Genomic DNA, 72,089 nt, shown 5'->3' with positions numbered 1-72,089 from the left:
AAGATTTATCTTTCTTTAAATGTCAATAGTGGCAAGGTTGAGAGACTTTGATTTACACTGAGTCTACTTAATTGATGTTTATTCCCTGCAAGTTCAGAATAGATTTCTCCATTTTTAATGGTGATCTTTATATTTTATTTTTATTGAAATAGCATTCGTTATTTAACAATCAGGATACTGATATGTGCAATTATAAATCAACCTTTCTCTCTACATGCTGCATGATATTAGCCACTAAGAGTCCTGTTTTTTCCTTCAACAGTGAATCCCTTTTACCTGAATTGATCTCCCCTCAGTCCTCATCCTTCTTTAACTTCTGATAATCACTCTGATTTGGTCTTAGAGTTTAAATTTTATTCTTGTTATTTTTAAAAGTATTTTTAAAATAATAAAAATAATAAAAGATTTAATAAAATATTAAATAATATATTTAATAAATAAAATAATAAATTTTTTAAAATATTTTTAAAAATATTTAAAAAATAAATTGTTATTTTTTAAAGATATTTTATTTTCTTTACATACAAAGCATACATATTACCCTGTACTACCTCTCTTGGACTGGAGCGATAGCACAGCGAGTAGGGCATTTGCCTTGCAAGCAGCCAACATGGCCTAAGTCAGTTCAATTTTTCCGCCCCTCTCGGAGAGCCCGGCAAGCTACCGAGAGTATATTGCTTGCACGGCACAGCCTGGCAAGCTCCCTGTGGCATATTCGATATGCCAAACACAATAACAACAAGTCTCACAATGTTACTGGACCCGCTTGAGCAAATCAATGAACAATGGGAGGACAGTGACAGTGACTACCTCTCTAGCCTTCTGCTGCCATTATATATATATTATATATATATTATTGAATCACAGTAAGATACACAGTTACAAAGTTGTTCATGATTGGGTTTCAATCATACAATGCTCAATACTCTTCCCTTCATCTGTGTACATTGCCCACCAACAATGTCCTCTTGCCCTGCCCCTCCCCACCCCCACCCCTCCTCTATGACAGACACTCTTCCTTCTCCTTCTTCCCTCCTCCTTCTTCCCTCCTCCCCTCCTCCTTTCCTCCCCCCCCCTTCTCTCTTTCCTTTTGGGCATTATGGTTTGCAATAGATACTTAAAGGTTATTATATATATATATATATATATAAATTTTATATAGCACTGCACTGTAGCATTGTCCACCTGTTGTTCATCAATTTTCTCGAGCGGGTACCAGTAACATCTCCATTGTGAGACTTCTTGTTACTGTTTTTGGTATACCTAATACATCACAGGTAGCTTGCCAGGCTTTGCCGTGAGGGCGGAATACTCTTAGTAGCTTACTGGGCTCTCTGAGAGGGGCAGAGGAATAAAACCCAGGTCCACTGCATGCAAGACAAACACCCTACCCGCTGTGCTATTGCTCCGGCCCAAATATATATATATATATATATATATATATATATATCACTGTCACTCTCACTGTCTTCCCATTGTTCATCGATTTGCTCGAGTGGGCCCAGTAACATTGTGAGACTTGTTACTGTGTTTGGCATATCGAATACATCACAGGTAGCTTGCCAGGATTTCCCATGCGGGCGAGATACTCTCAGTAGCTTGCCAGGCTTTCCAAGAGGGGCAGAGGAATCAAACTTGGGTTGGCCATGTTGGCTGCATGCAAGGCAAACGCCCTGCCCTGCTATCTATATATATACCTATACCTGAGATATATATATATATATATATATGTTCAGGTCTCCCAAAGAGGAATCAAAAGAGCTATGCTTGGAGTATCACACTTCACTCTAAGTGAGAAAAAGAATCCAGAATTCCAACCTCCGTCAACAATCAAGAATCAAGGACGTTGCCTCATTTGCCAAGGTGTCAAAAATCAGATGGGCTGGACACATAATTTGATTTGGAGACAACTGCTGGACTAGAGCCATTACTGACTGGATTCCACAGGATGTCAAAAGATTGTGTGGTCGCCCACTTATGAGAAGGTCAGACTTCTTCATCAAGACCCTGAACGATCCATTTGAGGCTCTTTGTGTTCCTGGAGAGAGCAGACCCCATTGGGCTACACTAGCACGAGACAGGAATGAATGGAGATGTTACTGGCACCCGCTCTAGCAAATCGATGAGTAACAGGATGCCAAGTGATCAAGTGATATATATATATATATATATATATATATATATATATATAACCGCCTTTCTTCTAACACTCTTGAACTTATTCACCAATGTGGCTTGGCACATGCCTCAGGCAACCGCAAATGAACATCTGAACTGGCAAAACAGTGCAGAGAAGCCATCAAGGATGACCTCAAAAACAGGAGAGCAGCAGTACTGGTAGATGCGGCAGAAGCTGGGAAAAGCATTCGTAATGCCTGCCTGTCCTTCACCAACTACAAAACCAAGATGACTGCCCTCTGACATGATGGATCTATCACATCTTCCAGAAGGGCAATGGATAAGATTATTTATGACTTCTACTCAGATCTCTTTAATAGCCATGTCCACTTGCCCACATACCACATACCACATGATGGATATGTCGTTCCCAATGTTCTCCCTTCCAAAATCCAACATGCCATCTCGTCGATAAAGAAACAAAGAGCACCTGGCCCAGACAAGATCAGACCTGAACACCTGAAGAACTTACCATCAGTACTCATCAATACACTGGCTTGGCTCTTCACACGCTACCTGTCTGAATGCAAGGTTCCATCCCAATGGAAAACCAGCAGGACTGTACTACTATACAAGAAGGGAGACATCCACGACATTGGCAACTATCTCCCAATCTGCCTATTGTCTGTCGTCTACTAACTGTTCACTCGAGTCATCCTGAATAGGATTAGCAGAACACTAGATGAAGGACAACCATGTGAACAAGCCGGATTCCGAAACGGATTCAGTACCATTGACCATATCCACACGATTACTAAGCTCATTGAGGTTTCTCGGGAGTTCAAGATGCCGCTCTAACGTTCATTGATTTAAAGAAGGCCTTTGATTCTGTTGAGATGGAAACGGTCATGGAAGCCCTAGACAATCAGGGCATACAAACTCAATACATCAGGATCCTTCGTGAGCTCTATTGCGGATTCACTACCAAGATCTCACCATTCTACAAAGAAGTAATCATCCATATCAAGAGAGGGGTTCGGCAGGGTGATACCATTTCACCAAAACTCTTCAGTGCCACCCTCGAGAACATCATGCGATGACTGGAATGGGAAAGCATGGGAGTGAAGATAGATAGTCGGCAACTACACCACCTCCGCTTTGCTGATGACATTGTTCTAATAACACCAAACATCAGCCAAGCGGCACAAATGCTGGCCAACTTTGACCGTGAGTGTGGAAAGGTAGGACTACAGCTGAATCTTACAAAGACAATCTTTATGAGAAACAACCTTGTTCCTGACGCTCCATTCATTCTCAACGGAACCACCAACTCCGAATGCAACAGTTATATATACCTAGGTCGAGAAATCAACATGATGAATGACCTGGCACCTGAGTTGCGCAGGAGGAAGAGAGCAGCTTGGAATGCCTTCAAGAACGTTGAAGAAATAACTAAAAGGACAAAGAACCTCCAGCTACGAGCACATCTCTTCGATTCCACTGTTCTTCATGCATTAACATATGCCTCAGAGACCTGGACCCTATGAAAACAGTATGAGAACGCTATTCGGGTCTCTCAAAGAGGAATCGAAAGAGCTATGCTTGGAATATCACGATTCACTCAAATGAGAGATAGAATCCGGAGTTCTTATCTTCGTCAACGCTCAAGAATCAGGGACGCTGTCTCATTTGCCAAGACATCAAAAATCAGATGGGCTGAACACGTAATGAGGTTTACAGACAACCGCTGGACTAGAGCCAATACTGATTGGATTCCACGGACATCAAAAGATCACGTGGACGCCCACCTGCAAGATGGTCAGACTTCTTCGTCAAGACCCTGAATGATCGGTTTGAGGCTCTGCATGTTCCTAGAACGAACAGATACTATTGGGCTATGCTAGCACGCAACCGGGATGAATGGAGACGTTACTGGCACCCGCTCGAGTAAATTGATGAATAATGGGGATTAAGTGATTTAGTGATAAGAAGTGATCCCTTTTCCTACTTTCAACACTCAGTTCTTGTCTAGAATGATCCTTGTATTATTTAGCTCATGTTTTTGTCCGGGCTGGAGCGATAGCACAGCGGGTAGGGCGTTTGCCTTGCACGCAGCCAACATGGCCGACTCGAGTTCGATTCCTCCACCCCTCTCGGAGAGCCTGGCAAGCTACTGAGAGTATTCGATATGCCAGACACAGTAACAACAAAGTCTCCAATGGAGACATTACTGGGCCCGCTCGAGCAAATCGACGATCAACGGGAGGGCCTTTACCTTTACCTTTTTGTCCATCTGTTTCATCAAACCAGCCACTGCTTAATGGAATACATGGGAAATCATGTAGTTCCAGGACTATGATGAGTCTAGGTCTCCTGCTTTATGGTCCTTTGAACTATCTTTCTGGACATATGTTTATTAATATACAATTTTGAATGAAATAATAGTGTTCATTCTTCTCCATCTGATTTATTGCACTAAGCATAATATTCTCTAGTTTCATCCATGTAGTAAATGGCAGCATTTTCTTTTTTATAGTGATATCCAATGGTGTATATACACAACATTTTTATCCATCTAATTGGAAACTCAGATTGTTTCCAATTATTGGCTATTGTGAATAATTCTCCATGAATGTGGGATGTATATATTATTTCCTCAAATCAATGGTTGTGTCTTGTTTGAGTAAGGTAAAGGTAAAGGCCCTCCCGTTGATCGTGGATTTGCTCGAGCGGGCCCAGTAACGTCTCCACTGGAGACTTTGTTGTTACTGTTTCTGGCATATCGAATACTCTCGGTAGCTTGCCGGGCTCTCTGAGAGGGGCGGAGGAATCGAACTCGGGTCAGCCATGTTGGCCGCTTGTAAGGCGAATGCCTTACCGCTGTGCTATCGCTCCAGCCCTGTTTGAGTAGTTAATGTAATTATCCAGAAATTTTCCAGTAGTAGTATTACTGGATCATATGGAATTTTTATATAAGTTTTGAAAGAAATCTCTACACAGCAATTTTAGAATGGATGTACCAATTTGCATTCCCACCGGCAGGTATACAAAGCTTCTCTTCTCTCACCCTTTCCAAAACTTTCTCTCTCGGGGGTAATATCCATTTTAATAAGAGTGAGATGATCTCTTATTATCTACATTGGCATTTTCCCAATGAAGAGTTAATAAAGGTCTTTTCACGTGCTTCTTGTCCACCTAAATGTATTCATTGGAGAAGTTTATATTTAGATCCACCCATTTTTTTATGCAAGTTGTTCATATTCTTTCATTTATAGTTGTCTGCGTATCATGGAAATAACATGCCTTGTGAGAATTACAGTGGGCATAGATTTTCTCCCATTCAGTATGATTTTTATTTTGATGACAGTTCCTTTTCCTGCTTAGAAACTTTGTTGTTTAAGCTATTCCCATTTGTTAATTTTTGGTTTTGTTTCTCTTGCTGATAGAGTCCAGTTCTGAAATAAAGGAACTGGTTCTCTGCTTGGGAAACAGGCTCTAGCTCAAAGAATATTAGTACCCCTCTTACCTTTCTGCTGTTTTCTATCTACTGTGAATCTCTCTCCTTAAGTGCAAAGGATTCTGTCTTCGACTTTGCATTCTGAAGAGACCCCTTTCTCTCTGTGGACCGTCATGTTACTTTGAAAATATGTAGCTGTCTGCTGCCAGTCCTCTGTTTGCCCATTAGGCTTGTTTACAACCTCTGAAGTAATTCCTTACTTTGGTGATTTCTAGAAATGATCCCAAATTGGCCATTGATAGCGGATCTTTTTCAGCAGGTGGTGTTATGATTTTATTTCGTTTACTGCAGACTCAGGAACATGCCCAGGGCAAGAAGGGCAAGAAGGGCAGAGATGGGAAAGTTGCTGATGTCTTCGAATGGGGGGTTGGGCTAGGGGGAGTGGGGAGGAGTGCAGGAGGGGGGGCACAGTTGAGGGGCATGGGGGTCTGGTTCAACTCTGGTTCAAGACTATGCTGCTCTCTCTCTGGGATTCCAGGTCTGACATTCGACTTTTTCTCTGTTATTAGTACACTTCCCAACACCATTGCAAATCCACAAGGTGGGGAAGGGCATGTAGCCTAAACCTCAGCCTCTGTATCCAGGGTCAGAGCCTCATCAGGGGGTCACAGTACTGGACGTGAAGATTGCAGAAAATTTGGCAACAGTAAGAGTCTTCTGAACTCACAACCATCAAATAGTGATTTAAAATTAACCCCATCGTGAATCCGAGGCGTTTCTGCCTTGCTCACTGGAGTTGCCTTTCACACAGGCTGAAGGGGTGGGTTCACCCTGTAGAAAGATTAAGAAACCTCCTCCAGAGCAAAACAAGTTACAAGTAGCCCCCAAGACAGCAAGGTGTGGCCCCCAAACAGAATCCTTTAAGAAGTCCCTATCTACTGCCTCACTTCTTAAACCCTGGGTAACAGTCCCATGTGGGGTTGTGTTACTTAAAAAAGTTTTTTTTAACAATAAAAATTTGATCTCCCTATATACATGGGGGTGAGCACCCATCTCTGTTGCCCTTGTGTTGAAGACCCTAGCCTGTGTGCAGGATCTCACTTCCTCTGGGCTTCACGTGGCAAGACCGTGGACACTCCCCCACCTTCCTCACCCCTGACACCTCATGGGAGTCGCCATGACCTTTGTTCACTGGCAGGCCCTCCATGTCGCCCTCCCCCAGGCAGCCTCCTCCCCATGTTACTCTCCATCCGCCTCTGTCTCCTGCATCTCCCAGTGTGGTTTGTAGAGCTCATCAGCACTGTGCTGTCAGATGGCTCAGAGGCATCCAGTTCCTGCCTAGCAGCTGTTTCTCTAGAGAGCAAAGGAAGGAGGGTTCCTCTGTCCTCATACGCAGGATGTCCTTCTAGTCATGGCTGCCTTAAAAAAATATATCCTGGGGAATGGGGGCCGAGCAATGATATAGCAAGTAGGGTACTTGCCTTGCATGCAGCCAACCCAAGTTGAATCCCTGGCAACCCATTTGGCGCCCTGAGCTCAGAGCCAGGAATAAGCCCTGAGCACTTCTGGGTGTGGCCCCCAAATGGGGGAAAATTTTTTTTCTGGTGCTGGGAAGTTAATATGGATGGTAGCATGCTTAGCTTGCAGGCAACTGACCTAGGTTCTATCCCCCCTGTCACCTCATATGACTCCTTAAGCATTGCCAGGAGTGATTTCTGAGTGGAAAGGTGAAAAGTCAAGGGTAAGCCCTGAGTATAGTATTACATACATTAGTATACAGTATACTGAGTATAGTAGGGTGTGCCCCTACTATTGTTTTCAATAAAATTCCTTCCATTACAATATTGGTGATCCAAAGGCCAAAATGCTTATGGCCTCAGTCTGAGATCAAAGTTGCCTTTGTCTAGAGGTAGAAGTAGTTCTCCTTCAACATGAGGGAAAGTCTTGAGTTGTCTCATCTAATTTGCTGTGGACCACGCAAGCAGAGATGTGATTTTTATTTGAATCACATGGACACACCTATAGGATCTTGCTCCTAGAGTTTTCTGTTCTCTCTGAAATATCAAGAAGATAAATACTTTCAAAGGACAAACATCAAAATACTTTATCACCACTTTTATAGCTAAGCATTTATATTCTGACATTTGAGTTGTTACGATGATGTAACAGAGATGACTAGAAAGGATAATGAAGATGTACTTGCACAGTTGGAGATAACCTATAAAATCTTTGTGAATGTTTCCTTCTGGATCCAGGAAAGTCTAGCAGAGTTCCAGGTTTATGTTTTTCCATTAAATTATCCTCAGACTCATTTTTTGCTTTTCATCTTCTTTATTATAACTTCAGAGTTCTAAGAGTTGAAGATATGAGGATGTCCTAATGCCAGGAACAAAAGGCAGGGAATTTTTACCCATGATGGTATAATTTCAGAAATAGTAATCCATAGAGTTAATCACATAAAGTCTTAATAGTTCAGAGGAGAGGATAAAAAATAGCAAGTTACACTTTACTAATTTAATAGTACTTTTCTTGTTTTATCTTTTTTTAAAATTTTCATTAGTGAGACACCATGAGGTACAGTTGTAGACTTACAAATTTTGTGCTTCGGTTGCAATTATACAATGATCAAATACCCATCCCTCCAACAGTGCCCATTTCCCACCACCACGGATCCCAGTATCCCAAGTATTACTCTTATTTTATCTTAATATATTTTTTCTGACTCCTAAGGAAAATTGGTTGAGGATTTTTGACTAATGGAGAGATGGAAAGCATGAGGATGACTAGCAATACCAGATCTTAATTTTCCAGGAACCTGGCAAGCTGCCGAGAATATCTTACCCACACCGCAAAGCCTGGCAAGCTACCCGTGACGTATTTGATATGCCAAACACAGTCACAGTAACAATTGTCACAATGGAGATGTTACTGGGCCCGCTCGAGCAAATCGATGAACAATGGGAGGACAGTGACAGTGACAGATCCTAAAATTGTGAAGGAAAAAAATAAAAGGAGGCATGATTGGAGGCAGAGATGACCTAATGCAAATTTATTAGAGCAAAGCCGAGAGGGATGACAAAGATAATAATTGGAAAGATAGCAAAGAGGATTAGAATTCATAGAAGTTGACTGAAAGTCAAATGTAAATGATGGAGAATTCAGATTTGGGTGGAATCTGAGGTGTCCCGGATACCTCCAAGGGGCTGAATGAGAGGAGTGGCAATACTACTCATTAAACAATAGAAACCAGGGACAGCCTAAGCACTTTGGGAAAAGTGGCAAATTGCATGGAAATGTTGATTTTGAGTTGATCATGTACCTCTCCCCTGGCAAAGAGAATACATTAATTCAGCAAACACTTGTGCTGCTTAGCAGAAATGTCTGGGACATAAAAATATATACTTTGAAGTTATTTACATACAGTAGTAAATAATCAAAAGATATTGACTCATCAGGGTCAGATCATTAAAAATCTGAGAGTGAGGTGTCCTGATGTGACTACAGCTCTGTACAAGACAGATGGTGGTAGCTTTATAGGAACACCAAGGAAGCGTAAATCCACGCATCGACCTGCATTTCTCTTTAATAGTCTATATGGATTAGAAATTGGCATATCCCTTCATAAATCTTTAAGTCTAAGTAATGACTTTACAGTCAATAAAGGTGTCACATTTTACTGTCTCGTGTACCATAAATGTTTCTTTCATTATCAGTTCTCAAATTTGTATTTTTAGTATGTTGTTAATAGCGCTGGCTTTATTATAGCAATGCTCAAATTTTTAGAGAAAAGGGACAATTCATTTGACAGAGTTGATGTTGTTTAAGAATATTCTAAGACAATCTTGGAAACATGGGCAGGAAATTGAATTGGTCGTCATTAAGGCTGGTCTTCAGTCTAACTATAATCTACTTGGAAGAATATCCACCAGTGTAAAACTGAGTGCATCTGCATGAATGGAAATCAGTTCTGAATTGATTTTTGAGGAACATGTTCCTTCACTGCCATTTCAAAACTCAATACCATGTAATGTTCGAGGATAAGGTCATTACAAAGATCATCAGAAAAAACTATAAAGATTTACTTAATGCACGAAGATGATTTGCTAAAGCATTTAATTGTACAAGTTTTAAGTGAAATTTGAAGTTTTAATTTAATCACAAATCCATAATATGCAAGTAGACAATGTGCTTTCCAGTACTAAGAAATCTATTCTACCAGTGATGTGTGAAGAATTTAAATGACCATCAACTTTTAACACTAATAGCTTTTCTCTGTTCCCCTCGTGGATCTGCTGCATATATTGTTATTGCCCAGAGGATTCTGAACACATTTTGGAATTAAACATTAAAATCCCACTAAATCATAATGCCTAAATAAAATGTCTGCAGTAATCATATCCACCAGATTATGACAACAAAATTTAGGAAGAATCAATAACTAAAATTTGTATGCACAAGTATTTATTCTTTAAAAAGTATTTGCTTAAAAAAGATAGCCTTCATTTTTTTTTTAAATCAACTGAACCGCTTAAATTCTGCTTGTAATAGTTTCAAGTTTATTAACATGCAGTGAGTCCCCATTGTTTTTGGGTCTTAAAATGAGATGTGTAAACATTCATCCCAAACAATATGTGTACATTATATGCGTACATATATATTTGGTGCATAAAAATTTAAAAGTAAATAAATATGCTGGCCATTTTTGTATTAAATAGGAACATGTGATGAATATCAGGATAAATTTAAGCCACGAGCAGGCAGACTCTTACATATGTCATTTATATCTCAACTGGAATATAGTCTCTTTAGGGTTCCTTGGAATGAATGAATACTGTCATCCCTAACGAAAGAAGTCTCACCCCCACACCTCTGCTGCCAGGATTGGAGCTGTGGAGGAATTTGGATGTATTAAGAGCTTGCCTACTGCCTCCTGCTCACTTCACTCCTCTCTGGGCTACCATGGAGAGTCACCTTTCCCTCACAAGAGCTAGAGCAGTGCCTTTCAACCCTTTGACACCTGCAAAGAGCATCCGTTTGCAGTTTGTGTAGGAAAATCACTGTCTAAGAGGCCTGGTTGAGAATTACAAGCCTTCTCTTTAGGTAAGATGTGCGTCCCCCTTTACATACAAGAGTCTTGGGGTTGACGGTCCAAAATGGTGTCACATCCTATCTCTAGTCACTCCAACATTCTGGGCCTTTTGTCTTTTCTCTAGCTGACTCTGTCCACCTAACGGTTTTTACCCTTAACCAAAGGATGACAGAGAATGGTGGTAGAAAGAGGAACAATGCAACATAATCCAGTGAATTCCAAATGGGCGTCAACACCATGCAAGTTACATGGTATATTTTAAGTACAGGATCATATTTAATCTTCATAAAATGGGCATTGTCTTCATTTTATGCACAAAGGAAATAAAGCTGTGGAAGGTAATAGCAAATCCTGTTTAACACATGGACAGTGAAAATTCACCCGCTGGGCCATCAGATCTGTTTTAGACATCATTATTCTTTTATGGACACCTCGAATTTTCATGCACATTATATTTAGGGCAAACCAGCCCTCATCACTGTGCTCCCAAGTTTGCTGCATGAAAATCACCAAAGTCAAATGCTTAATTTTAAGTCTGCATTCTCCCAACACAGAACCATAAGCACTGCTAATAAGTGATTAAGTGACTGTCAACACTGAACAGCATAAAATAAACCATAATTCCATCTAATGCTATCTTCACTGAGGCGTGACGTTTAGCCTGATCTCTCAGCCAGAGCTTCTGACTTTTGACCTTCAAGTTATTTGCGTTGAATTTGCTTCTTCTGCCAGTTTCCATAGAACTTTGGTCCTGGATTTCCTGATAATTAGCCCAATAATGACAACACTGATTTGGTGCTATTCAGTCATTGTTTTATCTGGGAACATTTTTCTTGTGTTGTCTCTTAAGACTCATAATGAGAATTGTGCAAACTTAGGCCATAGGTAAGAGTTCTGTGACCTCCAATAGATTATAGAAATTCCTTTCTGCGATTATTTTACAAACATATAGAATTATTTTATAATATTATAACTATTAGTCGATTTTTCCGTCCCTCTCGAAGAGCCTGGCAAGCTACCAAGAGTATCCCGCCTGCACGGCAGAGCCTGAATAGCTCCCCGTGGCATATTCGATATGCCAAAAACAGTAACAACAAATCTCATAATGGAGATGTTACTGGTGCCTGCTCAAGCAAATCAATGAACAATGGGAGGACAGTGCTACAGTGCTATAACTATTATTCTATAACTACTTTACAATTGATATTGTACAATTATTCCCTACAAATCATAGAAAAATGTTTACTTTCTCAATCACCCTTTCCTAATATTCTAGGTGAAATGCTTCGCTTGAAATTTGCCAACTTAATAAGATTTAAGGATTCTATTTAAACTGGCAAGCTACCCATGACGTCTTCAATATTCCAAACACAGTAACAACAAGTCTCACGATGGAGATGTTACTGGGCCCGCTCGAGCAAATCAATGACCAACGGGAGGACCGTGACCGTGATTCAAACTCGTATATAATTTTCATTGGTCCAATCCTCCAGTTTCATATTTCTATTTACCATAAAATGTTTTAGATGTTATTCACCTACACTGTCATCATTGTCACATTTAGATATCCAGAACCTGTGATTAGAGCTACCAGCAATCTTGGTAAAGAAAGTATATATAAGTATTCACACACATACACACTCACACAAATACACACTCCTATGAAGAGGGAAGTGTTCTCTGTCCTATATTAGTAAGGATTATCTCCGAGATCTCAGAAATATTCTAAGATATTACCCGTAGCAGTAGATAACATTAAACATGTCAAATTAAACCAGGAGGCCATTATACTGACGTGTCTCTAATTATGTGGGAGTCTATGCAAACTAACCAGAATCTAAATCTATATGTGTCTTCGTCTCAAGGTTACAAAATCAAAATATGAAGGACAGCAATCACAAAGAGCTAATTAGGCTTTAAGCTATACCAAATCAATAGCTTTTTTACTTTGCTTCTGGCTTTTCTCTTTAAATGTCTATCCCTAAGTTCTTGTCAGGGAAGTGCTTCTAACCATTTCTAATTTGTTGCTGCCTTGTTCTACTTGACTTTTTTGCTTTAATTCTTTAGAGATAAACTGAAGCATATTAAATACCTTAACAGTTCTGGTGTCAGAAGAGGATTCAGGAAAATGGTCCTCCTCCCTTCACTACCAAAGAGGGCCCAGAAGTCGAAGCGAGCAGTCAAGAGACCTTTGGAATCCCTTGAGATCTGTTTTCTTGTAACCTCTGGAATTCCTAGGCAATGTCTCAGGTGAGTAAAAAAGATATTATAGGCTGCAAAAGCAGGTTAGTCTGACCAAGAATAATTTTGAATTGGCGATGCACAGTGAGAAGTTTTTTTTTTCTTTTTATTTAATTTCCCACCTACAAGATATCAGACTTCTTCGTCAAGACCCTGAATGATCGGTTTGAGGCTCTGCATGTTCCTAGAACGAACAGATGCCATTGGGCTATGCTAGCACGCAGCAGGGATGAATGGAGACATTACTGGCACCCGCTCAAGTAAATCGATGAATAATGGGGGAATCAAGTGATTTAATTTAATCTAATTTTTTAAATTTTATTGAATCACCATGAGATAGTTACAAGCTTTCATATTTGGGTTACAATCACACAATGATCAAACACCCATCCCTCCACCAGTGCACAGTGAGAAGTTTTAACCTAGAAAAGCACAACCATTTAGATTGAGAGTAAGCACCTTGGAGAAGAGCTTCTTAATTTTGCGTTGGTGGGGGACAGAAGGGGAGGGGATGACACATAATTGAATGTCCATTTCATGAACAACTTAAAAGTTTGTCTTTAAATAAACTTATAGTGTATTTTCAGTAAATGTTTGACTTGTGTATCTAGTTTATATATCTATGTGCCCAAAATCATGTAAAAATTTATCTGGCATAAAGAGTTCATGAGTGGAAAAAAGTTTAACTATCCCTGCCTTAGAGAAAAATGCTCCCCTCAAGCTAATATCATTAAAACTAAACAGACATTTCTTTTATAGAGGTGGGGGTACTGGGTTTGGGGATCATACCTGACTGTGCTTGCACTCTAGGTCACTCCTAGCAGGAACCAGGGTACCATAGATGGTGTTGGAGATTGAAGCCAAGATGGCTGTCTACAAGACAAGCACTTTACCCATTGCACTATCTCTCCAGCCCCTGAAATTTCTTATCCTACTACTACAGTTTATGGCAACCAAGATAAGATTTGTAAATTGATACCTACTATTGTCATATCTCTAGGTTTCTTTCATTGGGTTATCCTTGGAATTGAAAAAGGAAGCCTTGGTTTCCCTTTGCCAACTACAGGGAGCCCACAGTTTCCCCTCAGTAGCAGTTCCACTGCTCATCAACCAACCACACCTTATTCCCTAGGCCCTATCTTTAATATTCCTGGAGTTCCCCAGGACTGTATTCTTCTGTCCCAGAACTAGGAGTCATAAGACTAAGAAAATGAACAATACCCAGGGACGGTAACCAGAAAGACAAACCATCCTGACCACGCTGTAGATTCTCTGCATTCTCTGTAACACAAAGACTGGGTTTTCCTATAAAACTCTCACAAAAAGAGCCATAGTTAACTTAGTCCTATACTAAGTCTCTCCCCACTTGGGAAGCTCCTTTTCTTTTCTCTCCTACGCTCCAATAAAATTTTCTACTTTCCAACTCTGAGTCTGAGCATCTTTAGATGGGGAATAGCAAATAAACACAGAGACCACCTGCTGCCATGTCTACCTCACCTGCATTAGATGTGGCTTTGGATCTCGGGAGGATGGTGTCCTTTGTACTCTCTTTGGGACACTCCTTGAGTCCCAGGTCTTGTTCAAAACTGCCAGGAATGCTTACTATTTGTTTGTGGTAAAAAAAATGCTCAGGTATTAAAAAAGGAAGCCTCAGTTTCCCCTTGCCATTTGCTGTAAGCACTCCCATTTTTGAGTGCCCCCATCCAAAATTTTTGACTTCTTGGGCTCTCTTTCATAAGCAGGAAGTTAACAACTGTACAGCATAAAGCACTGCCCCAATGTTTAGGCTCACTAGGAGGCTAAAATAATGGGCCAGACAAGAATATGTTTGCATTCTCTTTAACATTCTAATTAATCTTGTCAATAAGAAATGCAAGCACTAGCACTGTAGCACTGTCCTCCTGCTATTCATCTATTTGCTCAAGCAGGCCCAGTAATGTCTCCATTGTGAGACTTGTCACTGTTTTTGGCATATTGAATACGTCACAGGTAGCTTGCCAGGCTTTGCCGTGTGGGCGAGATACTCTTGGTAGCTTGCTGGGTTCTCCGGGAGGGATGGAGGAATCAAACCTGTCTTGGCTGGGCTGGCCACACGCAAGGCAAATGCCATACCACTATGCTATCTCTCCAGCCCTGACCCAATTTTTATTTAAAAGAGACACATTAAAAAAAAGACACATTTTTATTTAAAAGAGACACATTAAAAAACCCAACCCAATTTTTATTTAAAAGAGACACATTAAAAAAAACCACTTTTATTTAATTTCACTGCAGTCTCTATAACATAAAGCTAGTTTTCTTACAAACAAGAACCCACCAAAAATACAAAATAAAAAGAACCAGAGTTAAGTTAGTCCTATACTAAGTTCCTCCCCACCTGGGGACTACTTTTTTCCTTTCTCTTTTATTCTCCAATAAACTTTTCTACTTTTCAGCTCTGAGCCTGAGCATTTACTCAACATTTTCATTCCTGAAAATATTGAAGAACCATGGACCACACAGAGACCTGCCCTGACTGTTCCTTCATCAGTATTTAAATGGATTTTTTGTTGCTTGTTTGTTTGAAGTAGCTCCGTGTTCAGCAGGAGACTGAATCGAAAGAGGTTATTCAGAGTTTGAGAGGAATGTTTAGACCTCCATCCATAATGAAGTTAATGAAACCATGTACCTTTGGGGAAAGAATAACATTCCAGAAACACATAGTGCTAAATGTAGAACAACGGAATCTTGGGAATTACATCCTACTGGGATATCTCTGCTAGGATGTCGAGTAGGAGTCTCCATGATGTAAATACAATCATGGATGTGCAGGTGAATGGTGCTTCAGCCTTTATATCAGTCAGATTGCAAGTGAACTACTTAATAAACCCAAACAACCAAATATAGCCTCCACAAGAACATAAACGTGTCTCCAGACAGAATTCAATGCCTTTCTATTTATTTCCAACACTTGCTGATTGTAAAAGATTTAGCAATAAGGAACAAAAGTTCTTCTTGAAAGAACTTGCGTTCTTCTACCTTTGAGAAGGAAAAGTCCTCAAGGAAGACTCCAGGGAACTCTTATTTTGGCCTTCTCTTTGAAATGCAAACTACAGGGAAGCTATTCATTCAGATAAAAAGGAGGGTGGGGCAGGTTATATGGAAAGTTAGTGGACAAAAAAATCTTTAAAATCTCTCTAAAATTTAAGGCATCTTTATACAGATAGCTTTACTTTCCTCCATCTACTACAGTAATTGGGATAAAAATGCTTCTTTTATAAACAGTTGTATAAACGTATCTGCCTCATGGCTCAAATTTTCAAACAAAGGCTATAAGATCTCTGTTCCCATCTGTCTATATGTCCTGAATCTTTTTCTACCTCTGGATAGGTATTGCTAAAATTAATTTGTAAACACATGTTACATAATTGAAGCATCACCCAGAAATATTTTTTAAATGAATTTAAAGTGATCTAGGAAAATGGTGGATAGATAAAAGCTCGTTCAGTGTATTGGTTTATTTAAAAATAGGCATGTCAATCTGAGTTAACTGGTATTAAAAACATGACAGTGGGCCTCAAATGGAGTAACTTCTACTAAGTCAATGTCACCATGCCAAGGGAGAGCTAATTAAGCAATAGAATCTTAAATCAACCCTCAGGGATTGCTTAATAGAGCCAGCTAGTTATCTTCCTGATAGATCTCTGCCATCCCCTCTAAGAAAGTCACCTGAAAATTGCAGCTCTTCCTTTGACCTAATACCACTTCCTTGTTCCCACTTCCCTCTGACTCTAAAAATCGCAGTGTATAGCTGCCTTGAACTCCTTTCTATGTCCTAGGTCGGATGCTGATTTGAACTAATTTTTGGCCAAACATATTCACAATTTTCTTTAATATGCATCATCATTATCTTCAGAAGTGAGGCAGCAGGGAAGGGCCCCCATTGGCAATTCTCAGCCAATTGTTAGAACAGATGATGTGATGTTGCTTGGGCCATAGATCCTGGCGCCTTGGATTACCTGAACCATACTGTAGAGATTGGGGCACCATGTATCACCAAGAATTGAACCCAGGAAGAGCACATGTGTCAGCATGTGTTTATTTTTGTGATACTCACCAAATAAGTAGTTTCTGTTACAAAATATAAGAAAACATTTTGAAATATTTCAAAAAGAAAAAAATAACATTATGGTTAGCTTTTTAAGTGTGTGGTCAAATTAAATATTCTCTCAAAATAGTAACTTGAAACCTGAGAGTGTTATTAAAGGATGGCTAGTCATTAAATACCTCTGTCAATTTCAAATAGGATCAAATACCAAAACGTTAATTGACCAAGAGAGACTTATTTTCTTCTAGGTATCTATCACCAAAAATAAAGCAATAGGAAACATCTTTTATGTCACACTGAAAACTTTACTATGAGGAAGAATATTTGAGTAAGAATTGTGGATTCCCAGCACCCATCTAATAAGGGGTTAATATCCAGGATACCTAAGAACTAGTAGAACTATACAAGAACAAAAAACTCCAACCCCATTAAAAATGAAGAGAAGAAATGAACAGAAGCTTCCTCAAAAAAGAAATACAAATGGCCAAAAGCCATGTGAAAAAATGTTCTACATAGCTAATCAGGGAGATGCAAATCAGAACAACAATGAGATATCATCTCACACCACAGAGACGGCATACATTCAAAACGAACAAGACCAGTGCTAGCACAGATGTGAGGAAAAAGGGACTCTCTTTCATTGTTGGTGGGAATAAATCCCTAGGGTGCAAAAAGGTACAGTAGAAATGACATTTGCACCTCTATGTTCTTGCAGCACTGTTCTCAATAGCCAGAATCTGGAAACAACCCAAGTGCCCGAGAACAGATGACTGGTTAAAGAAACTGTGGTACATCTACACAATGGAACACTATACAGCTGTTAGGAAAGATGAAATCATGAAATTTGCTTATAAATGGATGGTCATGGAGAGTACCATGCTAAGTGAATAAGTCAGAAAGAGAGGGACAGACATGGAATGACTACACTCATTTGTGGAATAAAAAATATCATAATATGAGACTAACACCCAAGAACAATAGAGACGGGCCCAGAAAGATTGCTCCACAGCTGGAAACCTGCCTCATGAGCTGGGGGCAGTAGGCAGCTGGGATGGAGAAAGGATCACTAGGTCAATGATGGTTGAAGGGGATCATTTGGGAATGGGAGATGTGTGCTTTAAGTAGATAAAGGACCAAACATGATGGTCTCTCATTATCTGTGTTGCAAACCATAATCCCCAGAAGTAGTAAGAGGGAAATGCTGCCATAGAGGCAGGTAAAGGGGTGGGATGGGGTGGGGGTAGGGATACTGGGAACATGGGTGGTGAAAAATGTACACTGGTCAAGGGATGGGTGTTGGATCATGGTTTGACTGAAACTCAAACATGAAAGCTTTGTAAATGTAGCTCACGGTGATTCAATACAAATAATAACAACAACAAAAAGAATTGTGGATTCACATCAGAGAGATGCAGATCAAAATAACAATGAGGTACCATCTCACACCACAGAGACTGACACACATCCAAAAGAACAAAAGCAACCAGTGTTGGTGTGGATGCGGGGAGAAAGGGACTCTCCTTCACTACTGGTGGGAATGCTCACTGGTCCAGTCTTTTTGGAAAACAATATGAATGTTTCTCAAAAAACTAGAAATTGAGCTCCTACTTGACTCAGCAGTACCACTTCTGGGAATATATGGCAGAGATGCAAAAAAGTACATTAGAAATGACATCTACACTTGTATGTTCATTGTATGTTCTCCTCAGTTGGGGTGTCTCCTTCCTTTTCTACTTTCCAATAAACATTTCTATTTCCAACTCTTAAAAAATGTCAGACTACAGAGTGCTAGTAAAAGTTTAGATAGAATTCCAATCAAGAAATCAAGGTGAAAAAGAATTGTGAATAAAAAATAAAGGAAGTAAAATTAGTAACTATCTGAGAGAGAGAGAAAGAAACACATAGGACACAGGATAGAAGCTGAATGGATATAAGAAATACTGTAAAAAACAGTCAGGAAGAAATTTTATGCATGATCAAGCAGGCTAAGATCGGAATTAAATGCTTAAAATGAGTTTTCATATAAAAAGTACACAAGTTCAGGAGGGCAGGGTCAAGATGGTCAAAAAAGAAGAAAGGAGAACTTGTGCATATGCACTCACGATCACAGCAAGTCTCCACCAAAAATTAGTTTCATCTACTCCTCAGAAATCAATCTGAAACCATAACAGAGCTTCCAAAGCAAACAGGTGTGGGAGTGGGGAGGGGAGAACCTCTAGGGAGAAAGGAGGTCAAGAAAAACCAGGAATGTGAAAATCACTAATTCAGAAGGATATTTACAACTCTGTGCTCATAGCAACAATATTCACCACAGCATTTAAGTTGATGATATATTTCGCCATCAACAGGTAGTTGAATAAAGAAGTTGTGGTATATACATTCAACGGAATATTGTAGCACTGTAGCACTGTCTTCCCGTTGTTCATCGATTTGCTGGAGTGGGCCCAGTAACGTCTCCATTGTGAGGCATACAATGAACATACAAGTGTAGATGTCATTTCTACTGTACTTTTTTGCATCTCTGCCATATATCCCCAGAAGTGGTACTGCTGAGTCAAGTAGGAGCTCAATTTCTAGTTTTTTGAGAAACATTCATATTGTTTTCCAACACTGAAGGTCTAGAGAGAAACTAGGGACACTGGTAGAGAGAAGTGGACACTGGTAACGGGATTAGTGTTGGGACATTCTATGGCTGAAACTTAGTAATGTGTTTGGCATATTGAATATGTCATGAGGAGCTTGCCAGGCTCTCTGAGAGGGGTGGAGGAATCGAACCCAGCTCGCCTGGGCTGGCTGCGCACAAGGCAATCACCCTACTATTGTCCTATTGCTCCAGCCCAATGGAATACTATGTTTTGTTTTGTTTTTTAAATGACTAGCACCTGAGCTTCCATACAACCCAGCAATTTCACTACTTGGAATATATCCTAAGGGCCCCAAACCACAAATCACAAAGCCTTCTGTACCCCTGTGTGCACTGCAACACAATTCACAGCAGCCTGAATCTGGAAACAACCCAAGTGTCAAAGAACAGATGACTGATTAATGAAACAATAGTACATATATACAGTGGAATACAAGTTGGCCATAAGAAAAGGTGAAACTACATGGATGGATCTGAAAAGTACTGTGTTGAGTGAAGTTAGTCCGAAGGTTAGTTAGACGGGCATCTTTCATAGGGGAATAACGAGGCCAAAAGGCAATGGAAGGGAAGAGGAGAAGAACTGGTCTTTGGTAATACAATTGTCATTGAGGTGGGAGTTGGGGGGATAAATTAGGGAAGGGATCACCTAGACAGAGGGGGAGGGGAAAGTGTCTGTCCCAGAGGCACACTGAAGGTTAAGAGAGAAACTAGGGACACTGGTGGAGAGAAGTGGACACTGGTAACAGGATTAGTGTTGGGATATTCTATGGCTGAAACTTAATAATGAATAACTTTGTTACTGTAATTCATGGTGATTCAGGTTTTTAAAGAGATGATAAAAAAAAGTTCCCTTTAACTCAATGCTCCTGTTAGTACTCATGGGCACTTTTGTGGTTGTAGGATTCAGGAAATTTGGACATCAATACCACGAACTTTAACACTGTTCTAACCATATTACCAAAACTATAATTAAAATAATTCAAAATAAATAAATGGTGACATTTTAAAAAGGTGAAATATTGCCTTTTCTGATAACATAACTGAAACAGGAAGAGGTTATACGACATAGAAAATTCAAAAAGTGAAAGTCAATTATAGGATAGTTTCACTCATAGGTAGAAAACAAAAAATCAAAACAAACAGAAGGTCATGGCAAAATGTCTCAGACTGAAAAATATAGTACCTCAAAGAAAGGGAAAAAGTGAATAGAGAAGATGACTTTGACAATGTACAGCACAGCACCAGAACTGTACTCCTGAGACTACACAGTATTGTAAGCCAATGAAAATCAACCCAAGTTGCATAAGATACATAAGATACATAAACTAGAAAAAGGGCCATTCCAGGTCAGAAGGAATCTCCTATACACATTTAGAATGTGCACTTGCACTGCTGACCTTAACACACCAATGGCGCATTTTCAATGCTGTGAGTTGTTAATAGGACCATGTTCAAGTGTGAGCCACAGACTGTTGTCAACATGTTAAAAAGGAAGGTGGGAGAGAGGAAGTATCAGAGTTAGAAGAGCTGAGACCTCAGAAGGTCGGTCAGAGGGCACCATTTATCACAATGAAGGGATTCACAAGTCAAGAAGCAAGGAAAGAAAAAGGAACAGATTCTCCCCAAGGAGATTCAGGGTCTCTTAGTTTCAACGCTAATTTTTTTGACAAATAACTAAATAGCCACAAGGCCGTTTTGCCTATGGCAAAAAAATGGAGGAAAATAAAATGGGGAAAAATGGAGAATTAAAGAGGACATTCAAAAGGAACTCATGAAACATGAATACTTAACAAAACTTAAAATACAAAATATTTGAGCAAAAATGGGTTTGTGAATAACACCAACTAATCAAACACATCATTAAAACATGTGTAGATTCATGGGACTAATTTTGCAATAAAAGGATTTATCATACCAAGTACTTAAGTTCCAAGACTTTGTTCATGCATGATAATATATATATATATATATTTTTGTTTCTCAGTGATTAAGCTCACTGACAGTGTGGAATCAGAGATCATAAAGTCAGATTATACACTGCTGTACTAGGAAATGAAAAGGTACCATTTGCTAAGATTTGGTTTCTCGGCTCATCAATGGAGAAATGACACCAAACTGACAACCAGTTGACTCTTTGCTCTTGTAGGATATGTTGCCCATGGCTGGTTAGTTACAGTGAATATATTTGCAGTGAAATACTTTGATTCGGAGCATATAAAGTCAGCAGATTCTCCCTTAGAACTTTATGAAGAAAGACAACTTCATGCACAATCTCTATTTCTGCCCAAGGAGACCAATTTCTAACTTCTCTCTTAAATCATAAAATAATTTCTGAATAAATAATGAAGATAATAATACTCTATAAAATAATTGTCCGAGAACATGGTTCTTTGTCCTGTATCCATAAGTAACTACTATATCATCTTAAACATGGGAAATCCCACTGCCTGATGCTTTATAATACAACTTTCCCAGTTTTTCCTCACCTGTCTCCTGGTGAAATTTTTCCTTGGAGGGAATCACTTGATAACTTGATATCCCATTACTCATCAATTTACTCGAGTGGGCGCCAGTAACGTCTCCATTCTTCCCTGATGCATGCTAGCATAGCCCAATGGCATCTGCTCGTTCTAGGAAAATAAAGAGCCTCAAACCGATTGTTCAGGGTCTTGATGAAGAAGTCTGACCATCTCGTAGGTGACAAAGAAGTATGACCATCTCGTAGATTCCTCTTTGAGAGACCCTAATAGCGTTCTCATCCTGTTTTCATAGGGCCTAGGTCTCTGAGGCGTATGTTAATGCAGGAAGAATAGTGGAATCGAAGAGAAGTACTCGGAGCTGGAGGTTCTTCGTCCTCTTAGTTATTTCTTCAATGATCTTGAAGGCATTCCAACCTGCTCTCTTCCTCCTGCGCAACTCAGGTGCCAGGTCATTTGTTATGTTGACTTCTTGACCTAGGTACACATAACTGTTGCATTCGGAGATGTTCATTCTGTTGAGAGCAAATGGAAAGTCAAGAACATGACCATTTTTCATAAACATTGTCTTCGTGAGATTCAGCTGTAGTCCGACCTTTCCACATTCACGGTTAAAGTCGTTCAGCATTTGTGCCACTTGGCTGATGTTTGGTGTTATTAGAACGATGTCATCAGCAAAGTGGAGGTGGTGTAGTTGCCGACCATCTATCTTCACTCCCATTCCTTCCCATTCCAGTCGTCACATGATGTTCTCGAGGGTGGCACTGAAGAGTGCCTAACCCTGCTGAACCCCGCTCTTGACATCGATGATCACTTCTTTGTAGAATGATGAGATCCTGGTAGTGAATCCGTAATACAGCTCACGGAGGATCCTGATGTATTGAGTTTGAACGCCCTGATTGGCTAGGGCTTCTATGACTGCTTCAGTCTCAACAAAATCAAAGGTCTTTTTTAAATCAACAAATGTTATACAGAGCGGCATATTGAACTCCTGAAAAACCTCAATGAGCTTGGTTATCATGTGGATATGGTCGATGGTGCTGAATCCTTTTCAGAGCCTGGCTTGCTCGCATGGTTGTCCTTCATCTAGTGTTCTGCCAATCCTATACAGGATGACTCGAGTGAACAGCTTGTAGATGACAGACCATAGGTAGATCGGGTGATAGTTGCCAATGTAGTGAATGTCTCCCTTCTTGTATAGTAGTACAGTCCTGCTGGTTTTCCATTGGGATGGTACCTTGAATTCAGACAGGTAGCGTGTGAAGAGTCAAGCCAGTATATTGATGAGTATTGATGGTAGGTTCTTCAGGTGTTCGGGTCTGACCTTGTCTGGGCCAGATGCTCTTTGTTTCTTTACTGACAACATGGCCTGTTGGATTTTGGAAGGTAGAATGTTGGGAACGGCATATCCATCCTGCCGAATTTGGTATGTGGGCAAGTGGACGTGGCTATTAAAGAGATCTGAGTAGAAATCATGAATAATCTTCTCCATTGCCCTTCTGGAAGATGTGATAGATCCATGTAAATATAATGGGTCTCATCTTGGAGGGAATATTTTTTAAAATTAAAAAAATATTGAATCACTGTGAGGTACAGTTACAAAGCTTTCAGTCATACAATGAGTTTCAGCCTTATAATGATTGAACATCTATCCCTCCAGCAGTGTACATTTTCCACCACCCATGTCCCCGTTATCCCTTCTACCACCTCCACCCTACCCAACCCCCTGCCTTTATTGCAGGCACTTTCCTTTTAACTCTCTCTTTCTCTCTTCTCTCTCTCTTATCTCCTCTCTCTCTCACCCCGCCCCTTTTTGAGCACTATGGTTTGCAATACAGATGCTGAGAGGCCATCATGTTTGATCCTTTGTCTACTTATAGCACACATGAGCGATCCCTCCAACCATCATTGACTTTGTGGTCCCTTCTCTTTCCCAACTGCCTTCTCCCCTAGCACATGAGGCAGGCTTCCAACCATGGAGCAATCCTCCTAGCCCATTTAAATAGTAGGGAGTGGGGGTGGGGTTATGGATGGGAAGTGGAGGGGTTGGATGGCTTCACAACACCCAGTGGTACCCAGGAACTCTTTCTAACTCTAAGCTAAGGAGACTACATGTGGTGCAAGAAATTAACCAGGTAGAGCCACATGCAAGGTAAGTGCCTTAACCCCTGAACTCTCTCTCTGGTCCAGATTATTTTTTAAAAATCTCAAAATCATGTTTAGGATGATTTACCCTTACTCCAAGCACTGCATTTCAAGTGTTAATTTGCTGCATAATTTTTAAATCTGGGAAGAAAAAATCCAAATATTTTTCTTTTGGAGGAGTCATATCTAGGGATCTTGGTCCAGCCGAGGGTTTGCTTTTCCTCTCGCCTGATCATGCTTTCCCTGAGAATCATTTCCTGAAGTCCCTAGTGGAGAGAGGAGTAGTAAACTGCAAATACACCAAAAAAATCTATATGCCAATCAAAGTCTATCAGAGAGGTTGTTATTGTCTCTCAATGGCCTGAAATTATTTAAGGAACAGGAAATATACCAGAAAAATAATGATTATCGGAAAAATTCTTAGATCAGAACACTTGCTGGACAGTCAAAGTTCTGTTGCCCAAACACCATCTTCTCCATGAACTATGCTTTCCCCTTGGAAGTCCCAGAACTTCTACACCTCTATCTCTATGAGGTTATCAGCTTCCATTGCCTGCCTATCTTTGAGCTCATATATTTGGATGGGGCTCCCATATGTACCAAATCCAATATGTTTTTCTCCTGTTAACTCTATCTTGTCAATTTAATTATCGGACAAACTAGAAACAGTCTAGACAGGGAGAAGGAAAAAGGTTCCTCCCTTCACAATAGGAACTAATCTTTCTCAAAAAGCCTGGGCAAGGTAATCACATAACTCTCAGTATCTCGCCCACACGGCAGAGCCTGGCAAGCTCCCCATGACGTATTCGATATGCCAAACACAGTAACAACAAAGTCTCCAATGGAGACGTTACTGGGCCCGCTCGAGTAAATCGATGATCAACGGGAGGGCCTTTACTTTTACTTTTATTATTTGCTTTGAGCACACATCCTAGCCCTCTGCAAAATAGATTTCTAGAGGTAGCCTGGTCGAAATATGGAAATAATATGGAGATCCAGAAATTGCCTCATGATTTGCATTACTCAGTTCCCAGGCATTATTTTATAAAGTGTTTGTATGATTATGCCATAATTTTATTGCCCAGATTATGTGATCAAAATAAATGTGTCTCTCCCCAAAGGATTTCAGAGAAAATTCTTCAGTATACAGAATCTTTCTTTTCTTCAGTAACGTTTTAAAATAAATCATTCAAATGAGTTCTGCATAATGTAGGTTTTTTTCCCCCTGTTTTTAGCTTTTTATCTCCTTTCCGCAAGCCATGCTTGGATAGATACTTTGAAAAGATTTTATCATTTGAAAAGTATGCAGAGCCAAACTGGGAAGGCTCATTTGCCATCCTCCTCCCTGATCTTGCCAACTTAATGTAGGGGTATTTGAGCAGTAGTATTGTTACAGAAAATAAAAGCTTCTGAAGCCTTTAATTAGACAATGAATTCTCTCTTTTCTGCACTGATGTATTTATTTTTTTCTTCAAGGTCATGTTCAAAGTCTTAGCCCACTAACTGCTACTTTTAATTTTTGATTGTGGCATTGAACAATTATCATGAGATCTACCCTCTTTTTTTTGGTTTGTTTTGGGCCCGTATCCAACTATGCTCAGGGCTTCCTTCTGGCTCTGGGCTCAGGGATCACCCCTTAGGGAGACCATAGGCATGCTGGGGAGCAAACGTGGGTTTATTACATGCAAGGCAAGTCCTTATCAATTGTGATATGTCTCCAGCCTCAAAATCTACTCGTTAGTGTTTTTTCAGTGAAAGTACAGAATTGTGAACTATAAGGGCAGTGATGTACAGATCTGTATGATTTACTTATTATGTATTTGTGAACATGTCCAGACGGGCCTCATGCATGAAAGAACTGACAGAGGAACCCAGTCATGCTGGTCCTAGGGCTGAGGTCTCCAAGCCTACTCGGATTGGGACTGGGCCTTCTCCACCCAGACCCCTCTCATCTTCCAGTAGGTAGGCGTCACACCCACCAGCTGCTGCCAGCGCCAGGTTGGTCCCATCAATGGCCAAGACACAGAGACTATAAAACCCAGCTCCTGGAAGCATGCGGCTACATCTGCGGCTGCACGACATCTTATTTTTTCCATGTCGTACTCAATATGCCATATACCAGTAACAATCATGGGTCTCATTCTCCTAATCCTGAAAGAGCATTGAAATGGCTTTTTTAAAATCTCTAGGAAGAAGGAGACGTAACTGGTGCCTGCTCGAGGAAATCGACAAACAACAGGATGATCGTGATCGTGATCGTATTTGTGAAACTTTAGGTCCAATGATGTGCATCTTCACAGTTCCACCTCCAGCCCTGACGGTCACCATTCTACTCTTCTTCAATGACTGACTGTTTTAAAGACCAAAAATAAATAGAATCATGCAAATTTTGAATTTCTAGGAACGTCTTGTTTCACATAGCTTAAGAGTCCCCAGGTTAAGCTATGTCACAAATGGTGGCATTCACATTTCCTGTTAAGGCTGAATACTATTCCACTGTGTGGGTAAGCCCATTTTGGTTATGCATTCATTGTAGGTATTCACATTGTTTCTGTCTCTGGGTCACTGTGAACAGGGCTTCCCTGAACATTACAGTACCCAGGGCCTTTGAGATGCTCATTTAAAATCTTTTGGATAAATGCCCAGAAGAATGATTGTTAGATCATAGAGTAGCACTGCACTGTAGCACTGTCTTCCCATTGTTCATCGATTTGCTCGAGCGGGCCCAGTAACGTCTCCATTGTGAGACTTGTTGTTACTGTATTTGGCATATCAAATACGCCACAAGGAGCTTTCCAGGCTCTGCTGTGAGGTTGAGATACTCTCTGTAGCTTACCGGACTCTTCGAGAGGGGCGGAGGAATCAAACTTGGGTCAGCCATGTAGGCCGTAGGCAAAGCAAATGCCCTACTGCTGTGCTATTGCTCCAGCCTGGGTCATAGAGTAGTCCTACTTATCTTTGAAAGTAAATTTTGGCCCACAGAGATAGTACAGGGGTTACCGCATAACCTCACTAGCATCCAATGTTAATTCTATCTCTGGCACCACATGGTTTCCTGAGCATTGCTGAGCACAGCTCTGGAGAGAATCGGACACCTCTGGGATGGCCTGGTGTCATCCCAGGCCCACAATCCCCAAGCAGCACTTCATTTTAAGGTCCTCACTTTGAACAACAACAACAACAACAACAACAAACTGGCCCAAATGGCTGAGAATAGTTTGGAGAAACCCTTGGACCTCCTGAGCACTCCTTTGGAGTCCGCCCCACAAAGAAAAAAATAAATATCTCTTCTGCTTTCATTAATGGCCTTGGTTTGGCAGTGATTCTGTGGCTCAGGAAACCAATGCAGAAACAGAGGAGTTTTTGGACACCAAGTGAAAAACTTGCATCGCAGCAAAGGAGAAGAGTGGGAGAGCTCTGGAATGGGAGGAAATATATCTCCAGACTATTCTACAGCTCAATCATGAGAACAAAACATGCTAAGAACTTGTTTTTTATAAGAGCTGAGTATTGGAAGTAGGTAAAGGGATATATATGATTAACAAGGTATTTCAGCATATTGCAAACCAGAATGCCCAAAGGCAAGAGAGGGAGATGGAGAGAGGGAGGAGGTGGGGGTGGGGGTGGGGAGAGAGGGAGAAAGTGCCTGCCATAGAGGCAGGCTAGGGGTGGGGTTGTGGGTGGGATTGTGGGAGAGGGGAAACTGGGGACATTGGCAGTGGGAAATGTACACTGGTGAAGGGATGGGTATTGGAACATTATGACTGAAACCCAAGTGAGAACAACTTTGTCACTGTGTTTCTCACAGTGATTCAATTAAAATATAATGATAATAATTAGAAAAACACCTGATTTTAACAATGAGCCCATGAAGCGACACTCTCCAAAGATGACATACAAATGGTCAACAGGTATAAGAAAATATGCTCAGTGTTGGGCTGGAGCGATAGCACAGCGGGTAGGGCATTCGCCTTACAAGCGGCCAACATGGCCGACCCAAGTTCGATTCCTCTGCCCCTCTCGGAGAGCCCGGCAAGCTACCGAGAGTATTCGATATGCCAGACACAGTAACAACAAAGTCTCCAATGGAGACGTTACTGGGCCCGCTCGAGCAAATCGACGATCAACGGGAGGGCTCAGTGTTGGCCACCAGCAGGGAAATGCAAATCAAAACTCCGTTGAGAATCACCTTCTGCCATCGAGTATGGCCATTCTCCAAATCATCGTGACGCTGTATATTGGCCAGGACTTGGAGAAACTGCAAGGCTTTGTCTAGCCCACACAACCAAAATTGTGATCAGTGATCTCTATTTATAACAATGGCTTGCTCTATCTAGAAGCCTTTCATGAAACTAGTGTGCTTAATAATTAGAAGCCACTTTACTATGCTGGCTTAGAAGTAATAAAGCTGATGAGAAGTCTTTGCTCACTTTTAATGTCTGGCATACTCCTTCTCCAGATTTCTTCCTTTGTTTTTATGTAATCTGTATAAAATATTATAATACACTTATTATTTTGTGAATATATCAAAACTAGGCAGATTTGCATAAATGATTCAACATTCAAGAGTGCTCTCAATCGTGTGTTGAGCTGTATTTTATGAAAGCTGAACCTTATTCATAAGTGCTGATAGTTTCTAAAGAAAATTATCAGGAGAGGAGGGGGAACTGTTAAAATATATCTTTAATAATTTGGAATAATAGTATGAACAAATCTAGCTCCCTGAGCACCACCAGGTATAGCTCTGGTAACCACCGATACTTTTGAACCCAGCATTGAACTGTCTAGCTTGCAGGGTATCATGGGTACTGGACCCAGGGCTCATTGAACACTGTTTGGAGGGACCCCAAGGATGAAATAGAAGGTGGACAGAGGTTCTATAATGACATTTCATCAAAAAAGACATTCATGTTCCAATGGCATATGGGTAAGTTGCCCATGGTCAAAGGGGAGATGCAAATTAAAAAAGAGACACTGTCCCACACGTTTTCTAAAGGGGCCAAAACCAGTCTGGGAGGGGTGGTGCAGTAGTACCTTTGGGTGCAAAGAAGTATTTTTTTTCTGTTGATTTAAAGAACATAAAATTCCAGGGGCTGAAATGGTAGTACAGTGGGAAAGACTCTTCCTTGCATGAAGCTGACCTGGGTTCAATCCCTGGTACCACGTATGATCTCTCAAGCTGTCCAGGAGTGATCCCTGAGTTCAGAGCCAGGAGTAATCTCTGAGCATTGCCCAGTGGTCCAAAACCAAATGAAAAATATAAAAAGGTAAAATTCCAGAAGGTGTTGAGTGACCTTTTTTTCTGAAAAGGCGGTGGTAGGCTAAATAGATTTGTGAATCTCTGAATTAAAATAACTATTATAGAAAAAAATGGGATAGAGCGATAGCACAGTGGGTAGGGCATTTGCATTGCACGTGGCCGACCTGGTCAGCCCAGGATCGATTCCTGTGCCCCTCTCGGAGAGCCTGGCAAGCTACCAAGAGTATCTCGCCCACACGGCAAAGTCTGGCAAGCTCCTCGTGGTGTATTCGATATGCCAAACACAGTAACAACAAGTCTCACAAAGGAGATGTTACTGGGCCTGCTTGAGAAAATCGATGAACAACGGGAGGACAGTACAGTGCGGAGGAGGAGGAGGAGGGGGAGGAGGAGGAGGAGGAGGAGGAGGAGGAGGAGGAGGAGGAGGAGGAGGAGGAGGAGGAGGAGGAGGAGGAGGAGGAGAAGAAGAAGGAGAAGAAGAAGAAGAAGAAGAAGAAGAAGAAGAAGAAGAAGAAGAAGAAGAAGAAGAAGAAGAAGAAGAAGAAGAAGAAAGAAAGAAAGAAAGAAAGAAAGAAAGAAAGAAAGAAAGAAAGAAAGAAAGAAAGAAGCATCTAGTGTTGGCGAGGATGTAGAGAAAGATAACATTTGTATATTCCTGGCAATTATACAAATTGGTATAACCACTATGGAAAATATATGACTATTTTGCAAAACTTATTCAGAAAAAAACAAATACAATGTGACTCAACTATTTTACTTTCAGTATCTATCTTAAGAATTGGAAACACTAATTTAAAGAGTTCAGCCCTGTGTCTGTTATAATATTATCACAATAGAGACTATAAAGAAACAACCTTAAGGCCCACCAGCAGAAAAATAGATAAAGAAGATATAGACATGCATCAGAATATTACTGAGCCATGAAAAGATGAAATTTTGTCATCTGTGACAGCATGAATAGATCTTAAGGGGATGAAGTAAGTGTAATACGTCATTTTGAAAAAGATCAGTTCCATGCTTCCATTTAGACATAGATAATAAATAAGTAGAAAAACCCTAAAATCTTTTTTTGTTTGTTTGTTTCAGTGCCACATCTGGCAGTTTTCAGGAGCTATTTCTGGGTTTGTGCTTAGGAGTGACCTCTGGCAGTGCTCAGAATATTATGTGTGATTCCAGGGATGAAATTGGGATCGATCAGCATGGCCACATGTATGGCGATCATCTTCACCTCTGTACTATCACTCTGGCTTCCAATCCATGAGATTTTAACAACAGAATGGCGAGCCAGAGAGTGAGGGACAAGGCAGGTAAGATAGACCAAATGGATCAACTGTTGGGAATTCTATTATGGAAACTAAACTTTTGGGTGAAGATCACAATGCAGCATTTATAGATGCCGAACTGTGTCTCTGGGCTCTATAGATTGTTGGCAACCAATATTGATGCAATGAATTTTAGAAGCAAAAGTTGCATTGTCTTTGGCTAAAAAGGGGGGAGAGGGTTAAGTGAAAAGAAAAAAGAGAACATAAACTCACTCTCTGTACACATAAATCAAGTAAAATTTGTGTGAAGACATAGCAAGAGTGGGGGGGACCTTCTTCAAACCACACAGAACAGGACCAAGCTGGCCCTGATCTGACTCTGGCATCCAGAACCTTAGGAAGTAGGGTTTGTATTTTAAGCCATTGGGTCACAGTATTTTATTATGGCAGCCCGCATTGACTAATACAGACTTCTTAACCTTTTCCCATTCATTTCCCCTCTTTTCTCAAGAAAAGCAATAGTGGAACCACTTTCTGAAACATGCTGAATTCCTTATGTGGCTGACGTTTTGGTGGAGCACATTGGAAAACGTCCATAAATGCCATTTTTATTCACAACCCTTTATCTTTAGTTACACAAGGCCACAGTTTGAGAAGTTAGGGGAGTAATGCACATCTCAAACTTGCCCCAAATTGTAAAGATACTAAGTACTAAACTGAGATGCTCCCAAAGAAATGAAGTTTCTGTGTACCATGTTGGTCTGTCCCAGAAGACTTGGAAGTCAGCTCCTTGAGGGTGCTGAACGTTTGCACTGGATTTATATCACTACTTACATGCAAAAAAAACAGGGTGGGAGATGGGTTACTCAGTGTACAGTGCTTGCTTGGCATTCATGTTTGAGGCACTGAATTAAAGCTCAGGCACCAGACTACCCATTCCTTCTATCCCCGATCCCCATAACTTATAACAGAAAATTCAACTGGCACAACAATAGACAATGAAGCCTCCCATTTGTGAAACTAGTGTGCTTAATAATTTAGTAAAATGATCACCTTTAGGCTAATTTTATACTTGTGATCTATTTTCTTTCTCCCCAAAGGAAAAAAATATCTTATTTCTATGTTCTTTAATCATTTCTCAAATCTGATTGCTTTCATAATTTCTCATGTCTTCTGATTTCACAGAGAAATTCAGGGTCAGGGTATGTGGTTAAGGAAAGTAAACTTATCCAAAAGTCACAGCTAAGCATCTTTATTATTAAATAAATTATAGACATTATTATTTTTGTTCTGTATGATTTCCTAAAACATTTTTGAAAAAGTGCTCTTTTGCACATTTTGATGCTTGTTGTGAACTGCAAACCAGGTGAAATTAGGCAAGCTGCTGTTATTATAGATTGACATGTAATCTTGAATAAATCATTTTATTTGCTGATATTCTCCAGTTCTCCCATGCAGCCAGTCTGAGTTAATGTGAAAAGTTACGCAAAACAGTGTACTGAAGTGCTTTGCTAGTTGGAGAATAGCCTCTGGGACTGAAATTGTGAAGGAAGAGTTCCATTTAAAGCGCTCAAGGTCTGTGGTTGGTTATGCTCCTGTATCTCCCTTCTGTCTGCTCAGCAGAGCTACCTCAAATCAGCCATGTGCTGATTGGAAAATATGTCACAGGCCTGGTAAAGCAGTCTTTCAACAAGCTCCTAACAAGAGTGCCAGGAGATCTAAGTCTGATTAAGATGAAAATGAGGTAGAAGAGATCTGAACAGTGTCCCAAAGTGAAAGAACTACAGTTCATTGAGGAAATTAGGGAGTCATGCATATATTCTGTAAATGTGTTGGTAACGTGTCAGGAGTTGGGCTGGCTTGCAGATGATAGAGACTATGATCAAATGCTGCATCCCAAGAAAAATGTGACTTTCTCTGTTTTTACTGCACTTAATTTGGTAGAACAAACTTCAGATCCTTTTAGTGGAATCCACAGCGCTTTAGCTTATCCACTGAAACAGAGAAGTCTGGGATGTGTGTTGTGTTATGTTGTGTGTCTATCAAAATAGGACCTAGAAGAAAGAGGTTTGGGAATGATAAAACATTTGCTTCTCGAATCAGAAAGAGAGGGATAGACATAGAAAGATAGCATTCATCTGGGGAACATAAAATAACAAAATAGGAGACTAACATCCAAGAGTGGCTGAGATTTGTACCAGGAGTTTTGCTCCAGGGCTTGGAGGCCAGCCACACATGATAGGGGAAAAGGGAGCTCAGATAGAGAAAGGAGCACCAAATAAAGGGTGTTGGGAGGATCCTCCCAGGATAGGAGAAGCATGCTGGAAGTAGACTATAGACCAAACATGATTGCCACTCAATGCCTCTTTTGCAAACCACAACACCCAAAAGGAGAGAGAGAACAAAACGGAATACCCTGTGCCACAGAGGCAGGGTGGGATGGGGGGATGGGGGGTGGGAGGGATACTGGGACCTGTGGTGGTGGAAAATGGGTACTGGTGGAGGGCTGGGTGTTTGATCATTGTACTATTGAAACCAAAGCATAAACATTTGTAAATTTACAACTGTATCCCATGGTGTTTTACAAACAAAAATTTTTTAAAAATGTAAATGATGGAAAATGGGCACTGGTGGAGGGATGGGTACTGGGTCATTGTATAACTGAAACCCAAGCACAAAAATTTGTAAGTCTACAACTATACGTCATGGTGTTTCACTAATCACTTAATCACTTAACTTCCCATTAGTCATCGATTTGCTCGAGTGGGCACCAGTAACGTCTCCATTTGTCCCTGTTGCGTGCTAGTGTAGCCCAATGGCATCTGTTCGCTCCGGGAACATGAAGGGCCTCAAACCGATCGTTCATGATCTTGATGAAGAAGTCTGACCATCTGGTAGGTGGGCGGCCACGCAGTCTTTTGACATCCCATGGAATCCAGTCGTAACAGTCCTAGGTCGTCTTTAAATCTCATTACAGGACCAGCCCATCTGATTTTTGACACCTTGGCAAATGAGATAGCGTCCCTGATTCTTGATCGTCGACGGATGTCGGAACTCCGGATTCTTTCTCTCATTTGAGTGAAATGTGATATTCCAAGCATAGCTCTTTCAATACTTCTTTGGGAGACCTGAATAGCATTCTCATCCTGTTTGAGTAGGGCCCACGTCTCTGAGGCATATGTTAATGCAGGAAGAACAGTGGAATCAAAGAGATGTGCCCGGAGCCGGAGGTTCTTCGTCCTCTTAGCTATTTCTTCGACGTTCTTGAAGGTGTTCCAGGCCGCTCTCTTTCTCCTGCGCAGCTCCGGGGCCAGGTCATTTGTCATGTTAACTTCTCGACCTAGGTACACATAGCTGTTGCATTCGGAGATGGTCGTTCCATTGAGAGTGAATGGGACATCAGGAACAAGGCTGTTTCTCATAAACATTGTCTTCGTATGATTCAGCTGTAGTCCTACCTTTCCACACTCACGGTCAAAGTCGGCCAGCATTTGTGCCGCTTGGCTGATGTTTGTTGTTATTAAAACAATGTCATCAGCAAAGCCGAAGTGGTGTAGTTGCTGACCGTCTATCTTCACTCCCATTCCTTCCCATTCCAGTCGTCGCATGATGTTCTCGAGGGTGGCACTGAAGAGTTTTGGTGAAATGGTATCACCCTGCCGAACCCCACTCTTGACATCAATGATTACTTCTTTGTAGAACGGTGAGATCTTGGTAGTGAATCTGAAATACAGCTCACGGAGGATCTTGATGTATTGGGCTTGAATGCCCTGATTGGCTAGGGCTTCAATGACCGCTTCCATCTCAACAGAATCAAAGGCCTTCTTTAAATCAATGAACATTAAACAGAGTGGCATCTTGAACTCCCGAGAAACCTCAATGAGCTTGGTTATCATGTGGATATGGTCGATGGTGCTGAATCCTTTGCGGAACCTGGCTAGCTCACATGGTTGTCCTTCATCTAGTGTTCTGCCAATCCTATTTAGGATGACTCGAGTGAACAACTTGTAGATGACAGACAACTGGCAGATCGGGTGATTGTTGCCAATGTCATGGATGTCTCCCTTCTTGAACAGTAGTACGGTCCTGCTGGTTTTCAATTGGGACGGAACCTTGCATTCAGGCAGATAGTGTGTGAAGAGCCTAGCCAGTGTATTGATGAGTACTGACGGCAGGTTCTTCAGGTGTTCAGGTCTGACCTTGTCTGGGCCGGGTGCTGTTCATTTCTTTATTGACGAAATGGCGTGTCGGATTTCGGAAGGGAGAACGTTGGGAACGACATATCCATCCTGTGGAATTTGGTATGTCGGCAAGTGGACATGGCTTTCGAAGAGATTTGAGTAGAAGTCATGGATAATCTTCTCCATTACCGTTCTGGAGGATGTGATGGATCCATCAGGACGTCGGAGGGCAGTCATCTTGGTCTTGTAGTTGGCGAAGGACAGGCGTGCGTTACGAATACTTTTCCCGGCTTCTGCCGCATCTACCAGCACTTCTGCTCTTCTCTCTTTGAGGTCTTCCTTGATCGCATCTCTGCACTGCTTTGCGAGCTCGGATATTAGCTTGTGGTTGTCTGAGGCATGCGCCAAACCACGCTGGCGAATAAGCTCAAGAGTTTTCGAAGACAGGGTTTTTTTTTGTGGCTATCTCTCTCTTAAAAAAAGGTAAAGGCCCTCCCGTTGACCGTCGATTTGCTCGAGCGGGCCCAGTAATGTCTCCATTGGAGACTTTGTTGTTACTGTGTCTGGCATATCCAATACTCTCGGTAGCTTGCCGGGCTCTCCGAGAGGGGCGGAGGAATCGAACTCGGGTCGGCCATGTTGGCCCTACCCGCTGTGCTATCTGTTCGATTCCTCCGCCCCTCTCGGAGAGCCCGGCAAGCTACCGAGAGTATTGGATATGCCAGACACAGTAACAACAAAGTCTCCAATGGAGACGTTACTGGGCCCGCTCGAGCAAATCGACGATCAACGGGAGGGCCTTTACCTTTACCTTATCTCTCTCGGCGTTCCTCGCATAATCATGGAGGTGCTGAACCAGTCTATCGTATTCCTCGTCAATGTTGTCAACAATGGCATCTTCCCATGTTGCCGCAATAGTGCCAAAGAGCTCCCAGTTGGTGGTCGTTCTGGGAGTTCTCTTTTTAAACTTTGCAGCCCTTTCTCCCCACTCTGTGAAGTAGAGTTTTGCACGAAAGAGATGGAGGTCTGATCCTGTTCAGAATTTTGGGACAATAGCGACATCGGTTAGGCAAAACCATCGATTGAATATGATGTGGTCTATTTCATTGTGGAATCATCCACCGGGAGACTCCCATGTCCAACTTTTAGATTCTGCCTTCTGGAACTGTGAGTTACCATGGATGGTCTTGGTCGATATGATGAACTCAGACAGTCTCTCACCCTGTTCGTTCCATTCTAGACCATGGGTCCCGATGTGAAGTTCTTCAGCTGATCTTCTCGGTCCTATCTTGGCATTAAAATCACCCACAATGATCTTGTAGAAGGTGTGGTCTTCTTTATTGAACTTCTCCAGCTCCATGTAGAACTTCTCAATTTCTCTTTCATCATAATGAGATGTTGGTGCATAGACAACGAAGATAGAAACTGCAGGCAGTGAGCCACATCTATTCAAATGTAAACGTCCTATTTGGGTTGTTAGGCATTCGAATGAATCAATGTTCATGGCCAAATTTGTGTTGACAAGGAGACTGACGCCTCCAACACCTCTTTTATCGCATATTCTGAGGAACAATTCTTCTCCAGTGTTGAAAACGGCATGGTGAGATTCGTGCCTTCTTGTCTCGGTCAGACCAATGATATTGTACTTGATCATTCGCGCTTGTACCATCAGGTCCTCGATGGATGCATCTGCTGCTAGTGTACGTGCATTGAAAGTACAGACGATCATTTTTGTCTTCCTTCGTTGTGGCAGCCTAGGTCGGCCTTGAGATTTTATCGGCCTCTCCTTTCTCATCCTTCTCAGTGCTGCCATGTCGGTGAAGCCTTCAGGGTCAGGTGAATGAGACCCATTGTAGTTACTTGTTTTGGCATATCGAATACACAACGGATAGCTTGCCAGGCTCTGCCGTGTGGGCGGAATACTCTCGGTAGCTTTCCAGTCTTTTCGAGAGGGATAGAGGCTTTGGGGGCGACCTCTAATCGCCCTCGTAGGTGTTACCATATTTGAACCTTATCAAATATAGCATGGCAATTACAGAAGATGGGTATTTAGTGTCTTATGATGTGTCATGCGGCTGCAAAGCAGTCGTGCGGGCCCGGAAAGCATCCTGGAGTGTGGCAGCGGCTGGGTGGTGGAGGTAGTGTCAGTAGTGGAGGTCTGCCATTGCGGTATTTATCTGGTCCCGGTAGGGGTAGGGTGGGTTTTCTGTGCACAATTCGATCCCTGGGTCTCTGGTGGTTGGTGGAAGCAGAGAGGGCAGTGTAGGGTGGGGCTCCTGATTAGAATCCCTTTGTCACCCGTGGTTGGTGGGAGCAAGCAGAGAATCTCTGTCCCTGGGTTTGTTGAACCTAGAGTCCAAGGTCTCAGAGAGTTCCGCTTATCTTGTTCTGTGGGTCTTCAGTCGTGCGTGAGTCTCGGCCAGAGCTGCCACGTGGGTCCGGAAAGCATCCTGGAGTGTGGCTGCGACTGGGTAGTGGAGGTAGTGTCGGTAGTTTCACTAATAAAAATTTAAAAACAAACAAACAAACAAACATTTGCTTCTCCATTGCTTGTGACCAGTAGACAACCATTTCTGTTTAAAAAAAAAAAAATATATATATATATATATATATATATATATATAGGGGAGCCTAGAGAACTGATTCTACAATGTTATCATTGTAGAATTTGTGATATGAGATATTAAGAAGCACCTTTAGGGCATTGTTTTCTTGTTTCTTTTCTTCTTTCTTTTTTTTTTTTGTTTTTGCAAGTCAATCTAAAATAGATTTGTGCCAAATGCTCTTTCCAGCAGAAAGCAGTTGATGCATTCTCCCCATGCTATTTATGTTGTGCTCATGAAATTATGTCCTATGATCACTTGAAGACGTCTGATCCCAAGTCTTCAATGTCAGAGATAGTCATTGTAAGAGAAAACTGCATATAGATCTTCTACTTGATCTCTGAATAGTACTTGGTGCCTTACACTCAAAAGTAGAGTGGAGGAAACGTCCTCGGCTCTTCTTCACTGTAACATGCTAGACTCAAAACATTGCTGAGATGCCATTTAAAAATGGACTAGCAACTTGGGAGTTACAGCAAATAAAGATAGCTTAAAAATAGTTTGTTACTATAAACTCATTTCCCAAATAGAAGAAGCAGTCTTTTGGAGAGTGACAGCAGTGCCACCTGCTAGCTTCCTTGATGCTGGTGGCTTTGTTCCACAGCACATCTGATGGCACCAAAGTGGAGCCTGGGCAAAGTGTTGATAATGTTTTCCAACCACATTTTTTTGCTTTCATAAATACCGGTTAACATTTTCACACTTGTGAGTGAACTATGAGAAGGAAAGCATTTCATTTTCTATCAGAAGATTCTGTACATATCATCAGTTATGGTGACCTTCATTTGTTGTGAGGAATGTATGGGAAAGATGTCAATGGCTTCTATCCAAGGTCTTCTGTGGTTTAACACTTTGATGGAAACTTCCTCTCCTAATAAAGTATTTACTCATAGAAGCTCACTTGTCCTTATAAAAATCCCTGATGCACAGTTTCTTACAGCTTGTTTTGTTTGCTTATTTTTTAGTATTCCTTATGGAAAGAAAAATAATCTAGACTAGAACCACCACTATAGAAATAAGTACCAAGAGCAAACAAGGATGGAATTTCAAACCACAAAAACAACGCTAAGTTCTCAGCTAATTTTATCCCAGGAGGGAAAACAAAAGCTATCCTTAAAGTAAAATTAAACATAATGCTAGAACACATTGCTGGGGTTTGCTCAAAGATTTGATTATTTGTCCATGATCTTTATTTCACATTTGTGCAAGGGTGTTAGCACAAAGCAAGTGCCACTGGAAGACATCTCTCCAATGTGTTATCCCCAGTTTCTTTGTTTTCTTTATAGTACTTCCAGACAATGCAGTCCCTGATTCAAGATGCATATTAAAAGAGTCTATACTGTTTTTTTCTCTTTTCATTTTTTTTGCAATATTATAATTAGATGTGCCCGGGAAACCGGGGAATCGTTATCGACAATCATATTTTGTTTATATTATAAGAAACCTTTAGAGAAGTTAAACACAATTCGCATTGTAATTAACTAGGTTCTCTTCAGAAATTGAGCTTAATTGAAAGAACACACAAACTGATTAGCAGGTGGCAAATCTAAATGGATCTAGATGAAAGCATCACAGGTATGTCCTGTTGGAATATGTGCTTTTCTTCCCATCTGACTTTTCTCTGGGCTGGAGCGATAGCACAGCGGTAGGGCGTTTGCCTTGCACGCAGCCAACATGGCCGACCCGAGTTCGATTCCTCCACCCCTCTCGAAGAGCCTAGCAAGCTACTGAGAGTATCTCGCCCGCTCGGCAAAGCCTGGCAAGCTACCCGTGATGTATTTGATATGCCAAACACAGTAACAAGTCTCACGATGGAGACATTACTGGGCCCGCTCGAGAAAATCGATGAACAACGGGAGGACCCTGACCATTTCTGACAATGGACCTCTTCTCATCTTGTTTCTTTCCTTCCCCCATCCCCATCTTGCTGGTTGTCCCTTAGACTCATGGTCTGGCCCCAGTTTGTGCAGTTTTCACCTGAAATCTCCTTGGAATATTTTGGGGACTCATAGTGAGGGGCTATAGACCCTGGTTGAGAAGTGCTATGTTCACAGGACTCTGAATACACATTATGATCCATAAAAACAAATGTCCCTAGATGTAAAACTGCCACAGCTGAAGGCAAGAACTTTTCATGTTTTACATCATTCGTGTAAAGTCATGATTAACCAACATTTCTCATTTTCATGGCTTTTTTTTATGAATGGGGGGGTTATTACCAACTTTTTAATCACTTATGACAACTTAAAGGCAAAAGGACATGCTCAAGGAATGTATCTAGCTAAAAAGTTTAAGAGTACAAAATAGGGGACTAACACTCAAGAATGGCCGAGATTAGTACCAGGAATTTTACTCCATGGCTTGGAGGCCAACCACACATGCTAGGGGGAAAGGGACCTCATATAGAAAAGGGAACACCAAATAAAGGTGTTGGGAGGATCCTCCCACGATGGGAGAAGCATGCTGAAAGTAGACTATAGACCAAACATTATTGTCACCCATTGCCTCTTTTGCAAACCACAACACCCAATAAGAGAGAACTAAAGGGAATGCTCTGCCACAGAGGCAGGGTGGGATGGGTGGATGGGGGGTGGGAGGGATTCTGGGATCCGTGGTGGTGGGAAGTGGGCACTGGTGGAGGGATGGGCATTTGATCATTGTGCAATTGAAACCCAAGCACAAAAATTTGTAAGTCTACAACTGTACCTCATATGTCTCACTAGTAAAAAAAAAATTTTTTTTTAAGTACAATAAAACACAACACCCTCTTGTTATATGTATTCCTTTGTAAGAATTTTCATTATTTCGGTGTTTTTGAGCCGTTCTTGGCTATGCTTAGGGCTAATTCATTGCTCTGAGCTCAGGGATCAGTCCTGGTGGAGCTCAGGGACCCTTACAGGTAGCCAGGGAGTGAACCAGGGTCAGCTGCATAAAAAGCAAGACTTACCATACTTTGTCTCTGGTCCCTCTGCTATACATTTTTCTCAAATGTTTATTTTTATAATTTATGCATTATGAAGAATTATTACAATATAGATAGATAACTAAAACATTTCAACACAATACTAGTACCCAGAATCACTATAAGTGTGATTTTTTTGATATACACTTTTGAAAATTGTGTTACATATATACATCGGGCGCGTTCAGGGTGGTATGGCCGTAGACATAAGAAATTCATTATTTTCAGTATATAAATATACACATAATGCCAAGTGGATACTGCTTTTGGAATTGGCTAACAACTTCATAAAATAATTTATATATTTGTGCATTGTAATGTTTTAAATATACATCAGAAATTCAAATGTGTGGTTTCACTTTATTTCAACTCTGAAGAATATTAAATAACTCTCAAGATCTTGCCATTTTCTAATCAGTGTCTGCTATACATTTTTAAAGACACTAATTTTCCTGTTCAAATACTATAATGCATGTCACACTGCGAATTTGTAGGTGAAGAAAAATAGAAATGGGAGTAACAAAGAAGGGGCATTGGGGTGGGAGTGATATTGTTCCCCGAGCATGCCAAGGGTGATTTCTGAGTGCAGAGTCAGGGGAAATCCCTGATCATCACCAGGTATGATCCAAAAAGAAAAAAAAAGAAGGGGGGTCATTATTGTAAGTATCTGAGAACTCCTTCATGAACCCCAATTCTGAACACCTTGTTAACCTCTTTCTTCAGGCTTCCATCTTTGTCACCTGGCATGCCACCTTCCCCACTGACAGGTACAGTGGAGCTGGTGACAAACTTCCATAGGTGATTCACCTAAAATTTAGTAACAGAGAATATCTATCTCTTTTGAAGAACAATCATGTTTTCAGATCATAAATGTTAGCGAGTCCATCGAGAAACTTTTGATGATCAGAATTGTATTCATCTCAAATGGTCTAAATGTAATCATATTCATCCCTCTGGCATTTTGCTGTTTTCGTTCTTTTACAGTGGTGGGTGGGAATGTGTCTTATAAATCTCTCTTACAAAAAAGACACAAAGAGAGAAAAAGAGAGAAGAAAATCCTTAGTGCTAAATATCTTAAGGTAAATTTGAGGTTACTCTGTAAAATAACACAACTGTTATGATTTTCTATAACTCAGGTTCCATGAGCAAATTATTGAAGGCCAAACACAAGAAACCACATGAGGGAATCTACTTTGTAATAATCGCAGTCTTACCCAGCAACCTGCTGCTTTGGAAATTAAAATTTCAAGAAGAGCAACTATGATATTTCACTGGGACCTACACGTGAACCAATTTAGCTGTACTCAACTTTCTCTTTTCTCTGAGAGTTCATGATTTCTTCCTCCAATGGAAGCTATGGAACTCTCTGAGGATGAAAAAAAGCCTATGAAGTTGAACAGAGAAGGTTCAGCCACACCATAATCTGGGGTGCTGCTGTGAGTTGGAGAGAGATGCAGTTGTCCTTCTCTCTTTATTTTTTCCTTCAGTTAGCAGCTAGATTTCACCTCTGTGTTCAAACACATCCAGCCTCGTTGGGGCTGAGATGGAGGTGCCAGTGGATTGATTCATGTGTCTGAAGGCCACATGCACTAGCTGCATTCGATAGTTCTAGGACAGGGAACAATCATGGAACAGGTAGGCTCGCAGAAGCACCATTTCCTGTGTGTGTTTACTGAAGCATAGTTGAGTTCCCAGGAGATACCTCAGATGATTATATTTGCTTTAGCTCTTCTGCAAGGTGGCCACGATTCTGGGAATGGGAATTCCGAGGCCTATCATCTTTCCATCTCTTAGATAATACTTCACTTTGAATACTTGAAAACAAGTTAATTTATTTAATCCGTGGGCTGTTTACTGAACAGTGACTCACAGACTTCAGTGCACACAGAGGATATACAGTGATGCCATGGGACTCTCCCATCAGCGAGTGGGAGCATGGGGAAAGACATGTGAAATTGGGAGTTTTAATGTTTTAATAAAGGATTTATGATGTTGGCTCTGGACATAAGTTTGGGGAGTTGAGCCTGCAGTATTTCTAAGAGCAAATGGGGATCCAGACTTCTGGGAAAAGGGAACCCCAGAACACTAGGAGGGATCACTGTGGGTACTAGTGACCCAGAGGAAGTCTCCAGTGGTGATGCAGGATTCCTGCAAAGGATCAAACTGGTCAGTTTTGTTTGGAAATGCTGCTAGTTCCTTGGTTCATGCCTCTATTCCTACCTGTGGGCTCCGGTTATGTTCATAAGAACAGCGCGGATGATCTACAGGGCGGATGATCATGATTTTAGTGCCTCTTCCCAAGCAACAGCATCATAGAGGCACTCAGGGCATTCTCTCGGTTTCCCATGCTGAGCCAACCATGACATTGACAAGGATCCCACTATCACCATCCGTGTAATGTAGGCTCAAAAACTGTCTAAGTGAACCATCCTCTGCTTTCACCCATGGGGAGAGATTTGTAATAAACAAATCTATGTCTTTAGACAGTCGTTTATCAATGGCCCCATATCAGAATGACAAAGATCAGAATCCTGTAGATCCATATGTGAGCATGTATATGTGCGAGTGCGCACGTGCGTGTGCACACGTGTGTGTGTGTGTGTGTGTGTGTGTGTGTGGTTTTCTCTAGTTTGTTCAAGAATGAAATTAATTTGATTCAAGCCGTAGTGTAGTTTTACTGGAAAAAACTCTACTTTCAGTGCTTTCCAAGACTGAAAAGTTTGTTGGGGCTCAAGAGAGTTTATCTGTGCATATGGCTTCTCTTTATCACTCCCTGAACTGCCACTTGGATTTCCATTTTAAATTATCTGGGGTGTAGAGATCCCGTTATTTCTGCACTTCCACTTCTTAAAGATGTGAAATCATTCTCATCACAACTCCAAAAATAGAACATCCAAAACAGAACTAATGAAACTAGAGGCATTTTGAATTAGGGGGAAAAGATTAAATGGTTATTTTGTTCCTAAAATAATAAGGACTATTCAGAATGTTTCCTAGGAGACTGGGGTCTGTTCAGTCAGAAGAGAATCTGCCCTTTTATTTATTGTTTTCCTATGTATGTTATAAATGAATGCAAAGGTTTTGTTCTCACTTCTATTTCCTCAGATCCTCATTATCTTGTATTTATTCAGGTTTTGGTGGAGGAAATCATGTTACTTTTCAACAATAAATGTTTGTCATATACTTCTCACAAAAGCAATCACCTCAAATTTTATGATTCATAATATGTTGGGTAAAGGAGACAATAAATAGGTATTAGACTTTTAAAATAAACTGTTATGCCTTCTATGTTCTAAACATAACTTTGAAAGGAGAGGATTATTAAAATGTATGAACACAAGTGGTGTATATGTGCGCAATGATTCTGAAAAGAAAACTTCTATATTAAAGTCAGATCTAGGGAGCTAATGTTGGAAGTTTCAAAACAATTCTCATGGCCCTCCAGATTCTACCACGAACTCCTACAGATTCAGTGGGAAGAATAAGAAAAGAAGAAACGAAAGAGAAAGCATAGAAAGCAGAAATGGGACCAAAGAAATAGTAGAGTGGGTAAGGCATTTGTTTTGTCTGAGGTCAACTCAATAGTACAGTGGGTAAGTCTTATATGAGGTCCTTGTATAAGGACCATCATATTTGGTCCCTTAAGCCATACCAGGACTAATTCCTAGGCACAGAGCCAGGAGTAACCCCTGAGCAGCCTGGTTGTGGCCCCAAAGCCACCTCACTCCCAATAAAATAAAGCAGAGATATGTAATTTAGGAATGTATGTCGGATCTTGTGTGTTGAGATATTGGGGCAAAGGGGGTCAAACAAACAAAAACCACGGAGTGAAATAAAAGAAACTTTTCTCACTTGTCCTATTTCACTTCACACTTTTGGTTTTCTTATGAGAAAAGCTGTTATATTTACTTTGTGGTCAAGGAAATTATTTGGAAACAGAATAATATTGAAAGAACCAGATAAAAATGTTCAGATCCCACGGAAGCCTGATATCTGTTCTATATCGATATAAAGATGTGTTACTCAAAGTATGAGATTAATACCCAAGAATAGCTCAGATCAGCACCAGGAGGATTACTCCATAACTTAGAGGCCAGCCGGGTATCCTAGAGGAAAGGGCAGCTCAGATAGAGAAGGGAGCACCAAATAAAGGATGTTTGGAGGATCCTCCCAGGAGGGGAGATGCATGTCGAAAGTAGACTATGGACTGAACATGTTTGCCACTCAATGCCTCTTTTGCAGACCACAACACCCAAAAGGAGAGAGAGAACACAGGGGATTGCCCTGCCACAGAGACAGGGGGGATGGGGGGATGGGGGTGGGAGGGATATTATCCATGGTGGTGGAAAATGGGCACTGGTGGAGGGATGGGTATCTGATCATTGTATAATTGAAACCAAAGCACAAAAAATTGTAAATCTACAACTTTAAAAAAAATAAAATAAAATAAAGGAAAAAAAAAGATGTGTTACTTAATAAACCATAGGATTTGAAATGGAGAGGACTTTCGTAGGAAAGTTTCTTTTAAGTTGTAAAATTCAAGGATCAGGAAAGAAAGTTCATATTTTATTGGACATAGTTTTCCAGGAGCAAATCAAGGGCAAAAATTTGGTACCTCTTTTTAAATATAAATTTGCATTAATTTCCAATGAGTTATCTCTAATCTATTCTTCAAGTGCCCTTATGACCAAAAATACCTCGAGGAAATTTCTGACTGGTATTGAAGAAAGCAAGCCTTTTTCTTCTACTTTTTATTTGAGGGGAGGGATATTACACATATGGTTGCTTACCTGATAGTGCTCAGGGGACTATAAGGGCTATCAAGGGTCAAGGGTCGAAGCTAGGTTAGGCATATGCAAGACAAGTGTCCTGACCACTGTCCTATTTCTCCAGCCCAGCAAGGCTTCTTTTAAGACTGCCTGGCAGACAGACTATGCATATTGTTTTGTTTCTCAAAGATTTTAAATACTACATGATTTGGGGGTTGAGGGGCAGTATTCCTTCTCCCTTTTTTTATATTTGATCATTAAATAATGAGGTGTGTGTGTGTGTGTGTGTGTGTGTGCCTGTGTGTGTGTACCTGCATATGTAAAAGAATCACTCTTTTCAAGAGAAAGAGTATTACTTGAATACCCAGAGATGACAAGGACAGGGAACATTACCTCAAGGAGGAAGTATTCATTACTAAAGCTTGCACATTTATATTTATCTTACCTAAATAATAATATACTATTAATATCAGTATTTAAGCTGTTATATGTTTGATTATATGATTAAGAATTTAGTTATGTTTTCATGGAGGGAACTATATTACAAAAATGGAACTTTGACAGTATGGTCACAACGAGAACATCCTCCACAAATACTTAGATGATGTGTGTAAAAGATGTCCATTGAGCACTGACTTTCAATATACAAGTCTAGGAGATTTCACAGAATCACTAGTATCTATTGATATCACTCAATAAAGGGTCTACATTACAACTACATCATGTATTATAACTACATCAACACCTTTTCAAATTTACATCAAACTTGAAATCAGAAAAGTATTTTGATGGCATTTAAATGGCATGGTTTTTGAATGGCATTCTTCATCGACCTTCACAGCTATGGGAACTACATATACATATTTTTATAGCCATATGCCAACATAGATTTATCCATCATCCATACATTCACTCTCTCTTGAAGGAACACTTTCCTGTAAACATATTAGAGTTCTATGAATAATATTCAGAGAAAATTAGACTTTAATTGTGTCATGCTCTGCAAACAGCTCAAATAGTTTTTGACCTAATTGATTTTGTGCACATGGTAGCAATAATTAAAGAACTTTGAATAATTTCTCCGACTGCTGAAATTTACTGCTTTTCTCTGAAACTTAGACAATTTAATGTTTCCCTCCCCTAGAAGTTAACAATTTATCTTTATTAGAAAAGTTTATACAAAATAATTTTTAGTATCTGTTCCATAATATTATAGAGAAAATGATGTATGCTCTCAAAATATATTAAAACTAGGTCAGAGATTTAACTGAAATGATTCTTTTTTTTCTTTCTTTTTTTTAATTTTATTGAATCACTGTAAGATAGTTACAGGCTTTCATGTTTGGGTTACAATCACACAATGATCAAACACCCATCCCTCCACCAGTGCACATTCCCCACCACCAATATCCCCGGTATACCCCCCTTTCCCACCCTCCCCCTGCCTCCATGGCAGACAATATTCCCCATACTCTTTCTCTACTTTTGGGCATTATGGTTTGCAATACAGACACTGAGAGGTCATCATTTTTGGTCCTTTATCTGCTTTCAGCAGACATCTCCCATTCCGACCAGTTCCTCAAGCCATCATTTTCTTAATGATCCCATCTCTATTCCAGCTGCCCTCTCCCCTTTACTCATGAAGCAGGTTTCCAGCTATGGAGCAATCCTCCTGTCCCGTGTATCTATTATCCTTAGGAGTCAGCCTCATGTTATGTTATTCTATACTCCACAAATGAGTGCAGTCCTTCTATGTCTGTCCCTGTCTTTCTGACTCATTTCACTTAGCATGATACTCTTCATGTCTATCCATTTATGGATAGCAATTTTCATTACTTCTCTTCTAACAGCTGCATAATATTCCATTGTGTAGATCTGCCAAAGTTTCTTTAACTCGTCATCTGTTCTAGAGCACTTGGGTTGTTTCCAGTTTTTGGCTATTGTGAACAGTACTACAATGAACATATAGGTATACAAATGTCATTTCTACTGTGCTTTTTTGCATCCTCAGGATAAATTCCCAGAAGTGGTATTGCGGGGTCATATGGAAGCTCAATTTCTAGTTTTTGAAGGACTGTCCATATTGTTTTCCAGAAAGACTGGACTAGTGGGCATTCCCACCAACAATGAAAGAGTGTCCCTTTTTCTCCACATCCACATGAGCATTGGTGCTTTTGTACTTTTGAATGTGTGCCAGTCTCCATGGTGTGAGATGATATCTCATTTTTGTTTTGATTTGAATCGCCCTGAGAGCTAGTGATGTGGATCAGTTTTTCCATGCGCCTTTTGGTCATTTGTATTTCTTTTTTGTGGAAACTTCAGTTCATTTCTTCTCCCCATTTTTTGATGGGGTTGGAGGTTCTTTTTCTTGTACAATTCAAATAGCATCTTGTATATCCTGGATATTAGTCCCTTATCAGATGGGTATTGGGTAAATATTATTTCCCATTCTGTGGGCTCTTTCTGTATTTTGGTCACTGTTTCTTTTGAAGTGCAGAAGCTTCTTAGTTTGACGTAGTCCCACTTGTTTATGTTTGCTTACACTTGCATGGTCAGTGCTGTTTCATCCTTAAAGATGATTTTAGCTTCAATGTTGTGGAGAGTCTGCCTACATTTTCCTCTATGTACCTTATGGATTCATGTCTGATATTGAGGTTTTTAATCTACTTTGATATGACTTTTGTGCCTGGCTTTAGACAAAGGTCAGAGTTCATTTATTTTTTTTGCAGGTAGCTATCCAGTTTTCCCAGCATCACTTGTTGAAGAGGCTTTCCTTGTTCTATTTCACATTTCTTACTCCTTTGTCAAAGATTAAGTGGTCATATATTTGGGGGTCTGTGACAGAATATTCAACTCTGTTCCATTGGTCTGCAGCTCTGTTTCTTGTCCAGTACAATGCTGTTTCATTTACTACTGCTTTGTAGTACAGTTTGAAGTTGGGGAGGGTGACGCTACCCATCTTTTTTTTCCGAATGATTGCTTTAGATATTCGTGGAGGATTATTTTTTTTTTTTTATGTAGGAGTACTGCTATTTATTCAGCCACTGATTAGCTGATTGATTTGGGCATGAACTCCACCTTACATTTTTTTGTTTCATAGTTTTATTTATTTATTTATTTTTCTTCTTATATTTATTTATTGAATCACTGTGGGAAAAGTTACTAAGCTTTCAGGTTTAAGTCTCAGTCAACAATGATCAAACACCTCTCCTTTCACCAGTACTCATTTTTCACCACCAAGAACCCCAATATGCCCCTTCCCACCCCTCCCAATGCCTGTGAGGCAGATGATTTCCACTTAACTCTTCTCTATATTGATTACATTCATTATTTCGACAAAAGATGCACCATTATTGTTTAGAATTCCCCCCCCCAACAATCAGAATTGCTTAAAAGGCATTGTGAAATACTTTGTTTTCTATAGCTAGTTATGAGAATCATATAATGATTTTGGATTTCTGCAAAGAGCCAGATAATTACGAGATTGGTTTCTGTACGTCTGGTGTTATGGCTGTACCGGAGAGCTGCTCATGGGGGGCTGCTCGTGACCTTCGTAGGGTGTGAAGGACGAGCCGGTACCACCCCCCTTCCCATGAGACTGCAGTTGCCCCATCACCGCTGGCTCATACCTGGCTTTCCAATAAGCTCTGAAGCGGCGGCCACCTTGTATGTGGTCCAGATGCATTTCTGCCAAAAGCCTCTGGGTTTCGAGATTTGTTTCTGAGTCTCTGGGTTCATGGCCGTTAAGCAGATTGATCAGGAGCCAAAGAGGCCATTTGTAGGTGGCGACTCGGGGTCTTGCTGGGATGGGGAGGAAAGGGCCGGTTCCACCCCTACGTGGTGAGGTCCTGCGTGTCTTGTCATTGTAGGCCCAGAACTAACTGTCCAGTGGCCTCTGGAGAATGGCGGTCATCGGGCTGCCAAGGGGAACAGGCCAAGGCATGAAACCTATTCCCACCTGGAGTGGCCCAGCCCCAGTAACCTACTGCAGGAACAGGACGCATTTCTGCCAAAAGCCTTTGGTTTCTGAATTAGTTTCTGAGTCTCCAGGATCATGGCCATTAAGCAGTTTGATTAGGAACCAGAGAGGCCATGCCTCCAATTATATAGCTGAGTCAGAGGTGGTTTGTGGGTGTGTCTCCCACATACCTAACTTTTACTTTCTTGGTAAACTTTGCCCCAAGTTTTTGGGGTCTGGCCAAAGGCACAGCAGCAATTTTGGGGTATCTAAAAGTCTGACGGTGCCATCAGGCTGCTGATGCACTCGCCTCACAGGTACAGATTGACCTGCTGGCGGCACCATACCCCCTCGTGAGGGTTTATTGTTCCATATGTATTTCAGCAGTGTTTTGTCTATTTCTTTGAAAAATGTCATGGGTATCCTGATAGGGATCACATTAAATTTGTATAGTGCTTTGGGCAGTATTGCCATTTTGATAATGTTAATTCTCCCTATTCATGAACAGGGGATGTGTCTCCATTTCCTAGTGTGCTCTTTTATTTCTTGACGTAGTGTTTTGTAATTTTCCTTGTATAGGTCCTTCACCTCTTTGGTTAAGCTGATTCCGAGGTATTTAATTTTCTGAGTACTATTGTGAACGGGATTGTTTCTTTAGTGTCTCTTTCTTCTCTTTCATTATTTGTATATAAGAAAGTCATGAACATTTGGGTGTTGATTTTATAACTTGCCACTTTACTAAACCAACACATTGTTTCTAGATGCTTTTCTGTAATGAAATGATTCTTTAGAAATGAAATTTCCAACCCTATTGGAAAAGAAGTTTTACAAAAAATGTGTGTGTTTGTGGGGGGAGGTTAATGAGAGAAAATAATGTAACTGTCCTTATTTATTTAGTTTGGGGCCATACTCAGAGTGCTCAGGGCTTACTCCTGGCTCTAGGATCAGGGACACTTCTTGGTAGGCTTGGGAAGATTTTGAACCAGAGTCATTCTGGGATATCAGTCTACATAGAAATTCCACACACACAAAAAAAAAAACCAATTCAGCCCAATAGGGAAATGTCACTTATAATTACCTCAAATAATATCTTGTTAAGAATATATTTTTGTGAATATGATACTCATAAATCCCGATTTTATACTGCCACTACATTTATTATTCAAGACTTTCAGGTAGACGCTAGTGAATCAGAAATATGCCTGAAAGTTAATTTCTTTGTTGTGCCTCAATTTTGTATTTCTATGGGTGATGGTTATAACCACTCTCTATAGCAAGACCTTTAGAAATGCAAGCATTCTATAATAATCTGGGTAATTTGTGTCTTCTAGATTAGTCAATGGGAGAAAACTGTAGTTATTGTGGCACAAAAAGATGAAATGTTTTTTAGATCAGATACTGTGCTAAGATCTAAATGTGCCACTTCCTTTAAACTATGCCAATCAAACCTCTATTCTTTTTTTCTAACTTGAATCGTCCTTCCAGTTCTAGGTGCTATCCCAAGAATGGGTTTTAACAAGAAGTCCTCTAAAAAGCAAAGATCTTTGTGATCTCAGTATTAGGGGACAGTGAGTATTGAATACTCCAGTACATTCTATTTCAGCGGGGAGCTAGAAAGAAGATAGAGGAACACCATAATTATGTTATCAAGCTATAGACTGGGACATGCCAAAATTAAAATCTGAGATAAAGCACTTAAAGGTCAAGTGATCTTGGACAAATTGTTCAACTTTGTTGTAGTTTAGTCCTCATTGTAAAATGGGAGTAAATACATTTATCCATAGAATGAAAGGATTAAATTTTAATGTAGGCATTTGGCATAGCGTGTAGGAACATAGTAAGTGCTCGTTAAAGAGGAGCAGTAGTCATTACTTTAAAGACCATTTGTGTTGCTAGAAATGTCACATTGAAATTTAGTTAACTGTCTGCTAATGGTAAAGGAATCTAAGCATACCACTAAAGAAAGATCTTAAACTGAAATGAAAGAGAACTAGAGGAGGAAGCTAAAGAGTAGAACCACAAAACAGAAAGCAAATAATATGACAACAAGTACATACCTAGCAATAATTGCTTTAAATGTATTTTAAATAAAATTTTCCATTGGAGAGAATGACTTAATAGGTTAAACAACAAGGCATAGCTGTATGCTAATTCTAGGAGACTCACTTCTTCAAGTCTAGACCTACAGAGACTAAAAGTGTAAGAAAATATAAATAAGCTATTTTTGCATTTTTGAGGGAAAACCAAAATAAAGTGAAAAATATATTTTAAACAGAGACTTGGATAAGGGTCTGCCTCAAAGAGCTAGAGCACTTACTTTGTATGCAGAAGGCTAAGGTTTAATCTCTACCCCTCCATCCTCCAAGCACTGCCAGGAGTAATCCCCAGGTACTGAGTAGGAAGTAAACCCTGAACTGGACATGGCCCCCAATGACTGAAAGACTCCAAAATTCTACTCCTAGAAATCAAACTTAATAAAGAGATCAGTATTCCCACATAAAGATTTTCGTGCAAATGTTTGTGATAGCACAGCAGGTAGGGTGTTTGCTTTGCACACAGCCAACCCGGGTTCAATTCCTCCACCCTTCTTGGAGAGCCCAACAAGCTACCGAGAGTATTCCACCTGCATGGAAGAGCCTGGCAAGCTACCTGTGCTGTATTCGATATGCCAAAAACAGTAATAACAAGTCTCACAATGGAGTTGTTACTGGTGCCTGCTCAAGTAGATTGATGAACAACGGGAGGACAGTGCTACAGAGAGTGCTATATACATATATATTAAAGCAGTAATTTGAATAGATCCTAAAAAGAAAATATTTACATAAGAATAAAAACTGAACTCAGGGCTGGAGGAATAGTATAGCAGGGAGGGTGTTTGCCTTGCATGTGGCCGACCCGGGTTCGATCCCTAGTATCCCATATTGTCCCCTGAGCAATGCTAGGAGTAATTCCTGAGTACAGAGCAAGGAGTAACCCCTGAGCATCGTAGGGTGTGATCCACAAAGCAAAAAAAAAATTTAAAAAAAAAACACAGATTCTTAGAACAAAATAACATGTAAAGTTCATAAGAAGAAACCAAGAAGTAAGTAGGAAGGGACAGAAAACATTTTAACGAGATAGAACTCAATGAATATGACTCAAAAAGGATAATATTGCTATATTTATTTTCATTGATTAATGTATATTTAATTATTTCTTACCCATAAATAGATTCTACTAATTAAGCTTTCCATTTTGACTTCTTTTAATTTAACAGAAGCATTTTCTCTGCATTCATAATGGTGGTGGCATAAAGTTCCATCTTTAGGAAATTAATTAAATAGTAAGCCATGCTGGATATGAGTCCATTTTCAGATAAATTGTCCCTGTTTTAGAAATAAATTAGCATACCCAACAATTATTAATGCAAGTATTTGAAAATTCCAACTGTCTGTATTCAAAAATTCTCACCAAGTCTAAAGCTTTTCAACAAATTATCAGTTCCCTCATTTGCATAATATATTCAAGAAAATGTGTGAGTTTGACAATGAAGCAATTCCTGCAGAGAGGGCAAACAACAGGTAAGACTTGTAAATGAATTGCAAAGTCTCTCATTAAAATATGTTTTAGCTTGAATTGTTCATTAAGTTCTTTATACATGAAACTTGGTCTAGCAAAAGAAAACCGCTGGAAATTTTCTTTCCAATCCCTGGTTTCTAAACTAGGAACAGTCTAAGTAGGTCATCACAGTTTTATCATGGGTCAGAAAACCCAGTCAGCAAATGTAACAGGTGATAACAAACCCACTAAAAAGGAAGAGGTGCGAACTCTCCCTTTGCTGTACTAAATGTCCATGTTTGGTGTCCCAAGAAAATGTCCTTCTTTGAGCCCCGTAACCAAAAGTCACCAGGAACCAAGGAGGAGTTACTTAATGCTCTGTCCATGCCTTCCATTATTACTATTTAAGCTACTAACTCTAACTGAACAAGGAATAATGATTACATTATCTTGATGAAGTAAAATTAAGATAAAAACCATAACAAATCTATTTATTCTCATTGGTCACTGAGCAATATCAGAGCATAAAATAATGTTCATACCCAGATACTCACTCAAAAGGAAATACTAAATATTAGCTCTTGTTTGGCATATTTTCTGGAACCCTTGTAAAGCTAGCCTTAAGCACCCTTGGAGAAATATTTGCTTTTTTGTCTGGGAGAGGGGGATAGGAAATAAAGATGATCCTATAGAATTGAGTGATGTCAGCACTGCAGCACTGTAGTACTGTCCTCCCATTGTTCATCAGTATGCTCGAGCGGGCACCAGTAACATCTCCATTGTGAGACTTGTTGTTACTGTTTTTGGCATATTGAATACGCCACAGGTAGCTTGCCAGGCTTTGCTGTGTGGGCGGAATACTCTCGGTAGCTTGTTGGGCTCTCCAAGAGGGGTGGATGAATCGAACACAGGTAGGCCGCATGCAAGGCAAACAACTTACCCACTATTCTATCGCTCCGGCCTGAGTGATGTCAGAAAGTAAGGAATTGCAAAAGGAAAAGAACAAAAAATCCTAAGTGTCAATCATAAAGAATACCCAACGACAGAGACTAGGAAATTATAAACAACACAAATTATTATATTAAATTATGATCAAAGTTTGGTATAAATAAGTGAGAAAACAAATCTGAGAGAAGGTTAAATTTTCCGTAAAGAATTCCAAATGATTCTTCTCAACCAGGGGAAGCTACACCTCCTCGAGGTATGACGTGTTCCCTCCCACTGAGTGTGGTATGATTTTAATCACTAGCTTCCGGAGAACAGAATATAAAATGGGGAAAAAAGAAACTTTGCAGTGAAGAAAGTAATCTGGCATTGTTCAAGATCAATATAACCTCGGAAAAGTCATGTTGCTATCACACACACCTGAGATGATTCAATGAGATCATCTCATTTTTGTGTTTTCTCCAAAAGAGCCCCAGTCTAACTGGGTGAGAATTCTGGAAACTGCTTTTTAGAACTGAAAAGTTCTAAAACCTAGAGAATCTGAGAGTCCATATGGGGTTAGTTAAAGGTTTAAGATGCTAGTCTTGCATGCTGCCTATCCCAGTTTGATTCCACACATGGTCCCCCAAGACTTGCAAGGTTCTGAGCCAGTAGTAATCCCCAAGGACTGTTGGGTATGCCCCCTCCAAATAAATAAAAATCAAAGATGGCAAAATAAAAATAATCTGTATTCTAGTAGTACCATAACAAAGTTAAGTTCTTAGGTTTAAAAAATGTGCTACAGTAATTGGAAAGTTAGGTAAAGGATGTGGATAATGTTCACTGCTATATTTGCAACTTGTATCACTCGATCACTTGACATCCCTTTACTCATTGACTTGCTCGAGTGGGTGACAGTAACGTCTCCATCTGCCCCTGTCGCATGCTTGTGTAGCCCAATGGCATCTGCTCAATCCAGGAACACAAAGAACCTCAAACGGACCGTTCAGGGTCTTGACGAAGAAGTCTGACCATCTCGTAGGTGGGCGGCCAAGTGATCTTTTGACGTCCCGTGGAATCCAGTTCGGTAACGGCTCTGGTCCAGCAGTCATCTCCAAATCGCATTACATAATCCAGCCCATTTGCCTTGGCAAATGAGACAATGTCCCTGATTCTTGATCATCGACGGAGGTCGGGAACTCTGGATTCTTTCTCTCACTTGAGTGAAGCCGTGATACTGCAAGAATAGCTCTTTCGATTCCTCTTTGGGAGTCCTGAAATTTGTATATAAATCTCAATTTATTTCAGAATTAAAAGTTTAGTAAAATTCTATGAGTCTTATCCAGAGAAGTTGCTCAGAGATAACACATGTGCTTTGCAGGTTTGAGTCCCTGGGTTCAATCTCTCAAATCTCACACATGAATACACAAAGTATATAGCCCTTCCATGCAAGAGAACAAGTCAGCTAGTAAAATTATAATCAGCAATTCCCTTGGGTATCCTAGAGCTACATGCTTTCAGGAAGTGAGGGAAGCAGGCCGAGGAGTAACAAAGAGCCAAGCAAGGACACAATCTCAGGCAAACTCCAGCCTGCACAAACCCCATGGATGCACAATGGGAATCCCCTTCACACAACTGTTGCACACCGTGAGGTAAAAGATCTACCTGACTCTCTAACAGGGAAACAGTTGTTAACTACTATACTCCCGCGAAGCAGCAAAAAGGCTGAAGGTGACCCAAAGGGACAATGGAATCAGAAAAGGTACAAGTTGTACCTTGGCCCTCCAAACTCTACTGCTCTCTTAAAGAAGACTTCCTTCCCTCCTGGAACAGGGTCTCCAAGATCTTCCATGGCTGTCAGGCTGCTGGTAGAAAAATGTTTGGGGGAAGTAGACTAGAGCAGCTTTCTTCAATCTTTCAACATCTTTGAACTGGCACCAGTCCATAGACCAGTGTTGGGAAAACACTGGCATACACAATAGTTACTATCGCTGGAGATGAATTCTGAGGTCCACTGGGTTATCCTCTCCCTCATCTACCTCCCATGATAGAAATTCTCCTCTCATTCAACAGCATTTTCACTAGTCTGAATGGCTGGTCTGGTAGATCAGTTGTTATCCTTAACGTGTCAAAAGTCTTGATAACTCTGTCTGATTTGTCATCAGGCAGAAAATGGCATTGAGAAATAAAACCTGGCACAGAAAATACCACGGAAAATGCTATGTGTGTTTTTCTCTGCTCCCCCCCGCCCCCATACCAGCAGTGCAATCTTCCCAATAATTGGTCTGTTACCTTTGCCAGTACAGTAACTCAATTATGTGTCTTTCCAGAGCTACCATCCAATGCTCTTTCCTCTTAGAGATACTTCTACTGTGAAAAAAGCTGTGTGTGCCTCTGCTGACGTCTGCTGCAGCTGCCCCTTTTTGTCTTGGAACCACTCTCAAATCTCAAAATCTTCTCCAGAACCCGCAGGTCAGAGCAATATCCTCAGGTCTGGAGTATGCAAAACCTGAAGATATCGATCATGCTGGTTGTAAGAGATGCAATATACAGCAATTTTCCTCTATTTTCAGGAGATGTGCTGGCAATTTTCTGAATCTTTGTGGTGTTTATCTCCCGCTGTCAGGGTACTGAGTGTATTTGTTTCTTTTTGCTCAAACGATTCATACCGAGGTCATCAATATAATGGAGCAAGGTGATGTCACGCTGAATATTCAACATGGCAAGACACTAGGTGGCGATGGAGAAGGAGAGAATTAACTCCCTGAGAGATACTGCAACATGAGCTGTGGCAATTCCCAGAGAGAAGTGATATACATGAAGCATGAGAACCTGGAGTGCTTTAGGGATGAGAGGCACGAGGGACTTGGAAGGCCACCAATTATACTTGTAATAAACACCATGAACATAAAGCTGCTAAAAAAGACACGAGGAAAAAAATGAATCACTCATGAATTAAAATAGAGAAGATATTTTAGGCAAATGACTGACAATTAATTTGTTATAATACCAAAAAGAGAAAAGCCATTTACTTGTGGCTCAATGAGCCATGCTAAATTTCATGAGGTTTCATTTATATTTACACTTGTAGGACGTGGATTGCATATGACATCATTTTAGATCCAATAACAAGGATGAAAAATCAGATGGAATAGAAAAAGCACTTTAAAAATAGCTCCATTTCTTTTTGGATGGCAAATATTCTCTATTTTGAAAATCCTTCGGCAAAGATAAACTCAACATTATCAACCACATTTTAAAGTGGCTAATGCGCGAATCGGAATCTTTGTTCAAGATTTTATCTAACACAATTCAGAAAGAATTGTTTTGCCAGATGCATTCCTGGAAGCATTGCTAATATTCACCTACGATAGCAAAAAGTTTCCCTTCTCTAAACGCTCAGTATTTGTGACAGTGCTGAAGAAAAAGAAATAAGGTGGAAGTTGGAGTGTGCAAGGGGCAGCCATAAATAGGATGAGAATTTGAGTGCTGAGTGATTTTCGGGCTAAAGACAATTTCTAGGGTGGTTTGCTGGCCATTTTCATGAGCCTCGTTATAGAGGGTCATTATGGGCTCCTTTGGGGCAGGTAGGAATTCGGTTCTGCAAAGGCCATAGCAAAGTTTTGTGTAACAGCTGGTCTACAGTTAAGGTCTTTGGTCATGATACACTGGCAGAAAGGCGAGTCAGGCTTAGGTTTTGCAAGAAGCCTTGTGTAATTTCACTGATCCTTTTTGTACCAGCTTTATCTCAGAGGGGAACAAGCTCTAGCAACCATCATCCAAGAAGGATGCAAGATTCAGGGACCAAGATCTACACCCCACAACTCGAGCCAAAGCAGAGCTGCTGAGCTGAACTAAGCTTGGATCATCCAAACCCCAAGTGACCAGAAGACTAATAAGTACCTGCGTGTGTGTGTGTGTGTGTGTGTGTGTGTGTGTGTGTGTGTGTGTGTGTGTGTGTGTGGTGGAGGGAGGGGGGGTCTAAGAGTTAGTCAGTGGCCGTTATTTTGTAGGTGAGAATGAATCCATCAGTTTGTTTTGATTTTGCACAAGTCCATCCCCCACACTCACTGTTGCTGTGGATAATTGTTTCCTTTGTTCCTTTCACTTCCATTCTGCCTCTGCTCAGGCTGCACCATCTGCCCGGAAGTATAGTAGCCCTGGCCAAAGATGATCTCTGGCTCTATGACCTATACCGTTTTCCCTGGCTGCTCAAGATTCAAATCTGAGCCAGGTGTAAATTGAATCTGTTAGCTCCAAGGAATCAAGGAATCAGCTGCAGAGTGAGGAGCTGAAGTAATTATACAATCAACATGCAAATGCTTCGTTTTTTCTAATATTTTTGTAGATAACATTTCATTCTTAACCTAGCATGTAAATAGGACATTTTAATGTGTTTGTTCTTTTAGAGGCCACCTCCAGGAATGTTGGGGAGCACCAGGGTCATATCTGACAGTGCTGGGAAGAGGAAAGGAGGTCGCATGGTACTCCGGGATTGATCTCAAGGTCTTACACATGCCCGCCCTGAACTTAACTCCTGAGTCATCTGCCCAGCCCTTTGTTGAAAGATCTAGAACTCACTATGTCTCTGACACCAATCCTCCCCACCCCTGCCTTTTGTGATTTTTTTTTTTGCTTCACACCCTGCAATGCTCAGGGCTTACTCCTACCTGTGCTCTCAGGAATTACTTCTGGTGCGGTTCAGGGGACCATATAGTGATCAGGGATATAGTGGTTATATATGGTTCAGGGGACCATATAGTGACCAGGGATCAAACCCCAATCAGCCATATGCAAAGCAAGTCACCTATTCACTGTACTATTATGCCAGGCCCCCACCAACACTTATTTTTGATCCCACCAGGATCATTTGCAGCCAGACTATACCCTAACTTACCACTCCAGGGCCACTAACAACTCAAGATGCTGTATTAGCCCAGTGTACTAAAATCTGGAGCATAGTCACAAAAATGATATCAAGCAAGAAATATTAGTCTCCTTTTTTTCTTGAAAAGTAATATTTCCAGATCGAGATACTGTATGGTGGGTAGGGTGTTTGCTTTGCTTGCTGTCAATGAAAGTTTGATCCCTGGTAGTACGTATGGTTTCCTGGGCTTATCCAGGAGTGATTCCTGAGCACAGTGGCAAGAGTAATCCATGAATACCACAAGGAAGGAAGGAAGGAAGGAAGGAAGGAAGGAAGGAAGGAAGGAAGGAAGGACGGACTTGATACCTAGGTCCTAATCATTAGTCACCAATAAGGTCTTGCTCACTTTCCTTACAGCAACCACATTTTGTCAATTGTTTTTAGTAACAAATAAAAATATATGAGAAGAAAATATTGTTTCTGGGACATGAATGTGCCTAAGATAATGGAGCACATGCCTGGTATGTGACAGGCCCTGGGCTCCACATCTTCAGCACCTATTCCCCTAAGCACTATGAGGATGGCACACCTCCCCCAACCCCCCTTGGTGTTCCTATGTCACTTTGGTGAGCATCATGGAAGACAGAAATGCTTCTTAATATGGGATTCATGTATTCTCTGATGCTTTAACATCAGAATTTCTCTTTGGAAGGAAGTGTTGCTGGTTTATAAAATATTTCATATGTCCTTGGGGATAGAAGAAGAGAATCTAGGTCTTGGATGTTCACAGAATTCTAAGAGTGTAAAGAAGAGTTGAATCATTCAACACGGAAATGGGACAGAGGCTGACAACCATGCAGAACTTGCCATGTGCAAGGAAAACAAATGTTTTCTATATTAACTCACTTATGTCTCACTTACCATAGGCATTGAGTATATTTTGACTAATTTACTTTACTAAATCAAAAATTCAACCGCAGAGAAGTTAAAGAACTCAATAGCGCAAATTGAAATAGTAGGATTAGCACCAAGAACCATATTTTCTAAGCTTTAGAGACTTCTTCTTTATCTATTACTTGGTGTTTTTCTTTCTGAATAGAGTATAAAGAAAAAGAAAAGAAAAAGAAGTTGGAATAGTAATGGATCTGCAACGGGACAAGATTTGACATCCTGAATTAGATAAAAAGTCGTTAAAAAGAACCAACGTGTAATATAAGAACTAATGCCGTCTGTTTACAATAGCCAGAATCTGGAAAAAACCTGAGTGCCCAAGAATAGATGACTGGTTAAAGAAACTTTGGTACATCTACACAATGGAGTACTATGTAGCTGTTAGAAAAGATAAAGTCATGAAATTTACATACAAGTGGTACTACATAGAAAGCATCATGCTAAGCGAAATGAGTCAGAAAGAGAGGGACAGACATAGATTGCATTCATCTGGGGAACATAAAGTAACAAAATAGGAGACTAACACCCAAGAATAGCCGAGACAAGTACCAGGAGGTTTACTCCATGGCGTGGAGGCCAGCCACACATGCCAGGGGAAAAGGGAGCTCAGATAGAGAAAGGAGCACCAAATAAAGGGTGTTGGGAGGATCCTCCCAGGATGGGAGAAGCATGCTGAAAGTAGACTATAGACCAAACATGATTGCCACTCAATGCCTCTTTTGCAAACCACAACACCCAAAAGGAGAGAGAGAACAAAAGGGAATGCCCTTCCACAGAGGCAGGGTGGGACGGGGGCGATGGGGAGTGGGAGGGATACTGGGATCCGTGGTGATGGAAAATGAGCACTGGTGGAGGGATGGGTACTTGATCATTGTATAATTGAAACCCAAGCACAAAATTTGTAAGTCTACAACTGTACCTCATGGTGTTTCACTAATAAAATTTTTTTAAAAAAGAACTAGTGCCTTTGTCTATTTGACATAGTCTACATCAGGGTTCTTCAACCTTTTCATACCTGTAGACTGGCACCTGTCCTGCATACCAGCCCACAGTTAGGCTGTAATATATAGATAAGTGGTTTTCAACCTTTTACACTGGATTTGTGCCAGTTCATGGACTTGTGGCTGAAAACTACTGATCTACCTGATATAGAATTGAAACCTTATTAAAATATATCATATGCAACTTGCTTCTTTATAAAGTCATTGTGTTTATTGTTGAAGATGGTAACTAAGATGCTGAATATTCCCACAGCAGATATAGCAGATGGAAATAGTTACTCCCTCAATGCCACTCAACACCTATCATCTGGAAATTAATGAAATGTAGGGCAAGATTTAAAAACAAATCAAGTTTGAGGCATTTTGAATGAAAAGTGTTTAAACAAGAAACATCTTGAAGCACTATCTTTCATTTCACTGGAAATAGATCCTTCATTGAAATAATTTTCTCATATGAAACACAAGCATGTTTTAGGAAATGGTTATAATCTAAGCTTTCTGTTCTATCTCAGGAAGAGTAGAACAGAATAGCCGCTTTAAGGGAATGAGAAAGAAATCTGGGGAAAAAAGGGAGCAAAAAATGTGATAATAACATGAAATTCCTAAGAGACTAAATACAAACATCATTGGCAGCAGGATGAAACAAGACAAGACAGAAGCTCATTCCTCAGGAATCTGTTTGATATTCTCCACCATATGTCCTCTGCTGCTCAAAGAAGAATTTCTATTAGCAAGGACTCAAAATAGTTCCTGCTTACATGAAGATCTTTAGTGGCAAAAGCTATCCATTATTCTTCCCTGAAAACTTAGAAAGGACAGAAGTAATTATGCATCAAAGGTATAAAATAGGGATCTCCTCTGGGAGTGAGCACTTCCTGCCATCAAGATGCTCATTGTTCTTTACAAAGAGAAGGACTTCAAGTAAAGCTCAGGGATGAAGGAGAGAAAGGACAACTCAATGTAGTCTCTTCTTTGGTAGGAAAAATGACCAAAGAACAGGCAATCTCTGTCAAGCTTCATACTTGTTTTTTAATCTAAGAATTAGATGGGTACATTTTGCCCAAAGTGAAATTTCTATTTCCAGAATTCTTAAAGCTCAAGTGTCCTATATTCTCCTAGTACCTATAGCAATTAAAAATAAGGGGTTTCATTCCAGTCCTTGTTAGCAAAGAAAATCAGGACAAAAAAAAAGCTATCTCTTGACTTTTCCAACCTGACATTATAAATTCTAATAATTAGACAATAAATGACCATGCAATCTTATTTGGATGATAAAAATTATGTATAAAATCTTTGGGGCTGGAGTGATAACACAGTGGGTAGGGTGTTTGCCTTTGCCTTGCATGCGGCTGACCCGGGTTCAATTCCCAGCATCCCATATGGTTCCCTGAGCACCGCCAGGAGCGATTCCTGAGTGCAAAGCCAGGAGTAACCCCTGTGCATCGCCATGTGTGACCCAAAAAGAAAAAAAATTATTATTAAATCTTTGCATTATTCTCTACATATAGATGCACTTTCAAATTAATTTTACTTATTATATCCATAAAGATTTATGTTTTCATTTTAATTTTCTGATAGAAAATCCTTCTTTAAAAATGTGGAGACTACGAAACTCTCACAGATTATTGGTGGAAATTCAAATTGATACATTCCTTTGTAAAGTGTTTTGATAGATGAGCAACCAATGTCACACTGAGTTCTTTATCTAAGGAAAAGTTATCTAAGTCCATATGAAAACCTTGCATAAGCATTGGATGCAGTTTTATTTGTAATTGTCAAAAAGCTGGTAACAACCCAGGTTGTTTAATGGATGAATGGAAAAATTCAAGTATGCCTATACTTGGTGATATGGAGAAATTCACTTTTGAGGCAAGCAACCCTTTGTGGAAGCTCAAAGCATGCTGGTAAGTGAGAGGCTACGTGCTATAACTTTCCATTAACTTAACATTCTGGAAAAAAAGGGAAAAAAATGTTATTGAGGCAGCCAGAAATCACTTGGTGTTGAGAGAGGGTATGGACTATGACTGGCCCAGTAGTCTACCAGTAGTATCCCGCCTGCACAGTAGAGCCTGATAAGCTTCCTGTAGCATATTCGATATGGAAAAAACAGTTACAACAAGTTTCACAGTGGAGATGTTACTGGTGCCCGCTCGAGCAAATCGGTGAACAATGGGAGGACAGTGCTACAGTGCTAGTTCTTGATTGTGGTGGTGGCTATATGAATATATCAAAATTTATAGAACTACACATATAAAAGTCCCTGAGTTTTACTCCATGCAAATATACTACCTACCACCATAAATTAAAAAAGAAAGGCAATGTATGGTACTTATTACCCTAGATACTTCACTTGCCTTTTCATATGGAAAAAATACAAACTCTGTCCCATTTCTGGGAACCAAGGGAGATCTTTTCTCAACTTTGGCTTTACTTCAGCCTATTCAATGAAAAACAAACAGAGCTATTTTATCTTATTTCTTTTGAAAACGATAATCTCACCATAAAATTGAAGAATGCACATAAAATTTTATGTTTAATGGTGGCTGGCTCATAACCATCTTCCAGAAACCCAGTTGCTTGGATATCTCCTGTTTCAAGGTCTTCTAAATCCTCTCCTCTGATTGGAACAATACCCCATATTTTAGGGAAGGGTTTCTTCACTTCACCCTACCTTTAATGATGTCACTTTCAGGAGACTGTCCAGAGAAGAGTCCATATAGTGTTAATTTGAACTGAGGACAAGAACCCCTTCCTAATATTGTTTCAGAGTGACTAAAGACAAATCTTCCATCTGATGAAAAAGTTCAGAAAAGAGACAGCAGGCAACCTGCAGTCTGGTCACATGGTACTGGCACTCCTGTCACCCAGTCCTGCCCTCTGTTCTGGCACTGAAGGAAAATGAAGAATCCCATGGGGACATCAGCCCTAGACCCTCTCTTCAACCTCCTTATCTTCTGCCATGAGTTAGTTCCAAATGAGAAATGGTTTTGTTTTGCTTCTCAACCAAATGAGCCTCAAGATCTCTGAAATTCAGTGATAGAAGCCACTGAGTCCTAAACTTCTACACCCCAAATTGAAATAAATCCTATAATCCTTACCATAAATTTGAGTGAAGAAACTGTAGCCGAGCAAGTCATTGTCCTATTATCACCTGATGTGAAAAGGATAACCAAGACGACAACTGAGGACCTAAATATGTTTCTACATTTTCTCCAGTGCATGCAAGGTTCTGTTTCCCTTGCATGCCTATGAGATTCAGCTAAGGGGTTGTGTTTCCTAAGACTCTGGACTCTACTGTCCAAATGTCCTCAATGTTTTTTTTCACCCTCTGAATGACTCTGCATTGTTTCCAGAATTTTGTCAATTATGAACAACTCGCAGAAAAAGTCTAGACTATATGTGCTACTTATATTTTTACATCAAAAGTGTGTTCAATGAATAAACGATGTTTGGACATTTTATTTTCCAACACATTTTAGTTTACTGGTCTAGGATTCAACTAGAAAAATTTTGAGGGTTTTATTTTCGTTTTACTGAAAGTATGACCCCAATATAACCCAAATTGCATATGGTGAAATAAAAGCTTTATGAGAAAGAGTGGCTACAAAGTCTAAGGACAAAATAAAAAATATTTCCTGGTTTGCGCTTGGAAGGATAGGTTATTCTGGGGACAGAGGTGACTCTGCATCTCCTGTCCCTCTAAAGCCATGTGTCTCTTACTGCACAGGTATCATTATCTTCTCTGCAGGTGAATTTGCTGTGGTTATCCTCAAGCGAGTTCATAGAAGAAAGAGGGGCCACAGGGTTGGGTCTCCTAGATTATGTGCTTATTCTTTGTGATCATTCATGACCAAGATGAGAGAGAGAGGAAGGTGAGACCATATGAAAAATAGAAATGCCTCTTCTGGAGACAGGGAAAAAATATCTTCTCTCTAAAGGATTAAGGGCAGGTCTGACCACAGAAACTAACTCTCTCAAAGTATTGTGTAATTGATAAAGTCATTGATGAATCATTGTCTGCAATTCTCATCTGCTTATGGATCTGGAATAGAAATAACTTGAGATATGACAAGCAGTTCCCTTTCTCTGGCTTACAGAAGAGAACAGTTGGGTGCAGAGATGCGTGGGGTGTCACAAATTATAGTGTGGGGTGTCAAACATATTCACTATCAGGTGAAATTCACCTGAGACTCATACATTACCAATTTCCTTAATAAACAAAATCACTTAACTTAGCTTCCCGTTAGTCGTTGATTTGCTCGAGCAGGCTCCAGTAACGTCTCCATTTTTCCCTGTTGCGTGCTAGTGTAGCCCACTGGCATCTGTTCGCTCTGGGAACATGAAGAGCCTTAAACCGATCGTTCATGATCTTGCTGAAGAAGTCTGACCATCTGGTAGGTGGGCGGCCACGCGGTCTTTTGACATCCCGTGGAATCCAGTCGGTAACAGCTCTAGTCCAGCGGTCATCATTAAATCTCATTACGTGACCAGTCCATCTGATTTTTGACACCTTGGCAAACGAGACAGCGTCCCTGATTCTTGATCGTCGACGGATGTCAGAACTCCGGATTCTTTCTCTCATTTGAGTGAAACGTGATATTCCAAGCATAGCTCTTTCAATTCCTCTTTGGGAGACCCGAATAGCATTCTCATCCTGTTTGCGTAGGGCCCAGGTCTCTGAGGCATATGTTAATGCAGGAAGAACAGTGGAATCAAAGAGATGTGCCCAAAGCCGGAGGTTCTTAGTCCTCTTAGTCATTTCTTCGACGTTCTTGAAGGCGTTCCAAGCCGCTCTCTAAATCCTGCGCAGCTCGGGTGCCAGGTCATTTGTCATGTTGACTTCTTGACCTAGGTACACATAGCTGTTGCATTCGGAGATGGTCGTTCCGTTGAGAGCGAATGGGGCGTCAAGAACGAGGCTGTTTCTCATAAACATTGTCTTCGTAAGATTCAGCTGTAGTCCGACCTTTCCACACTCATGGTCAAAGTCGGCCAGCATTTGTGCCACTTGGCTGAAGTTTGGTGTTATTAAAACAATGTCATCAGCAAAGCGAAGGTGGTGTAGTTGCCGACCATCTATCTTCACTCCCATTCCTTCCCATTCCAGTCGTCGCATGATGTTCTCGAGGGTGGCACTGAAGAGTTTCGGTGAAATGGTATCATCCTGCCGAACCCCTCTCTTGACATCAATGATTACTTCTTTGTAGAATAGTGAGATCCTGGTAGTGAATCCACAATACAGCTAACGGAGGATCTTGAGGTATTGGGCTTGAATGCCCTGATTGAACAGCACCCGGCCCAGACAAGGTCAGACCTGAACACCTGAAGAACCTGCCGTCAGTATTCATCAATACACTGGCTCGGCTCTCCACACGCTACCTGTCTGAATGCAAGGTTCCGTCACAATGGAAAACCAGCAGGACCATACTACTGTTCAAGAAGGGAGATATCCATGACATTGGCAACTATCGCCCGATCTGCCTATTGTCTGTCATCTACAAGTTGTTCACTCGAGTCATCCTAAATAGGATTGGTAGAACACTAGATGAAGGACAACCATGTGAGCAAGATGGGTTCCACAAAGGATTCAGCACCATCGACCATATCCACACGATAACCAAGCTCATTGAGGTTTCTCGGGAGTTGAAGATGCCGCTCTGTTTAATGTTCATTGATTTAAAGAAGGCCTTTGATTCTGTTGAGACGGAAGCAGTCATTGAAGCCCTAGCCAATCAGAGCATTCAAGCCCAATACATCAAGATCCTCAATGAACAAAATAAGTTATAAATTTAAAAGTAGAGAATTCCTTTTGAAAGAACATTACACCAATAACCTTCCCTCCCATGCTCTAATATTTTCCCAATAATCTCCTCACCACTCTCCTACAATATCCTTGTTGAAAGACAGCATTCTCCCTGCCCACTTTTTTTCCTTTTCCTCCGTAATCGCAATGTTAGAGTCATAATTTACTAACTGGCACTGTAACACTGTCCTCCCGTTGTTCATAGATTTGCTCGAGTGGGCACCACTTACACCTCACAACAAATTGTGAGACTTGTTGTTACTGTTTTTGGCATATTGAATACGTCACGGTAGCTTGCCAGGCTCTGCCGTGTGGGCAAGATATTCACGGGGGCAGAGGAATCGAACCCAGGTCAGCCGTGTGCAAAGCAAACACCCTAACTTCTATGCTATCACTCCAGCCCATTACTAACTGGCAAAAGAGAAAATCTCCAAAAAAGAGGCAGACTCTCTCAAAGTTCTTAATTTAAAAAAAGGCAAAAGTAGAAGTTTCACAGAAATGAAACAAGAACTTGTGAAGAACACTCATACACACCCGCACAGACAAGTGAATTCTCAAATATGGTAACACCCCAAAAATTATTCTTTTGTGAAGAAATTAAGTCAAATATCATCTTCGACAAAAGTTTATTCTAAGTGGCACACAACAGAGGAGCAAAAGATAAAGGTTTTTGAATCTTTCCTTGAGAAACATCTATTTTCCATTCACAGTTGTCCACTTTGTTATACGTCTCTATTTTGTTCCTGTCCATGTTTACACCTATACACCATCATAGAAAAATCACCAGGGACACATGTTTTAAATGAAACAAACACAACTAAAATAATTTGTACGACATAGACCTTAACACATTTCAGCTTTAAAAAAATCATGTTAGAAAATAAAAGACTGAATTCTTAAACTGGCATTCAGACCTGTATTTCTCAACCAGAGGTCATATGTCACCCACACCAGGGTCCCCAGGATATTTCAAGGAGGGCATAGGTAAAGCTGTATAAATAGGGCCATGGCACGGAGGAGGAGTATAATTGGTAGGATAGGAGAGGGGGGCACACAAGGTTAGAAAGGGGGACCCCACTGGGAAAAGGTTGAGAGACACTTACCTGGATTATGATTTGTTTGAAAACTCATAGCAGCTAATATGAGTTCATGGCTACTGTTATCATTTTAAAATATTTTGTAGAAATACTAGATTGTTTCTTTACCAAACAGTGATATTTGATAGTTCTGTTCATGATACCACATCACAGAACTCTTAACATTGGTAGTAGTCTTTCGCTTTTATTTTCTAGGATGTTGTCAACTGAAAAATAACTCCATGATATGACAAAGTGAATAGGTTAAGAAAGATGAAGAAATAAATGCTTATTAAATTCATGTACTTAATATTACCTTATACCTATAAAACCAAGCTCCTGGAAGAGAACAACGCAAAGTCTCCTGCCACTGCGCCTGGCTGTCCTCACTGGGGCCCCCTGTAGGAGAGTGGGTTGAGTTTCTCTCTCCACCCCGAGCAGAACCCCGGCAGCTGAAGACCTCTGGGACCCAGCCACCACCATGCTGAGACCACTCTCCACATGCTTGGACGAGCCTCACGCGTGAAGCAACCAGCAGAGGAACCCAGGTGTGCAGAAACCGGGGTTGAGATCTCCAAGCCTGCTCGGTTCGAGACTGGGTCTCCTCCACCCAGATCCCCCATCTTCCAGTAGCTAGACAGTTACACCCACCAACTGCCCTGCAACCCCATCAATGCCCAAGATCCAGAGACTATAAAACCAATCTCCTTGAAGCACGCGGCCGCGACCTCTTATTCTCTAGTTTTTGCTCTCAGAGACCCAGCAAACTTCTGAGAGTACCTGCCCGTGTATATGCCTGACTCAGAACACCTGTAAAGGTGATTAGAGGCTGCCCCCAAAACCTCCATTCCTCTTGGAAAGCCCAGCAAGCTACTGAGAGTATCCCACCCACCTGGCAAGCTACCCATGGCGTACTCGATATGCCAAAAACAGTAACAATGATGGTCCTCATTCCCCTGACCCTGAAAGAGCCCCCAATATGTCATTGAACTACACTAGCACGTGACAGGGACAAATGAAGACATTACTGGTGCCTGCTTGATTGAGCAAATCAATGAACAACGGGGTGATAGTGATATTGATAGTGAATGTTACCTTAGAAGTTCAGATGTAAAACTTGCATTTTCCTGAATGATAATGGGCATAACCCAGCTTTTTAAAACCCCAAATCCATCTGCTTGCAAAACAGACTCTTAATCAGCTTTTTGAGAAGAAATTCATTAATTCCTCCTCTCTAGAAAGATTAGCAAAGAGCCTAGTATATAGGAAAATGGTCAATAATTTTTGCTGTTGTTATTACTATAATTCTGTAGCATCAGGATATCACCACGGAATCAAAAGCACTCTATCAATCAATATACTACAAGACTATATTTGGAAAATCGACAAAACTGATTTGTTTTATTTTCATTTGGAGATAAGCAGCTGTACGTTACAATTTGCATCTTGAGGTTACATAGAAGATGTTGCCTCTGGAAAATTTTGACTGCTTGAGACTTGCCCAAGACTGTATTTACACACAATAAGATTTACAGCTGAGTTATTCCAAGGGAAACAAAAGCAAAATGAAACAATTGGGACTACATCAAACTAAAAAGCATCCACACAGCAAAATAAGCCATGCAGAAGTTTCATCAAAAAGACATCCTACTAAACGGGAGACCATATATTTATGTGTCATGCATCCTACAAGGGATTGATATATCCAAGACATACAAAGAGTTCATATGACTCAACAACTCAAAATCAAACAAAAAAACTTATTAAAAAATTGGCCAATCTGCATAGACATTTCTCCAAAGGAGATTGTGAAATGGTCCATAGGTAAATGAAAACCCAGCCGGTTATTACTTATTACAAGGGGATGTGAATCACAGTCACAATGTTTCTAACACCTATGACAATGACCTATATAAAGAAGACTGAAAGCAAGTGTTAGGGATGGTGTGGAGAAAAAGGAGCCTTTCTTTACCTTGGGAGAATGTAAATAGCAGTAGCCTCTATATAGAAGCCTCAAAATATTAAAAATAGACTTGCCATATGATTTAACAATTCCACTTCTAGGAATCTCTCACACTACATTGAAAAAAAAATTACATGCACCCCCTAGTGTAGGGCTACACTATGTACAATAGCCAAAATTCGTACACACACACACACACACACACACACGCACACACACACCATGGAATACTATTTGACTGTTACAAGACAAAGGCAAGAGTATGTCATTTGTGACAACATGGATAGAACTTGTGAGAATTATGTTAACTGAAAAATAAAAAAGAAAGGCAAATTCTGGATGATACTCCTCATCCTCAGAATCTGAAATTCCAAAGCAAGTGAACAGACTAAAGAGAAGCAAAGCCTTTTATTTTCACACCAGAATTGGGGTTTCCAGACAGTGCAGAGTGGAAACACAAATGGGGTGGTCCACTTGCCAGCAATAGAGGAAATTGGTACTGGGTAGTAGGGAGACAAACATTTAAAGAAGTTTAAGCCTGTGCTCCTACCATGCACACAGTGTTGTAAAACAATATTATCTTGAGCTGGAGCGATAGCACATCGGGTAGGGTGTTTGCCTTGCACACGGCCAACCCGGGTTCAATTACCAGCATCCCATATGGTCCCCTGAGCACCACCAGGAGTAATTCCTGAGTGCAGAGCCAGGAGTAACCTCTGAGCATCGCAGGGTGTGACCCAAAAAGCAAAAAAAAAAAATTATCTTGATTTTTAAAATACACACACAAAATATAATCCCTAAAGAAAAGCTATTTTTATTAAATAAGAAATTTTAAAACTTTAAGAAACAGAGCATGTGGCTGAGTTTCTCCAGAGTGATTAATGGAACTCTAGCAAATGATCTGCCATGGTTATAATGAATTTATGAATTTTCCTGATGAAATAGTTCCTGTCATGCAAGAAACTAAACTGCACCAGACAATTGTCCCCTTTTGTTCCCATAATGGTCAAAAAAACAAGGACTGAAGGACTCTAAGACGTGAACTTTTCCTTCCATTTCTTGTCCTCTGTTCTGCATGAAATTTAATATGCAAGTAGTTTGAAGAGAAAAATACTGCCAAAACCAAACTGCTGTATAATCATAGTTCTTTTTTTTCTTCTCATTGACATCGTTGACTCGGAAAGAGATTCAGAGTTGATGTATGTATCAACAGAGTGCTAATCAAAGGCTGATCGTGCGGGGGTGGGGGAGGGGGGTTGTGTTCATAACACAACTCATCAACATCTCCATAGTTTGTCTTAAATTGGATCCGGTTCATTTCTTGCCTTCAATTCAGTTTGCTCCCATGTTGTATTACTGTGTCTTTTAACTACATGCATATGTCTGTACTGAAGTTTCAAGGCTAAAAAGAGATGACTTTCATGCTGCATATTTCTAGACCATAGAGCTATCTCTTTTTTGCTTGTTTGTTTTGGGGCTACAACTAGATGTGCTCAGGGCTTACTCCAAGCTTTGTACTCAGAGATCACTCCTGGCAGGCTCGGGGGACCCTCTGGGGTGCCAGGGACCAAACCTAGATCAGCAACATGCAAGGCAAAATCTTACTCACTGAACCATCTCTCAGATCCCTACAATAATATCAGCTTAAGCCCCAGAATTATCATTTTAGGGGAAAAATACAGCAAAACTAAAAACCAAAGCTAAAACAAATAACATCTAAAAGCCATTAAATCCCTTGCATTCTGGTTTTAAAGACCATCTTATCTACCTTTCTCCATAAAGGCAGCACAATCCAGTCTAAGTAACATTTGAAAAAAGAACTTTAGGGGGTCAGGGTGGTTGCTCAAGCAATAGAGCATGTGCCTTGAATGTATAAGTCCTGGGTTAGATCCCCAATATGACGTGGCCCCCTGAATGCTACCAACAATCCTGATGACCCCCTCCCAGCACTGGCAGACTTGAAACACACAAGTAAAAACCAATTTTGTGTCTCTGGATGTGGTACAATGGTAGAGTCCTGCCTCATGTGAACATGTGAGACCAGGAACTCTGTCGCTGGTACCACCTACATGTTAAGTGTGATATGGATGATCCTGACATCTGTGATCCCCAGTGCCACACAACAAGTGTAATCTCCAGCACACTGTAACCAAGAGTGTGTGAGCCCCACAACCAAGTATGTATCACCCTTGGTAATCATAAGGGTGACAAAAGGAATGGGGAAGAGAAACTGTTGTATTTATCCCCAATGGCTCTTCCCCTCACTGTCCGGGGTTTGGGTGGGGTCGGGCCACTCACCCAGCGGGGGTGACCCACGTCATGGGACAGATGCTGGACGAAATGAGGGCCCAGCCGGTTGATTGATCAGATGCAGTTGATTCCATTCTCCCCATGTGCCTTCCCCAGTCTTTCTGAGCCTCCCATTCTAGTCTCCACTGCCCCTCACTCCCATCTCCTCCTGTCTCTCCCGCTCATCTCTCCGTGCTCCATCTAACAGCATGGGCTCTCTCTCTCTCTCTCTCTCTCTCTCTCTCTCTCTCTCTCTCTCTCTCTCTCTCTCTCTCTCTTCATGTGCCTGCTCCTGTGTTCTTCTTCTACATTCTTCTCTCTCTGTCCCCCTTGTTAGCCTCTCTGCCGTCCTGCTCTCTCTCACTCTCTCTCCAGTTCTCTTGTCTCTCCAACTCTCCTGCACTCTGGGCTCATACTGCACCCAG

Source organism: Sorex fumeus, unplaced genomic scaffold (genome assembly GCF_029834395.1).
Source record: "Sorex fumeus unplaced genomic scaffold, SorFum_2.1 ptg000122l, whole genome shotgun sequence".
NCBI classification, from domain to species: domain Eukaryota; kingdom Metazoa; phylum Chordata; class Mammalia; order Eulipotyphla; family Soricidae; genus Sorex; species Sorex fumeus.
This window is presented reverse-complemented; position numbering follows the sequence as displayed.